Raw genomic sequence first — 72,089 nt, forward strand, 5'->3', positions numbered from 1 at the left:
AAATATTAAACATTATCATCCATTTTTTTATAATTTTTGTGTAACTAAATGGTTCTATTACATCTTATAATTTTTTTACAACTAGATGGTTCTATTACACCTTGAACATTATGCAACAATAATAATATATGGACAATAACATAATGCAACAACTAGATAGTTCTACCACAATAATAATATTATGCAATAACAATAATACAACAACAATAACCAATGCCAAGTAAAATAGCAAGTAAACTGTTATTTTCTTACAATTAAATGGTTTTACACTTAAATCATTTAACTATCTTTTGGGATGGTTAACACCTTCAATAGTTGGTATTTTTTCACTATCATAATCATTCATTTCTGAAATTGTGTAAAGCTTGTTTAGTCTGAGCTCTACTAAAAAATGATTCATGGATAACTCCTTTAAAACCATGAACTTGTCTTTGAACTTCTAGCTAAGTGTTATAAATACTTAGTTTATATCCAATATACACTATATATGTCTTTGTCATATATGATAAAAGCAATAATAAAAATTTTAGAATAAAATTTGATAAATGTTTATCTAGTTTATTTCAAGTATGCTAGTGATTTCACCCTTAATTTGGCTTTTAAGTATGTTTAACCTTTTTTTTTTTTTAAGATCAATATAAACACAACAATCAAGCTAACAAATTGGGGAATAATAATGAAAAACAAAATACAACCAGCAATATCAAGACAAAGTTTATTACATATTCAAACCCAATATTAGAGACAATTGACGTAACAATAAAAAAAAACACAACAATCAAGTGATATAAATTTAATCAACACACTTACACTTTAAATCAACAGATTCAAGTTAAAAATAACAGACTCAAGGTTAACAAATTGACAATAACAATTTCTCTAAACCTTAAATAAAAAAATGAAAGATCTTACAGATTTCGCTAAAATACAACAAAATAAGAGTTGAGGTAATAACAACAAGCAAACCCTAGCAATGGGACTAGAGATGCAATAATGGGAAGGTAAAAGAGAGAGACTAAAACAAGAAAGAAAGGCGAGTCAGACTTCAATGAAGAAGAAAATGAGAGGGCAAAGTGGTGAAAAGAAATTTTTTAACTTTGCAAGGTGGTTGCAAAGTTATTTTACATAAATTTTTTGTTGCAATTGGATTGCAGCTCCCAACAGGAATCTTATTGCAAATGTAATCTCATATTGCAGTGGCTCCTTAATACCAAATATTATAATGTGATTGTATCCAATTAAATTGTAAAGGATATAGCCTACTTCCTTAATATCAAATGTCAAGTAAGTATTTTTTAAGCACTAATTTTTTTACAATTCTTATCATAAACTCGAGGTTATACCATTTATTCCCCTGTGTTTAAAGCAGCATTTTTATGTCTCTCTAATAAAATATAATTACTTTATCAACTCTTTTTCAACATTATGGAAAGCTTACTATGCTTGTTTAGGAATGTTTTAGCTCAGAGACTTCATCAAATATGATGTTGACGTGTTAATGTGTTTAGATTTAGACTCGTTAAAGTATCTTTTTCATAATAATCTTGGAGACTTTGAGAAAACTTATATTGTTGCATTCAAGAACTATATGGATGCTTAGTACTTTGGTTAATAATAAATATATAGTACTTAAGGTATATGTACAAGAAAATGTAATTATATGTGCATAATACTTAGGACATATGTATAGGTAAATGTAACTTCATGTGCATGATATTTAAGATATATATATAGGTAGTGTAACTTATGTATATAATACTTAGGACATATGAAATTTGATTAAAAAATAACTTATACAAAGTAGGTTACTAATATATATATAGTACTTAGGATATGTATACTATTCAATATCTTTTTGTAATTAACTATATGATGATTTTTTACGTACTTGTAATGGCTGAATCTAATTTATTAATTCATGAAAATTATTTATCAAGTATGATATTGATATTTATTAATAAATATATCATAAGATTTATGTACATTTTTTTCTTTTCTATGTACATATATTTTGACTTTTTTACATGTTTATGAAAAGAAGCTCAACTTTTAAATATTTTATATAAGAATTACAAACTTCACTCATTTAATAATAATAAAAGACTTAGAATCAACCTCATTACTTTATATAAAATATCATATTTGAAGACATTATTGTTAGCTTAAATTAGTGAAAGTAATGAAAAAATTCTAAAATATCTTTATGATTTCCTTAATGTTATATACATAAAACTATAGCTATATGTGCATAGTATTATGAATATGTGGACATTTTTTGAAACAATTAAAAATTAAAAAAAAAATACCTTAACTATATGTACATGCATCCCTTTGAATAAACACCTTACAATTTTTTAACTATAAATCCAAGTGTAGCAGTCAAAAACTAAAGAGCAAATCCAAAAAAATATATATTTTTTTGCTTCAACATAGCAAACTACTTTATCAGATTTGCTAATTATGAGCTTGACAACTATTTTTTCATGCTGGTCTAATGTTGACTCTAGTTTAGATTTTTTTTAGCTTCTTTACTCAAAATCATCTTCAACATCAAAATTATAAAATATATAAAAACCACAAGTTATATGATATATACAAAAAAGAGTTCAATAATTTTTTAAAACAATCCAAAGAAACTATTAATGACAAAAATAGTATTAAACCTTCAAATTACCTTCTTAAATAAGTCTAAGCATCTTAACTGTCTTCAAAATCAATTATAGTCCAATCAATGACATCCAATTCATACTCCTAAAATAGGAAACAAAATGAGATTCTTAATAATGAGAAGTTAGTAAAAAAAATTAAAATAAATGCTACTAAGATTAATTAAAATAAATGTTAATATATGATTCATAGTTCCATTGTTTAATCTCTAAAATATTAATAGAATCACTTTCAATTGGAATGCTTAATATGTTATCGTGTAATTCAACTAGTGACAAGTTGACAAGCAAAATCACTCAAATCATTATAATTTAAATACCATGGATGACAATATCATATATTAAGCTTCCATATTTTAATGATTTTTTTGGAAATATATGCAAATTTCATATGTCCATATTCATAATATGCAAAAGTTTTAAATGAAATGGTAAGTTATTACAAATCTAATCCTTGTGATTAGGGTAAATAACACAAACCATAACCCTATTAGAGCTAACATTCAAGGTTATTTAATATTAATATTATCTAACTAAACAACTGTTATAGTTTATCATCCAAAAGTTAAAACAACCATAAGCAATTAATGTAGTTAAGGTCTACTAACCACAACCCTATTTTTCATTGTACACAAATCTTTATTCAAAAGTTAGTAAATTAGTAATTACTTAAAATAAAGTAGATACCCTTAAGGTAATATGTATATATTACTAAAAATACTATATACATATCCTATAAATATTATATACATATCCTATAAGCATTATGTTCATATTTTATAAGCACTATCTATATATTTTATAACTAAAATGTGCATACCTCAAATTAGTTTCTTTGCTTTATAAAACAATCAATACCTATATTTTAACAGCTCTAAAATTATAAATTAAAATTTGTAACAATAATTACAACCAATTAACCTAAATATAAAACTTGATCAATTAGGATTTTGATATTATGATAAGATGTACATATCCATATATTTAGATATTATACATTATGATGAGATGTTCATATACATAATCTAAATGTACATATTCTATAACTGTTACGTACATATCTCAAAAGTATTATGTAAATATCATATAAGCATTATATACATATCCAAAATTAGTTCATACACTTTATGAAGTATCTTTTTTTTTTTTTTATGGCCAACCTTATGAAATATCAATACTTACCTTTTATTACTTTAGATTTTATTTACCAACACCTTAAGAATAAGCTTTAATCAAAGAACCAAATAGAATATACAAATGTCATAACCTATGTCAATGAAAAAATGTTCCATCTAAGAAATAAAAGCAAAACAAAACTAATCCAAATAAGATTTAAACATCAATTACAAAGTTAAAAAGTATATAATTTACATTAAACTTTAAACCTCTAAACTTTAAATTAAACTTCTAAACTCCTAAATTACTCTTTATAATAATATAAAAATTGATAAATTAAAATTTTGATATTTTAATGAGATGCACATATACTTATATCTAGATATACATATCCTATAACTATTATATACATATCCCAAAAAGCATTATATACAAATCATATAAGTACTATATGCATATCATATAAGTACAATGTACATATATTAAAAAAAGATAAATAAATCAAAATTATGATTGTTAAACTACTAAATTCAATTAAAACTGAAAAATCCCGACCATGCCTCGTATGCAATACCATTAGAACAAATAATTCAACAACAAAGTAATCATCATCATTAATGAATTGTGAAAGCTTTAATGTAATAGAAAAAATTTAGTCATTTAGGTACTCTAAAAAGTCAGATCTAGGAATTTTAATAGTCTAAGTCTTCCTTTCTTGTTTAATGAATTGCTCTTTCCTCTTAAATTTTAACATATATCAATAACAACAATTCAATATTGCAACATAAAGATTGGTAGGTGAATCTACCTAACAACAATGCAATCATTATATGAAAGGATTATAAATTCACTAGTTTGAAACTGTAACATGATTATCTTTGAATGCTAATAAATTTATGCTGCATGATTATATATATATATATATATACACATACACATATATATACACATATATATATATCTTTGATGTGCTGTAATTTTTTTGTAATTAATATTTATTTCGATTTCCTTAATTGTTGAATCTAGTTAATTAACTTTGTAATTGATACTTTTATCTATATTCACTAAAATTTTAGAGGTGATGAACTCCTTAAATCATATTTTAACTAACAATAAATTAAATTTCAACTAACAAAGTTAGCATTCAATGATATATTTAGATTAACCCTAAATCCACCAATTAACCAATCACATTCTAATTTTCAAAATTTATAATAATAGAAATCAATTAACCCTAAATAGCAACAAATTAACATTAAATACAAAATAATAAGAAAATGAAATTTGACAATAATAAAAAAAGAGAGGAAAGCGATAATTATCGCAATATACTTAATTATAAATGTGAAAAAATGATGTCAAAGATGAGATTAAAAGCTACGGGAGTAACCAATTATAAATGGAATCAGATGAGTGAGAAACAGCTAATTGAAATAATTCAAAAAAAAAATGATAAAAGCCAAAGAAGTTTGCAAAAGAGATGAAATTTTTGATAAATGCAAAATAGCTTGGGATGAAAGTGAAAAAGTAAGTCAAGCCAAGGTTAATCTTAGCCTAAGACTTGAAATAGAAAAAAAAGGGTCTTTTGAAATTTTTCTATTAAGATAATCTTGAGAATAAAGAGTGCCAAATTTATAAAGATTGATGTAAAAATCATATGAAGATTTCATGAGTTTTATGTAATGATAAGGAATTAGGAAGATTTGTATAATAATTAATCAACTTTGTTGTTGGAGGATTGTTAATTTATGGTTATCAATGTAAATGTATGATATTGTTATGCCTATTTTTCTTGTTCTAAATGAATTGGGTAAAGGGATCGGCTCAAGCTAAATTATGTTGTAAAATTATGTTGCTTCTAATAGTGATGTCATAGTTATCTAAATTAGATTAGAGAATAAATCATTTAAAGTGTCAAAGTCATTGATTCATTGTTAAGTCAATTGGATCAATTGTTGAACCAATAAAAATATTTAAAAATAAAATATTTTAAAAATTTAATCCATTATATGATAAATAATAAAAGTTTATTGTAGATAATTTAGTATTTAAAAAATTAAAATATAAAACATAATATAATAAGTATGAAAAATATATATATATATTAAAACATATATTAAATTTAAAATTCAAACTCCTAACTTAAACTTTAAAAATACTAGTAAAATAATTCAATATCATTAATTAAAAAACCAAATAAAGGTAAATACCCTAATAAACTTAAAAACAAAAAAATAACACTTTAAAAAAAAGAGAAAGCTCATGTAAAATATAATTTTAAAAAATAAAAAATACCTTGAAAATGATGAAATGTGATAAAAAACCAATCAAGCTAAAAAATGATGAATAAAGTTTTAATTTAACCAAGTCTTTAGCCTTCAATTTGATGTTAGTATGTCACTTAAAAAAAACAACGAGAAAGAGATTATATTTTTATTAAGTTATGCTATTGCATGCATAAAGTGTAAAGGAGGGTAACGGCATTTAATTATTTAAATTTAAATTTTTTTATTTTTAATTTTACTTTAATATATATATTGTTAGTTAAATAACACAATAATTCATAATTTTAATAATAAAAATTAAATTAACAACAATTTTTAAAGTTATTTTATAAGAAAATTAAAAACCCAAATAATTCAATAAAAACCAACCAATTTATCGATTTATCAATTAACACGTTCATTTAATACAGTTTCAAATGGATTATTTGAAAGTCTGATTTCATAATAAAACCGAACCAATTTAGATATTGGATCACTGATTCAATCGATCCACTCGACAATCTAATCCGATTCTGATAATTATGATAAACATTATTTGTTGTTGAAATCAAGAAAATTGCCAATTAGTTTAGGGTTAGAATGGAGCCTGTAACCAACAATAAAGTAAAAGGTGATCAAGATTACAAAAGAAAAAAAAAAACCTTTTATGAGATTTAAGCTTTGTATTGAATGAAACGTGAATCTTATCATAGACATTAACATATATCTCGAATTAAAAAAAATGTATTAATTTGATTGGGGAGAGCCGAAACTCATTAGATACATATTATTTTGTCATCTTTATCTTAATTGACTTTTTTATTATAAAATTTATCTAAAAAAAGTAAAAAAATAAAAAAGTTTTAAAAAAGAAAGAAAAAAAAATTAAAAAAAAAAGTAAAAGCTTCAAAAAATGAAAAAAAAAGGGGTCACATGGACACTTGAGACGAGGTTGAATATTTTAAATTTATCTCTAACTCGATCTCATTTTTTTTAAAAATCTCAATCTGATTTGATTTTGGATTTAAAAAAAAAAACGCATTTATGTTAGATTCGTAAAAATCAAAACCAATAGAATACAAATTGTTTCATCATCTCTACTTTCATTGACTTTTTTTTTATAAAATTTATCTAATAATAAATAAATAAGTTTAAAAAATAAAAATATTTAATAAAAATAAATTTAAAAATAGGATGGAGGATAGGGAGGGTGCTACATGGACATTCCCATGTTCCTCAATTCTCTACAAAATTAATGTTACTAGAAATTTTACCCGTATTTCATTGTAGGGATAAAATTTTTTATTTAATTGCTTTTTATTTTTTAAAACTATTCACATATTTTGATTGATATAATTAATTAAACATATTAATAGTTTACTTTAATAAATACTAGTTTGTGAAATAGCACATTCTTGTCAGCATTTTTAAGATAACCAATTGTAAGCTTTGTAATGTTAACTAATAATGGATCATCAAAGAGAATGTCTTTTGATGAATAATCATTTGGATCTTTCCTTTCGATGGAATCTAGAACAACCGTACAATGCTTAGTATTTTTACCGAATAGACTAAACTTATCTTGTTAAAAAGATAGCATAGAAAAGCTATTGAAATGTTACCCATAGAGCAGAAAGTGGTAGCTAGATACTACTTTAACTCAAAGGGTATGTTTTCTATACAAAGATATTACCAAGCTTTTTGATATCCTCATTACACTAGTTCAGCCAACTGTGCCAAAAGTCAGCCACTATGCTGTCACACTATACCAAACAACATGTTAAATAATGAAGCCGGCTATTTTTGAACCAATCACAAATGGAACCATACCTGTAACGTGCATTTAATTTCTTAGATGAAAATGCTTGAATTTCATAAAGATAAAAAAGCCATTTATGGTATAATCTGCTTTTGCTGTCAAACAAAATGGTTTTAGATTTGTTTGCACACTTATGAAAGAACTATACCAATCCATTCTTTCCTATCAATCTTATTGCAATGGAGGGACTTATGCAGGTAACCTTTACATAAACAAACATTGGACTTATTTATCAATGTTGGGTATCACTAATATGCTATAATCTCCAATTACTAATTCAAAGTAATCTTAGACATGTAGTATCCATAAACCACTTACTTATACTAAAAATAACATCTCAAATATGCAATTTGCAATCCAAAGTAAAAACCTCATAGTAATATACTATTTGTTTTTATTAAAAATATGCAGTATACTATGACAGTTGATGTTCTTCACTTAATGGAACCTCATAGTACAATCATAAACATTTAATTTGAAATAAACCATATCAAAAAAAATAAAGAAATTACAAATATATTAAAACAAAACAAAAACCAAATGAATCCCACCAATTTCATGATAATAAATTTACTATAGTGAAAACCTATATGTAAATTTTTATAAAAGAAAAACATAATAAAATAGGGAATAGAAATATTGAAACAAGTTTTATTTAATCACTTGTATAAAGGGCTCGAAAATTTTTTACAATCTTAGGAGCAATATTAAGAAAGAGTTGAAGAATCAAAGAAAACTAATAAATACATGCAAAAAGATAATTTGAAAGAAAACCCAATGTATGGTAATTCAAAATAAAAACAAAGAGGTGAACAACAATACAAAAATATGAACTCTTGTTGGTTAGCTTATGCCTTTCATTACAATACCTCAAAAATCATCCTTTCAACAAGATCACTATCTATCGATACGTCCATAAAAACTAAAGGATATTTCTTCTTTGCCATCTTGACTCACCCGAATCACAATTCAAGCTAGCACAACCAAAAATCTTATCAAACAAAAGGACACTAGAATTAATAAATTAAAATGGATTTTAGCTCATACTAAATTAAATCACATGTTAGTAACCATAAACAACTTATACCTACTCCATCATTAAGGCATTCCCAAACTCATCAATCTTTATTAAAGCATGTAGTAAAGCATAAATGAATTTTTTTTCTATATAAATCATTTCTCTCATTTCAATTTATTGTTTTTAAAAGATTAGTCAAGAAATCATGATTTTGTACAAAAGGAATGTATCAAATTAATTTTATCATATATAGTATTTGGCAAGATTGGGCAAAAGCAAATGCAGAGCATTGCAAGTACCTAGGATACTTGGCAAATATTCCTTTTGTCCAATTTTAGTCTTGTGTGAAACGTCCTAGCATTTCCAAACATACTAAAAGCATAAAGTAAGAAAACATGAAGAAAATTAAATTCATAGATCTAAAAAATGAAACCCAAGTCCAAGCCATAAAAGAAAATACATAACTAATTGAGCCAACGATTGCATTGGATCAAAATCTCATACCAGTAAAGAAAAGCATTGCACATTACAAACACCCTTTGGAGCGAGAATACAAATAACACAATTCAAATAAAGTGATAGTGAGCAAATTAAATATCATAAAAAAATAAAGCTAAAAACTTTAAAACCCTATTTGAATTAGCAGAAATAACTAAAATAATCGAAATTCAAATCAAAAGACTACATATTTACACTACCCATTAACCTTCAACTAAATCCAAAACAACATTCAACAATACCTACCTAAAAAAATAGTAATTAAACAAAAAATACAAACCAATCTAAAAAAAATCCAATGGACTATCATCCATACAACATGCAATAAATATTTTGGACAAATATTTAAGAACAAAACTAACATACCTCATAACAAAGTAGACATGCAATCCCTAAATTCAGATAACCCCTTAATCCAAATAATACCAACATGCAAATCTCACAATAGTTTGTTTTGTATTTTTAAAATTTCTTTTGAACTTTGTTTGCACCTGAATGAAATCCATAAAAAAAAATTACAATGAAAAAAATTTTGTTGAATAACAAAAACTAAAACAAAAATCAGAAAAACCTAAACTTCATTCAACAATTTATCATTATCAAATGAAATAGTCTATAACACTAAAATCCTCCTAAAAAAAAGAAAAAATAAACAAAACACACATCCAATTAGAGAACAAAAATAACCCAAAAAATTGATCAAAAAACACACACACGTGCGCATATATATATATATATATATATATATATATATAAAACCTAAAACAAAAGACCAAAAAACAAAACACATACCTTTCAGTATTTCACGCTAGTACTCATCTCTTTCAAACAAAGCCCAAAAAAACCTTTGAAAGATGCTTGAAAAATACAAAAGAGAATAGAAGCCACCTGTCAACTTTCAAGGCACAAAACATAATATAAGTCACCTGTGAACATACAAAGCAACATTTAAAATAAAAAAATACAGTTGTCATCCTCGAAATCTCAAGGATTCTTTTTATATAAGGTAATATAGATAATATAATATAAAAGATGAAATTAATACTTAAACATTTTATTTATAAGTACACATGTTTTTGACAAAGAGTTAATTTTGAATCTTTAATTGTAAAAAATTATACTTAACAAAAATAAAGTTAAAGATAAATATAATTTTCATACATTATATGATTTTTTATAAAATGAGTATACTATGTATTAAAAATGAAAATATTTTGTAACCCAAAAAAAAAAAAAAGAAAATATTTCAAATATGTTATTTAATTATATTTTATTTATTGATTATTGTAAATGGTCATAACACTAACTCCTTTTCTCCAGGAAGAGGACTCAGGCAGGGAGATCCATTATCACCCTATTTGTTCTTATTTTGCTTTGAAGGACTATCTACTCTCCTCACAAAAGCACAAGGAGATGGATTGCTGCAAGGTGTCTGAGCTAGTTATAATAGATCCCGTATCACTCACCTATTTTTTTGCAAATGACAGCTTACTATTCGCTAGGGCAAACAGTAGTAAAGGGGAAAGGGTGAGGGATATGCTAAGGCTATATGAACAAGGGTCGGGGCAAAAAATTAATTATGAAAAATCAGCTCTTCTTCAGTAGCAACACTGACGTCCAACAGCGAGAGTTGATTAAGAATCAGTTTGGTGTAAATGCAACGGACAATCCTAAAAATATCTTGGTCTACCAATCATGGTTGGTCGGAGGAGAAAAAAAGCTTTTCGAGAGATGAAGGATAAAATCCAAAAAAGAAGAATATAAGGATGGAGTCACAGGAAGCTGTCTATTAGGGGCAAAGAGATCTTCATAAAAGCACTTCTCCAGGCTATCCCAGTTTATTCCATAAACTGCTTCATGCTACCAAAGGGACTATACGATGAGTTGAATGGAATCTTCAGCAAGTACTGGTGGAAACAAGGAGATGCCTCCAAAGGAATTTATTGGACAAAATGGGGGAACATGTGTAATCCGAAAGACAAAGGGGGGATAGGCTTCAGAGATATGGAGCTGTTCAATAAAGCTATGTTGGGAAAACAGGGTTGGCGACTTCTAGTACACACGGATAGCCTGGTGCACCATATACTAAGGCAAAATATTTCCCACAGTGCTCGTTTATGGAGACAGAACTGGGGAGTAATCCTTCATACACTTGGAGACGCATATGGTCAGCCCGTGAATTACTAGAGAAGGTGTAAGATGGAGGATAGGGGATAGAAGTACGACCAGGATTTGGAGAGACAAGTGGCTACCATCACCTAGCTCTTTTTTTGTCCAGTCACTGAGATCAAGGCTTGAAGCAAACAGTTAGGTGAGGGAGCTTATAGACACTTCAAAGAAATGCTGGAATAAAAAGCTAATCAACCAGATGTTCTTGGCTAAGGAAGCAAAGATAATATGCTTTATTCCCATAGCAAGAACGAGAGGGGTAGAACAGCTGGTGTGGCACTACGACAACAAAGGCCATTCTACAGTTAAAAGTGGATACAAGCTACATCTACAAGAGAGAAACAACGGCCCCTGGACAGGTGCGCCGGACACAAATGGAAAAAAAATGTGGAATGCATTGTGGACAGTAAACATTCCAAGTAAAATAGAAACCTTAATGTGGAGAATTTACCATGGTTTCCTACCTGTAATGATAAACTTATATAGGAGGTAACTAGAGGTGAACCGGACATGTTTTATGTGTGGAACTTTGGATGAAACAGTGTTGCATGCCATCAGAACATGCCTGCATGCCAAACAAATTTGGGACGCCCTGCAAGTGGATCACACAACCCAGAGCAGTGATGAAGATAATGCGGAATGGGTCCAGGGAATTTGTATGTCAGATGATAAAGGGGCAGTACTAGTCTACATGATCACAGCATCGGTAATATGGACTGAAAAGAATAATGTTCCACACGAGGAGAAAAAGAGAAGCACGCAGGAGCTGTTGGGTTTTATTCAGAGATATGCAGAGGAAGTGCAAGCAACCCAGAGCATATCGTGAACCAGCCTACAAAGATGCGATGGCAACCGCCCAGGGATGACACAGCCAATGTCAATTTTGATTGGGCTTTTAATCAGCAATCAAACAAAGGAGGGGTTGGTGTTGTGATTCGAGGTAATATAGGACTAGTGCTGGCTGCAGCGGCCATTCCAATGGCTGATATGGGAGGACCGTTTCACGCTGAAGCTAAGGCAGCTTGTAAAGTGCTGGAATTTGTAGCAGAAATGGGTTTCACAAAAATTATTCTGGAAGGAGACGCTCTGAGTATCCTTAAGGCTCTTACTGGAAAGGAGACTGATCTGTCAACAATAGGGATTATTATTGATGATGCAAAGGAAAAAATGAAGCATTTTCAGGTCTGTCATGTCCTTCGTAATCCAAGAACTTGTAACTAGGTAGCACACCTATTGGCAAAACATAGTCTAGAAGCTGTAGATAGTAAGTTCTGGCTAGAAGAATACCCTGACTTCCTCCCCAGAGCTCTGCTGGACGATTGTAAAGCAATCTATGAATGAATTTCATGTTCTTCAAAAAAAAAAGAAAAAAGAAAAAAACTATATATTTTTTTCTTTCATTAATTTCATTTTTGAGATTATAAAATAATAGTATGAAACAAAATATTTTTAATAAAATATATAATTTATTGAAATAACATATAATACTTATAAAACAAGTATAAAAATATATAATTTTAATATTTACATTATAATGAATTAAAATAAATATATCTTATTCTTTATTATCACAGAATTTATTTTCGATTGGTATTTATTGTATTTCATTAAATGCATATTTGTATGGAACGTTGTATTTTAGTTTTTATTTAATAAAATATTTTTATCTCATTTTTGTTAGCGTGGATTTATTTACTTTTAAGTTTTAAACAGATATAAATAATCATTTATTAAGTTAAAGTTCAACTTTTAAATTCAAATTTAAAATTGATCTCAGAAAATAGTATTAAAAATTAAATTAATAAATGAAAGTTAACTCATAAAAAATAAATAAAAGTTAAAAATTATAATTAAAATACTTAATAAATTAATTAAATTAAATATTATATTAATAATAAATAAAAATATATAATACTATAAGATGTCTTAATCTTATTTAATTGAGTCGGGTAATGCAGTGTACCCTTTTATAGGATAACATTGTCATCCCTTGCAAAATCCCCTTAAAATTAGTTTAAAAGACAAATTTGACCTTGAGAAGACAAAGTGTTAAATACCCTAATAAATGTAAGTTAAATATCGATCCCAACCCTAAATACATAACAAAATGTCACAATTAATCTTAAAAATTAAAGTACAAAGTCATATTCCCCACCAATCATATATTACTATTTTCTAATTAACTGTCAAATCATTATTAATAACAAATATTAGTTGTCTACAAAATTAGAGTCAATTCAATTAAGGATAATTTTAATAATATTTATAGCTTGATATGCTCGTTTGAGTTAACTATTTGATTATTTCATGGTTGGTGAGTTGGTGTATAAGCTTTTGTTCAAAGAGTTTGGCTAAATTTTTTATTTTGTTAAAAAATTACTTATTAAGTTTATTATAAATCTACTAGGACAACTCCAAGTTAAACTTTTTGTCGATATAAAAGGATTTTCATTTTTGTCATTTTCATTTTATCTTTGTAATAAAAAATATAAATTTATTTACAATAACATATCTATTAAAAATTCTATAGTATATTGCAATTTGTTGAGATTACAATTAACGTAACAATAAAAATTTATATAGTAATATTTTTTAAGAAATTAACATAATAGTAAGTCAAAAGAATAATATTACGAATAATCCATGATTTATAATAAAATATTTAATTATAATAAAATATTTAATATAATATTTAAATTTAAAATTTTTTAATGTAATATTCAAATTATAAATTTATTTACTAATATGATATTTGCTATGTGATTATTAACTTCAAATAATGAATATTAAATTAAACATTTTATTATAATTTAAAATTTTAATGTGGTGGAATGTTAGCGTTAGACTTTTAAGCTCCTGATATGTTAGTGTTGAAGATTGGAGGAGCTTTCTGTTGGTGAATAGGCTTGTCAAGACATTTAAGACAATTGAAGGTAGAGGTTGTTTGTCCGCTGGAATTTGGTCAAATTCTAGCAATAACAGAAAAGGTAATAACAACAACAACTAGAGTTCTCGAATTTTTTTGGTCGCAAGCAATAATAGAGTTCCAAACATGCAGCAAAACTGCTCCAAACCAATCAAATGAAGCACGTTTCAATTTCCCATCACAGAATAAGACAACCAAAATAATATATACTAAATATACTATTGCTTAGCATGATCATAATAGAAGCTCATTTTAGCAAAATAGTTTGGTAGCAGTAGTAGAAAAATGGAGCTCAACCACCATGCGAGATAACTGCAAAATGATAAATCCAAGTTTTAAGCAGAGTTTGCGCAGTCAAAGCAAATAAAAAGAGAGGTTCAGAAATTATTAAAAAAAAAAAAAAAGAGCATGGCTACTCTCTCCCACTGTCCTCATCAGGGCCTGCTTCATCCTTGATATCAACAGTGAAGCTATACTCCTGGTCACAACCAAGGTATGAATCACACATGAAATAGAGAGTGTAAGTCTTCCTTGCAGCCTCCGTGGGAGCAGCAAATTCAAGCTTAACCTTTGCCTTCCTCTGAAGAGACACCCTCTTGATAGCAAGCAGCTGGTTACTCTTGGTGTCACCAACAACCAGCCACCACCCTTCTTCTTTTGCTTTTGGGTACCTCGAAGCATCAACTGGTCCCACCTCTGTCCTCCCCTCCAGATCCCTTTCAAGGGTCACCTGCAAGGTGACATCTTCCCCAGCCCTCGCATTCTCACCCTCAATCACCTCATATGACAAATCAATGTTGGGGAAACGATTACAAAACTTTGCAATGTCCAGCAGCTGCAAATCAGACATCTGCAACAGCTCACGCCTCTCATCATCTTCCATCTCCACCAAATCAAAAATAGTCTCTATATTCTTTCCAGGGTTCTCCAGGCATCTCTTGGCCAATTCCTTGGTGAAGTGTGGAAGCTGTAGAAGCATTGAATCGCGCTCCCACATTCCTTGTGTCACCATTTGGCTCACTTCCATTGCAAGAAGAGCAAGGCTCAACCAACCATTGCTCGATATAACATCAACCATAGCCTGAAGCAGCCTAGTAGCAAACAGAAGCACCTCTCGCTGGTCCAGAGCTAGGTTCCCACCCACATGCTGCCTAGAGAAGTGGGCTTGAAGCAGTGCATTTGCTTTGACATGTGGGTCTGTGTACCTGTGATTTTCAATTGTAAACCTCTGGTGATTAATTAATCTTCGAATAACCTCTTCTTCCCCAGGACGTATGGGAAGCTGAGCATACTCAGAAGCTGAGGTCAGAATATCCAGAAGACCCTTCATCTTTGTTTTGGAAGTCAAAGAAGAACTGAAGCGCTCAATGGTAGTGTAATTGATGTAATAGTAAGAGGCTATCATGCCAAGATTCAAAGGAGAAAGATCCATGTCATCCTCTATAGTAATACATTTACTGGCTTCCAAATCATTTAATGTGTTCTCAACAAGCTCCGAAAGGTGATCAGAGAGATGCCTGTGACTTACTCCCTGGAGATTGTAGTAATTTGGATTTTGAGTGAGCCTCCTATACGTGAAGGTCCATGTAAGATAATCCACAGCATCTTGCTTGTTCTCAATAACTGTCGCAACAATTTCTGCATTAAAGTTATCGTGTAGAAAATGGTGTAAATGACTTTCCACAGGGAATGCTTCATACAAGAACTTCTTGTAATACTCTTTACGAGGGGCATGACAGAGAATGACACATTTGCCAGAATTATCAAGAAGAGGACGACTGGCATGCCCCATCATCTGCAACAAATCTGTAACTGGGTAATCAGTGTGTGCATTTTCTCTCCCATCATAATATTGAGTACCCATTACAACCACCAAGTGTGCTGACAATGGCACTCCCCAACATAATGAGCTGCTCATAACACAAACCTGAATCCACCCAGCTTCAAACAGCTGTGAAACAACTTCTTGATCCAAACTGCTCAAACCCTCATGCAAGTAGCCAACTCCATGTTCTAGAGTGGTTCTCAATGTTTCTTCACTAATTTTGTCAACAAAAGGCTTAAGTTCTTCAGCAGATCGTAAACAAAAAGCTGGCTCTTCTTCATTATCCACTTTGGAATAACTCATTAGGTCCACAGCAGTGAGTCTAACATGTTTCCTTGTAGGAACAAACACAATAGCAGGCTTCCCACTTTTGGCATGTTGGACAATGGCAGTGTAAGTGGGTTTAGTCATTGCTTGCATCCTTGCTTCGAAATTGGCTATATCCACCCCTTGAATGTGTATTTCTAGTGGTACAGGACGAACTCCAGGGGGGAAATTGAAAAGGCCATGAGAAGTAGCTCCTATCCATTCTCCAAGGTCCTTAGCATTTGCAAGAGAAGTTGAGAGAGCCACAATCCGGATCCTCTTTTCAACCTGACTAGCAATATATCTCATCCTAGAGACGATCACCTCCAACACAGGACCACCTTGACCACCAATCAAGTGGAGCTCATCAACAATGAAAAGACTAACCTGCTGAACATACTTCCGCTGTTTCCAGCGTCGAGAAAGAGCATCCCATTTCTCTGGAGTACTGATGATTATTTGACCTTTCTCAAGCAACTTCAGGTCCATTGCCAATTCCCCAGTTAACTCAACCACCCGCATCCCCAGACCTCTGCTAAACTTCCTCTCCCAATCATGGTATCTCTCCTTGGCAATAGCCTCAAGAGGTGCAATATACACTACTCGCATAGTACCATCAGGTCCTTTTTGATGATTCCTTAATATAGCAAACTCAGCACATATCGTCTTTCCACTTCCTGTTGGTGCGGCTACTAAAACATTGTCATCTGTATTATACAAAACAGTGAAGACTTGAGTCTGAACAGGATTAAAATGCTTAAAATCTTGATACAGTGCTTCATAAGATGGATTCCTCAATGCAGTCACAGGCAAGGGCTGTAAATCCAACAGCTCAGTTGGTGGAGGGTACTTCTCTGGAAGAATAAGATGCCTGAAAGAGATAGGTAAAACAGTCTGCGACCCAAGCCATTTATCAGAGACAACACGAATGAAATACTGAGGTGGCAAGGGTTCATAAATCGGCACTGTGAAGTTCAAAGTGTGGTCGTCATCAATATACTGCTTCTTCAGCAAAAAGTACTCATGGTGAAGAATATACTCACCATCATTATCCTCAACAATCACCCAAAATGGCTCCACATACCCATGAACCTTATCCTCCCACTGAAAATCTGGTGTTATTGAAAGTTCAACCCTCAAGACAGTTCGTGTTATTGGTTGAACATGGGCTGCAAGGTTTAGCTTTGGGAACTGGTGAATGAACTTGTGAAGTGTTCTTCCCATTTTAGGGAGACGAATGAGCTCTCCGATCTCCTGTGATGACAGATCATAATACCTATCCCAGGCCAAATCTTTCTTCTCCAACTTCATAAGAATTTCGTTTGGGATGCCATTGAATTGGCGAAGGGGTGTTTGAACATTCCACATCCTTTTAGTAACCATTTTGCACAAGTTCAAAGCCTTCTCAGCCAACTGTGCCCAACCTCTTTTCAAAACAATCTCAAAAAGTGCTCGTAGAAGACGTCCAGCACTCTGAGTTATGTACACCATGTCAGATGTCAATGACAGCCCTTCAAGCTTTAACTGTGAAATATATGCTTGCAGCAAAACATTGATTTTTGCACTAGGCTCTTCCAGGCTTTCCTTGATTGGAATGGGAACACGGTCCAAAAGCTTTGCCAGCTCCATCTTCTCATCTTGTCTGACTGTCACATACTTGAATTCTTCACTGAGTGAAAACAGTCGGCAAAGCTCTATATCCCCCATAGTTGGCTTCAAATGCTCATTATATGTGGAGATTGTCCCATGAGATATATAGTAATAGCTAGCAATGCGGCCCAAATCTGTCACTTGGAAGTATCCACTTTTTCTATCATACTTCACCAAATTATTCTTGTCCAAGATAGTTGCAGCAGAATGGATCTGCCAAAGGAAAAAGGAGAAGGAAAAGAAAATCAATTTCGAATAAAATCAAAGGTATTACAGTTGAATTTAAAAAAAAATTGTGAAAATTCAAATCATAGCACAACATATAAAGCACAGTAGTGTTCTGTTTCCTCTTCATATTTTCTTAGAACATTCATCAGCCACCAATGTCTCCGGTTTAAAGAATATGTATATTCTCAGTGTCAAGAATTGTGATTATTAAAACCAAATGCAGCAACTCAAACTATCAAAAAAGAATAGGCTATAATACTGGCCACATGGCAAAGTTCTATTTAAAATAGATCCAAAACAAACTGTTATTCCAAGTTCCAACCCCCTCCCCCCACCCCCAACAACTCAGGCTTTGCTTGGTAGGAAGGATGGAAAGAGAGAGCATGGAAAACTTGTTAATCTAATTATTAACCTACAAAGTAGGAAAGTGGTTATGAATTTTAACCATTAGATTAACAAGTATTCCATGCTCACCTCTTTCCATCCTTCCTACCAAGCAAAGAAAAAGAAAAAGGAAAAGTAAAACAGAAAAGCCAACAGAGCTGTTTAGAGCTAAACCTAATGTGGACGCAAGAAAAGGAAAAAAAAATACTACAGAATTAGAATTAGGGTAGACAATTTTTTTTTTTTTTAGATAATGTTGTAAACTAAAGAGATGTATGTTTACCAAGTCAGCCCTCCTCTCCTCCAACGTTAAATCTCTTGAAAGAACATCAGCCGGTAAGCCATAAAGTGTGGGATTCCGTAACATGCGAATATACAAGTATGTGTATCCAATCCAATTGCACGCTTCTCTTGCATTCTGAACAGTTCCAAGAACGATTTCAGCATTCAACTGATCAGCCAGTTTGGACACAAACTGGCTCTCAATTGGAAGCTGCTGATTCATCAATGAAAGGTAGTACTGAAGTTCACTGTGGCCAGTGATGATGATCCCTTCCCCATATGAATCATATTGAGGCCTACCAGCACGACCCAGCATCTGCATCACATCAAGAGGACTTAGCTCAGTCCATGCTCCTTTTTCCGGGCTGTAAATCTGGGTCCCTTTGATAATAACTGTGTGAGCAGGCAAGTTCACACCCCAAGCAAGAGTAGCAGTTGATACCAACACTTGTACATGTCGATCAGCAAAGAGTTCTTCAACAATTTGGCGATCAGTCCTTGCCAACCCAGCATGATGGATTGCAAAACCATAAGGTAGTAGATCCTTGAGATCATTGCTTTTAACCATATCTGTGTGACTCTGGAGAATCTCCCGACTTGCAGCATCCTCTTTCAAGAATCTACTAAGAGTATCATTAGCAAGTGCAGTGTCCCGTACCGCACGAGCAGTTTTAGCAGTTTCCTTCCTTGAATGAACAAAAATAAGGACTTGATGCTTCCCTGCCACAGCCATTACCTTTTCGTAACAAATATCATTCATCAACTGGAACCTCTGCAGTGGCTTCTTCACTGTGATTCCAATATACTGTTGAGAGAGGGGGACAGGTCTGTAGCTATTGTCAAAATGGAACAGTCCTTTTTCAAGATTAACCCGCAGAAATAATGCCACATCTTCAAAATTAGGAAGTGTAGCCGACAGCCCTACCAATCGTATATGCTCTTTGGTGGTTTCAATTTGCCTAACAGTCCTAGCAACAATACTTTCAAGCACAGGTCCTCTATTATCATGAAGAAGATGAATTTCATCAATGATAAGAAGTTTCACCAGCTGTGTGTATGTACGATCCCCAGACTTTCTGGTAACAATATCCCATTTCTCAGGAGTTGTCACGATAATCTGAGTCTCCTCAATTTGTTGACGAGTCAGCGTCTGGTCTCCACTAAGCTCCCTCACAGTCACACCATATGCCTCCAAACGATGAGAAAGATTACCAACAACTTCAGCAACTAGAGCTTTCATAGGAGCCACATAGACAATCTTGTAGTTGCTGTGGTTAATTGAACCATCAGAATCCATATTCAAGGCAAGTTGCTGCAGTATGGTGAGCACAGCAACATTAGTTTTCCCTGCCCCAGTAGGAGCACACAGTAGGATGTTATCTGCTGAAAAAAGGGCAGTTTCATACACTTTGCTCTGCACCCTGTTCAACTGTTGCATCCCTTTGAAAGCTGGTTGTGCCCAACCTGGCATCTCAGATATCTTTACAAGCCTCTCATTTGATTCCAATGGTTTTGACTTTAGTGCTGGCACATGAACTTCCTCATACCCCTTGCTATGATGCCTGTAAGAACCCACAGGAAGATCACATTTTTTATTTGCCATCAAAAGACCACCCTGCTCAAAAGCAAGACTGTCCAGATCAAGCATCTGGCGCTGACCCTTCAGCCAACCACCATCAGTATCTCTGTCAGCAAGACCCGTCCGATCCCTATCCCCATCTCCACCACTCTCATCCTTTAGTCGACGAGCCTCTTCTCTGATACTCTTCTCCAAGTTCTTCTGCCTTTCTTTTGCAGTTGCCCTGGTGGCATGCAACTGCTCAAGAATCGCAGCCAAATCCGGACCCAAGCTCATCATTTCCTCTTCAATCTTCTTCCTCTCCTCTTGGTCTTCAGCCCTAGCCAAGCGGGTGCACCACACAACCTTCAGCCGGTTCCGCAGCAGATATTTGATAAGGCTGAACTTATCGAACTGGAGATGCACCAATAGCTTGGTCTCAACCTCCCTGTCATCACCCTCAGCAAGAATCTTAAGCACCTCTTCAGCAAGCTTCTGGCACTGTTGTGGGTCAATTTGTTGATCATAAGCCTGGGAGATCTTCCTCTGAAGCCAATAAGCATCAATGTCCTGGACATTCAGACTCATCCCCTCATTAGCCTCATGCATGTCATCGTCATCAATTCCACCACCCATCTGCATAGCCCCAGCACCATTTTCCACCCCGTCATCATCATCTTCCTCATCCTCCTGCACCATATCAAGATCACTCTCCTCCTCCTCATCTTCATTTTCTTCAAACTCAACTGCCACCCCCACGTCATCATCAAGACCCTCATCCCCATTCCCCATTGAACCCCCACCTCCATCACCACCATCTTGAAAATCAGTAATCAATTTCCCAATCGAAACAAGCTGATCAAAAACTTGACTTGGAATCGGATTCAACAACTTCTCAATGTCCTTCTTCTTATCCGGATTCTTAATAGCCTCATTCTTAAGCACAGCCAAAATCTCATCTGCAGCACCGCTAACAATATTAAGCGGCTGTCCACCCAACTGCTGCTGAATCAAACTCAGCATAGCCTCATAAGCGGCCCTAGTCTCCTTCGTTTTGGGCTGATAAACCCCTTCCTCCGTAACACTCAAAACACTCTCCTCTCGTAGCCGACGCCTCTTACTTTGCCTAACAGGAACAGGTTCAGCAAGAGGATCGCGTTCTTTCTTCTTTTTCGACTTCTTAAGCTTCTCATCTAACTCCGGTGGTCTACCTTTATAAACACGGTCACCAAACGATCTAGGGTCAATTTTTCCCCAGAGAGATTCCGGCTCCCCGGTCGGCTCGTGAGTATCACGTGGCCGTGAATCAGTTGTAAGAACTAAACTCGAATTAGCCCTATATTCGTACTGTTTGAATCGGGCGTGCGCCTCAGCACCGCCTCCTAAATGAGCCATTCGTCCGAACTCAAATCAAATTCCAGGAACCCTAAAACGAAGATTAATTTGAATAAATTCAGAAATCTTTAAAAAAAAAAAAGAACAAAAACCCTAATCAGGGTTTTAACAGTTGCAACAATGAAAGCAGATTAAAGAGAAAGAAGCACTTACAGAACGACGAAGTTTCGGGTGTTTTAGTTCCCCGCAAGATTCAAAGTTTCGGGTGTTTTATCTTCTCTGGGATGAAGTGTAAAAATATATAGAGAGAAATGGAAGGAAGGATATCGTAGTCCAACGGCCTTAAGGATGAGGCGGTTTTGGAAGGGTTTTATTGAATTGGGCCGATTGTTTATATATTAGAATAGCAGTTTTAGGGTCAGGGGCTTAAGGCCCAATCTATTTCCCCCGAAAATTTACAAATAAATTTCAATTATAACAAAGAATTTAATTTATAGGAGCACCCTTTTTCTTACTTCTTATTAACCAAGATTTAATTGTAAAAAGAATTATCAAATGCACCAAATGGATATGAAGGGACACGTTCATAAAATCACTCAAGAAAAAATTAAATCAAAATAAAGCCTGAAAATATCCCTGCATTAATAAAAATAAATAAGTTATAACATATATTTGGTTTAGCTTAGTTTAGTTAAATAATAATTTATAATTTAACATTTTTCCCTGAATATTAGCTACAGCTTTTTTTTTTTTTTTTTGGATTTTCTAGCATCCAATACAATAGTAGATAGTTTTTTTTTTTTTTTTAAAGGTTATGTAATACAAACATTAGAGTAATAATCTTCAAGGAGAAATCCCAAAGGAAATAACAAATCTCTCAAACCTTTGGTACCTTGAATTTGTCGTGGAATCAATTAACAGAGAACATAACGGACAGGACAAGACAGGAAATCTGCAGAGTTTAGAAACTCATGACCAGACTGTCAGGCAACAATCTTTCTGGCACGATTCCTTCATGCGTATCAGACATAACATCATTGAACCATTTGAACTTGTGAGGATCAATTCCATCAACCAAGCAGTTAGAAACACCTATTTATCAAGGCAACCCAAAACTTAAAGTACCATCTATGTATTTAATAATTTAATAACTAGTTTTTAAAAAGTCCATATTAAATTACCATAGTATTAAAACCAAAATAAAATTTCTTTTCACTTCTGGGAAGCAAATAATGCACAACACACATACTAATAATAGACCACTCAGTTTAGTTCTGCATTCCAAAAATTTCAGTTTTGAAACATTGGTTACAACAGTAAAAAAGGCATTCAAAATCCAGTCTACAAATGCAGCTGATTATCATGAGAGTTTGTTGTGGTAAAAGATGTACAAATTTGACTTGGAGAAACTGCTCACGTTCTACAATCATTTGACAACAGGCAATACAAGACTAAACACCTTAATACACATGATGATATCGATTACTGAAACTAAAGCACAAGAAATTTTAGATTAAAAGATATACCATATGGTTTAATGACTAGACCAAATGTTACCGGGCGAGCTGGATATAAAAAGTTATGTTGGTGTGGTGATTTTTCCAGCAGAACCTATCAATTAACAAATCGGACAGTAAAATAGGAGAGTTTCACTCTTTTGGTCGGACAAGCCAGAGGGAACTAAGAGCTCGTAATCTGGAGAAGTAATCATGTATTGCAAGAAGTGCACGAGCCAACTGTCGGGTTGTCAATATCCGATGCATTTGTTGTAGTGTTTGCTGCCTTAAATTGTCAGCCTGGTAATATTAACTTATTAGAAACAATTATTTGAAACACTAAGGAGAATGAGAAAAAAATAAAAGATAACTTAAAGCAACTAAGAAAGTTGTACATAGATATTAGTTTACATGAGTATTGAGTTTGATGAACAAATTATCCCAAATTTTTTTTTAATAAATGATTCAAAAAACTACCCCTCTACACTACTGGAATTGATGAGTTATATAAATTCCATGAACACAGAATTAAGGACAGGCTTTTAAATTGGAACATACACCAAAATTCTCCACAGATCAGTTTAAATTAACAAACATTTTGCAGTCTAGCAGAACTGCAGAACATTATATTAGCCTTTCTACAGAAAACTTCAAGTAACTCAACAAAATCTTCTGAATTTCATCTTCTAATGTCAGAAGTCAGCCAACACTAGTTAACCTAGTTACTAAGATCATAATTACCGGTTCAATGCATTCTCTAATAAGTTTCAAACAATAGAAAGAAAAAAATGAAAGAGAAAGAAAAAGGGAAAAAAAAAAAGCATTACCTGACGAATAAAACCCTCAAGGGTTCCTAGCTTCCCCATGGCCATGGCCATTTGACCCATGTAGTTTGCCACATTCCCAAATGATCCGGACGAGCCTAAAGATCCAGTGGACAATGTCTCAGCCAGAGACTGCTGCAATGCCTCGATACCTTGAGATAATGCATCTTCAGCCTGCTGGGAGGATTGCTGCAAGTTGCCAATTCCTACCAACTGTTGCTCAGTCAAAGGCCCCAATTGGTTTACAAGAAGCTGTAAGCATATACATTGAATTCTAAGATGATGAGCTATGAAGAAAACAAAATATTGGTTTAAGTAAAAGAAGGTTCTTTTGGGGGGGGGGGGGAGGATATCAATTAATGACCCATTATAAACAGAATATACATGTATCAGATTTATGCATATACACCAGGAATTTCGAAAGCAGGAATTTTCAGACAATCTTAGATAAGGCTCCTCATATCCATAAGGTTCTCCAATCAGAACAAGTGATGTATAAAACTGCTAACAAGAGATGAATCCACTGCCAACTCTATTTTGCTGAATTTACTTTATTTTCAGGAGGAACCTGAGAATAAGGATAGAAGGAATCCTACCACCTTTTCATGTTTAAATTTGAATCATTTATTAAATTGCATCAACAGGAACTCAAGTTTTAATTGTTTGGTTATTGATACGATGAGATTTTACCAGTGTCATACTCCCCAGTATATTGAAAGATGAAATGAAATATGTTATGGTGTACAAACATACTACACAAATGCCTATAACATGCATATAGCAGTCAGATGACGAGAGAAAAGCTCCTCTATTCTAACCATACAAGGGCACGCTGTGGATGAGGAACAGTGTACCTATAGCTGCCCCAAACTAAAGGCACGGTGTCATTCACAACCTCATTCTCATTCACAGCCCACCTTGCCTAAAAATTCCCAACTAATTCTTTCCTTGCTCCCACCTACCAAAATCCATAGCGTCAACTCCACCTTGTGCATTTTTTCTTCTGTTCCTTTTTGCAAGGCAATTTCATATTTAGGGAAATTGTCTGTAGACAGCCAAAAGATTACTATTTTTACTAGGGTTAAGGTGAACTGACAAAAGAGAAAGCCAAGGTCTTTACAAGCTATCACACAAAACTGAGAATGAATATCCCTGAAATGGATTTAATAGGTAGCAAAAGGAGGAAAGACAAGAAAACAAATATCTTCACCTCTCCCTCTCCCCCTTCCTGTTACTCATAAATCCTAGTTATTTATTTGTATAATTTGTGATAAGTAAAAGTGATTTGATTTACCAAAAAAGATATAAATGAAAATTATAAAGGCTGTTTACAGCCTACTTAGGCACATGGCATTCAAGGAGGAAAGTAGGATCCTGTCAACAAAAGAAAAAAACAGACAGAAATAAACCAACTCCTCAGAACCAAAAGCAGGGGTGTTACATAGAGAAGCCAAAAAGTCAGTAATAACATGCTCTAATAATGCTGCAATAAAGAACTATAATTCATCGTTCTTTTTCTTCCATCAACATGATATTGAACAAAGTTTTCCACAAATTTTCTTCCCATTTTTCAAAAGTCCTACATCATAATCTTGATGTCCTAATAAGCAAAAGGTTGCATAATAATTTTTCTGCAAACTTAAACCTAGGATGGGATTCTTTTGAATATTCCTTGGCCATCCCCTAATAGAGACCTGATTGCTGAGTTGTCAGTGTTTTGACAGAACCTCGGACACTATATAAAAATCCATATAACAGTATGAGAAACAATCATACCCAGTAAACCAAAGGGAAAAGGGAAAGAACGGAAAAAATAGAGTTCATTACCACCACCTTCTTAAAAAGGTTAGCATTCTAATTAATTTTGCAAACAAATTCAGATGACCTCACCTTTAGTAGCTCAGATGACCGGAAGCCACCTAGCCACAAGAAACACCTCTCAGCAGGTGTTTTCCACATGCCTGACAACAAATGGAAAACATCTGCCTTAGCTGCATTGCTCTTCAGCCTGAAAACTTCATCATAGTGAGCCATTGCACTATCAACAATAATACGAAGTTCTGCATCACTTGCATGAGAATTTACTGCTGTTCTCAGCTCATTTATTTGTCGACTTTTCTCTTCCAGCCACCGTGCATATTCTACATCAAATGCCATGGCACCTGCAAAGAAAATAAATTACAAAAAGAATAGAGAAATTGATAAATACATGATTACATTGGAAATTTTAATCTCGCATGCTAGTTAGCATATAAACAAAAAAAAATTCAAGAGAATACCCTCAACGATCACACTCCAGGAATTTGAAATGCACATTTTCATAATACACAAGATCGTGCCGGTTGCTTGTGATGTAACAAAAGGGGGGGCAATAAGAAAGAGTGGCACCGGTGCAGCCTCCCTGCAAAGCATAGTAAGGCAGGATACATCTATATATTCCCAGACCAAAGCCTTGTGCAGTGGGCTGTACTTTTTTACTGTGGGAAAACACTTATTTACAGCTGGTTGTAATCTTGTAATCTGTATATTTATATTTGTATCTCTAGAATTAAGTATTTGTATCCCTAGAATTAAGGAAGATTTAGTTTCCTAGTTTAACCCCTAGTTAGTTGTATATAAACCTAAGATTCTTGTATAATTGTAGATAAGCAGTTTTTCAATATACATTCAGTTTCCACATGGTATCAGAGCTTTAGGCTCTTCTTGGGAAGAAAAATTTTTCAGCCTTCATTGCTGACTTTTTTAGGCCTTCATTGCCGACTTTTTTAGGCTTTCATTGCCGAATCCTGTTTAGGCCTTCATTGCCGAACCCTTTCAAAGAAAGATATCACTATCATCCAATTTTAGGAAATGTTAACTGAGAAAATCACTGGAGTACTACAGATGTCTCAGAAACAAGGAGAGTTTAACAGGGAAGAGATTGAAAAGCTGAGAAACTTATTGAAAATCCTTGAAAAGCCTACTATGGTATGTTCTTTGGGTAAAGTTTCTAGTTCAGGTAAAGCTTCCGATTCTCATGGATTAAATGTCTCGGCTAAGCCTATTACAAGTTCTTGGCTCATTGACTCAGGAGCCACAGACCACATGACACATTCCCCACAAAAGTTTAGTACATATAACCTGTGTCCTAGTAATAAGAAAATTGTTGTTGCTGATGGTTCACTCACCACAGTGGCAGGATTAGGAGATGTTCAAGTTAATCCCTCGTTTGTTCTCAAAAATGTTCTTCATGTTCCTGGATTGTCTACTAATCTGATATCTATACAAAAACTTACCAAAGATATGAATTGCAAAGTAACTTTTTATCCCTCTTATTGTGAATTTCAGGACCAAAGTTCGGGGAAGATGATTGGACTTGCTAAGGAGAAGGATGGACTATACTATCTTGAGACATCAAATAACACAAGTAGTATCAAAAATAGTTTACCTTTGTCATTTCTTTCTGAAAAATCTTCCAATAAAGACAAAATTTGGCTTTATCATTTTCGTCTTGGTCATCCTTCTTTTGGAACCTTGAGAAACATGTTTCCTTCTTTGTTCAAAGGATTAAATGTTGAAGATTTTCATTGTGATATTTGTGAATTTGCAAAACATAGACGTGTGTCTTTTCCAATCAGTAACAAAAGAAGTTCTACTCCCTTTTACTTGATTCATAGTGACATTTGAGGTCCCTCTAGAATTCCTAATATTTCTGGTACGAGATGGTTTGTTGCATTCATAGATGATTGTACTAGGGTCTCTTGGGTTTTTTTACTTAAATCCAAATCAGATGTGAATAGTGTGTTTTTAAGCTTCCAAAACATGATTCAAAATCAATTTGGAGTGAGAATCAAGAGATTTAGGTCTGATAATGCAAGAGACTACTTCAACCAGAGTCTATCCACCTATTTCCAAAAAGAGGGGATTATCCATGAGTCATCTTGTGTTAATACTCCACAGCAAAATGGAGTGGCAGAGAGGAAAAACAGTCATTTACTAGCCACAACCCGAGCCTTTCTTTTTCAAGAAAATGTACCTAAATCTTATTGGGGGGAAGCTGTTCTCACTGCCACACACATTATAAATAGGTTACCTTCAAGAGTTTTGGGATTTAAAACTCCTATGGAACTACTCTCACAATTTTATCCCAACCTCTATACCACAAACAATCTCACACCTAAGATATTTGGTTGTACATCATTTGTTCATATTCACAGTCATAACAGGGAAAAATTGGATCCAAGAGCAATTAAGTGTATTTTTGTGGGGTATTCTTCAACTCAAAAAGGATATAAGTGCTATCATCCTCCTACCAAAAAATTCTATGTGTCTGCAGATGTCACTTTTGAAGAAAATAAATCATTTTTTACTCAACCTTATCTTCAGGGGGAGACTTCATTCATGGAAGATAAGGATAAAGACTTCTTTTTGCTTGATTTACCCCCTTCTTCAACATTTACACCCATTAATTCTTCTGAGTCGAAACCTGTTTCTGCTGAGCCCAAGTCAAACACAGAATTTGAGTCTGAACCCATTCCAAATACAGAAAATGTGACAAAGGATAATATTGTTCTTGATTCTATGAAGGAATTACAGGTGTACTCAAGAAGGAAAGTTTCAGATCCTGAACCAGTGCCAGTCCAAGAACCTGATCCTAACTCTGGAAATGAGGTAACTACAGTTTTTGACTCTGTTTCTCAAAATGAGCATGAATCTCCTAAAACTATAACTAGTGATTATGATTTGCCTATTGCCATTAGGAAAGGAACCAGAGAATGTACCAAGCATCCACTATACCCAATATCTAATTTTGTGTCATTTGAAAAATTCTCACCATCCCACAAAAATTTTCTTGTGAGCCTAAACACTATTTCTGTTCCAACTACATTATCCGAGGCATTATCCGATGAGAAATGGAGGCAAGCCATGAAAATAGAAATGGGGGCCTTAGAGAAAAATCAGACATGGGAACTGTAGAGTTGCCTAAAGAAAAAAATTCAGTGGGGTGTAAATGGGTTTTCACTGTAAAATACAATGCAGATGGTACTGTTGAAAGGTATAAAGCCAGGTTAGTGGCTAAGGGCTACACTCAAACCTATGGAGTGGATTACCAGGAAACCTTTACTCCAGTTGCCAAGATGAATACAGTTAGGATTTTGTTATCATTGGCTGCAAATTACAATTGGCAGCTTCAACAATTTGATGTAAAGAATGCTTTTCTACATGGTGATTTGGAAGAAGAAATATATATGAAGGTTCCACCGGGATTTGGAGGTCATCTAGAAGCAAACAAAGTATGCAGGCTAAAAAAGGCTTTATATGGCCTTAAACAGTCTCCTAGAGCTTGGTTCGAGAGATTTGCCAAAGTGATGCTAGCAATGGGATATAAACAGAGTCAAGGAGATCACACATTGTTTATCAAGCACTCTGATTCAGGGAGAGTCACAATTCTATTAGTGTATGTTGATGATATAATTGTAACTGGAGATGATGCAAAAGAGAGAGAATCTCTAAAACAGTGTTTGGCTAGAGAATTTGAGATAAAGGAGCTAGGGAGATTGAAGTACTTCATAGGAATTGAAGTAGCTCACTCACGGCATGGTATTTTTATCTCACAACAGAAATATGTGATGGATCTTCTGAAGGAAACTGGGAAGCTTGCATGTAAACCTGCAAATACCCCTATAGATCCTAATCATAAAATTGGAGAAGCTAATGAAGATACTGCTGTAAATAGAGAGATGTACCAAAGATTAGTTGGAAGACTCATTTATCTCTCACATACTAGACTTGATATAGCATATGCTGTGAGTGTGGTAAGTCAATTTATGCATAATCCTAAAGAAGTGCACCTACAGGCTGTCTACCGTATATTGCACTATTTGAAGGCCAATCCTGGGAGAGGTATCTTATTCAAAAGAAATTCGGGGTTAGTTCTAGAAGCATATACAGATGCTGATTATGCAGGTTCAGTAACTGATAGAAGATCCACCTCAGGCTACCGTACTTTCTTTGGTGGTAATCTTATGACTTGGAGGAGTAAAAAACAGAATGTGATGGCAAGATCAAGTGCTGAAGTAGAGTTCAGAGCAATGGCTCAAAGAATTTGTGAACTACTATGGTTAAAGATTATCTTAGAAGACTTGAAGATCAAGTGGGATGGACCAATGAGACTCTACTGTGATAACAAGTCTGTAATAAGCATTGCACACAATCCTGTACAACATGACAGAACAAAACACATTGAAGTAGACCGGCATTTCATAAAAGAGAAACTAGACAGTGGGTTGATTTGTACACCTTATGTATCAACCAAGGGTCAACTTGCAGATGTGTTGACTAAAGGTCTCAGCAGTGCAACATTTCAAGGAATTATTTCCAAGCTGGGAATGGAAAACACCTATTCACCAGCTTGAGGGGGAGTGTGGGAAAACACTTATTTACAGCTGGTTGTAATCTTGTAATCTGTATATTTATATTTGTATCTCTAGAATTAAGTATTTGTATCCCTAGAATTAAGGAAGATTTAGTTTCCTAGTTTAACCCCTAGTTAGTTGTATATAAACCTAAGATTCTTGTATAATTGTAGATATGCAGTTTTTCAATATACATTCAGTTTCCACATTTACTAGCAGTGTTTTCTATGTCTAGTATCTGCTATCTAAATCAGATAAATTCAAGTTTATGTAATCTACAAAGAACTTATTTTAACTAGAAACTAAAGTGTTCAAGAGAAGGTGGGGGAAACACCAACTGAATACAACATGATGGAAACACATTTAAAAGGATTTTGACAGGTAAAGACTTATGAATGAACCTATTAATGTGAGATGCCGGAGAATGCTCATGCCAAAATGGGAAGCACAGAGCAAAAGAGACATCGGAGGAAACAATTATGAAAAGACTTTGCTCTTAAGGATCTTACTCAGGATATGGGCTTATTCATAGCAATATGGGGAAATTTTATCCATAAGGCCAACCTTATATAGTAGGAGAAGTCTTTGATCTTAGGTTTTTAATCATTCATTAAACATGTTGATAGCCAACACTAATGCAGGATTTTCTTACTTCAGTGATCTAACCATCTGACACAACATATTATTAATTCAATACCAGAAGACAGATTTAAGCAAAGCAAGAGCTATTTCCCTCGATTCTTTTTTTTTTTTTTTTGTCCACTGGATGGGGGATAGGGAATGGCGCTAGGTTCTTTTTTTCGCATAAGTAGTATTGTCCTCTTAACAAGTACATTATAATAATTTGCTAGTTAGCTATCATTTTAACTGACTGCATATAAGAAGCAGCTGATAAGGCAAGGTCACAGCTAATAAAGCAAGTTCCTACAAAATGAACACGGTCATATGAATCCTATCGTTTAGATTTTAGCATAAATTGGCCATTCACAAGACCTAGACTCCTACTCTTGCGCACAAATCATTTCTGTTCAAGCCAGATAGCTAGGCATGTCTTGCTTCAATAAACCACTCCAACAAATAAGACTCATACTACAATCACTAGATGAAGAAAAGTTTACCAAGAACTTGCTTCATGAAAAAGAATTATTACCATTTCCACCCATTGCATGGCTTGGATCTCCTGAGCTTGATATGAAGATACCCTGAAGGGAATGGCAATGTTTTAAGTAATACATACTTGAATAAATAACAATACATAGTGCATGTAGTGACGAAGGACCAAGTCTAACCTGTTGACGTGCCCGCTGGAGCTCCTGCTCTATTTGTGTCAACTTCAAACGACTACTCTCCAGCTGTTGCACATATGCCTGTGGAAGAACAAAGGATGATGTGCCTCACTATAGGAGATTAAATTTGACATTCATTCAAAACAACGCATGCCAGAAGAGCTCAAACAAGAAGATATACATGCAAAAGCATCTTATACAGCAAAACCATCAAATTAAACATTTTGATGAACATAAACCTCAATCACTGAATCTCAAACAATAAGGAGAGTTTCAAAGCATGAGAATTTGAGAGCATAAAGACTCCAATGGTCAACAGTGAAGAAAAATTGAAACAATCATGAGAATTTGAAGGCATAAAGTATGCAATGGTTAAAAGTCATCTTTTCATCATTTTTGTACTTTAGCCGCAAAAAGGGAGCATGCATGGCTCTAGTAAAAGAGCATGAAAATAGCTACACTCATAATCAAAATGGTACTCTAACATGTTATCAAGATGAAAACAAGGACATGCAAATGCATACACCAACAAAAATTTACATATAACAACTAGAGTAGATTCTACTATAGTCACATTTTTTCAGCAACTATAAAAAATTTTAAGGCAATCTTTGATATCTAGTTCTCTCTTCTAAGGTCAAATATTTTAGAGTCTATCTGGGCCGTTCTATATTCAACTGGACACGAATACCCAGAACATAAAGTAGAAGATTCATGTCATCTACCAATTAAGCGCCAAAGGAAGTCTCAAGTCGCACTCATTACAACAATGAAAATTGACAAAAAGAAACAAGATAAATTGACCCAAAAAAGAGTTAAATAAATGCATTAAATTTAAAGGGAAAAGACATACTTGCTTTCTCAATCGGCTTTTTCTTGCAGCCTCACGATTTTGAGCAAGTCTACGCAGAGTCTGTAGAATATCATCAATAAAAGATCACCAATACGACCATTTTATTGCTCAGCTATTATCCATGCAAATAACTCAAACTATCTGACCTTTTGATCCAAATTACTCTTTGATCGATCACTAGAATCAGAAGGCCCAACAGCATTAGATTTTTCTTCATCAAACTGCAGAGAAGCAAGAAAAATGTCAGACTGGCAACAACATTGATTACCCTGAGTCTTTTCCCAGCAAGTAGAATAACAACAATGACAACAAACAAAACCTTGTCCCACTACATGATCTTGGCTGCATGGATTATATCACACAAATGTGCTCTACATGGGACCATATTCCAAGTAAGATTAGTAAGAGCAAGGTTCTTTGCTATGTGTTCCTTCCATATTTTCTTAGGTCTTCCCTTCCCTTTTGGCACATGCATATTCAATTAAATCGCATCTTACTGTAGTATATTCCAGCATTTTGATAGTGCTACATATAAATGCATTCCTAAATCTAAAGAAGAGCTTTAAGTAGTAACAACAGTACCATCTAAAAGATCCTAAAAAATTATTAAACTAGTGTTGAAACATGGAGAGGGCAAATGAAATAAAATATACCCTCTGATATTTTTCATCTGTGTCTGCATCTGTTGAGATATCGGTCCTTGGACTAGCATCAGCCATATTGGATTCTCCCCAGTTTTCTGTATTACGACTAGTTACAGAGACCAGATTTGTTCGTTGACCTTTTTCTAACTGCAACCTTTGAGATTCAACTTGGGTGGCGGATGGATTAACAGTAAATGATGTTGGAGTCTGTTTCAGGCAACAAGGAGAATAAAATTATATAACTAAGCATTACAACTAAAATAGTAGCTCATTACATGATAAGACCAACAAAATCCACCTTATCCGAAGTGCCGATAAGGTTGCAATCAGAAGGAAATGGTAGGCCACTTGCTTTTGCTGAATTAAACACACTGTCTGCAGTGCCACATGTCATGTCAAATTCTTCATAGATATATAAGGACAAGTTTTCCACTCATTATCATATTTCTTTGCTGGAAAATTTATCAGAATATTAGTTGAATAGTAATGATTAACATGTGTGAAGCCAAGATAAAGGTTTGCCTTACACACCATAAATCCTAAAAGCTGTGAAATGAAACCATATTCAGGTTTAAAATATTTTAGTTATATTGCTAAAAACAACACAATAATTTTCTTAATGCAAAAACTTAGCAATTCATCACTTTCACTGTAGAAATTTCTTGTTGGAAAATTTTCCATAAAATTACAAAAAGTTGTCCGTTAAAAAATATAAGATGCAATAAGGAGAAGAAGCATACTATGTTGCACATTGATACCAGCAAAAGGAGATTACTTAAAAACAAGCTGATGATCAATAGCTTCACCACCCATGAAAAATACTGGTGCAGCCACCAAAAAATACACATGCTATTACATTTTACCATTCATGGGGCATATCACATTTATGCAATTTATTTTCCTAAAAGAACATGCTCGCACCATTACATACTACTATTCATGGGGCATATTAGATGTACATAATATTTTCCTATAATAACTCAACATTTCAAAAAGGATTGCTTCAATTCTGAATTTTGAAGATTATCTTACTCAATTAAAGATTATATTACTGAATGCATACTTCCACTCAGGTTAACAGCAAATCCAACTGAAAATCAGAATTCACCATGATGTAAGTAATCAGAAATGCAATGACAGGCAAGACAACAGCATGAACATCTAATTAGTGCTTTATTTTATTTTATAAGCATCAGAAAATAACAGTGCAGTAATTAGGTTTGTATTGCACGGGAAAAATTACTTAAGGCACATCAGAACATTATACTGGTACCAAACAATACCATCACACATCCAATTCACAGTTGGAGAGAGAGAGAAAGAGAGATAAAGAAGCTAGGGTTTTGGGAGGGGATTTTAGTCAACCCTCAAATCTGGGTTAGCAGATCCATTGTTCTGAAATAACTTCAGTGAAACACATCACTCTATTGCAATATAGTTCTTATCCTAAAAAAGACTCCTTTTCATGGCAATCGCGAACAGCCAAACATCTCCAACTACCAAAGCACTAATTATCTACTCTCCCTTGCTATGAATCAAAAGAAAAACCAATCAATTGAACGTTTGAAACTACCATGTTAAGATATGGTGTTCAATTAAAAATCAGACTAATGAAATAATATTTTAGATGAACAGAAGTTTTATTCTATGAACTCCAATGAAACTTACAGGTAACAACATTTGGATATATAATAGATGATACCAAGAAGATAAAGGCGATTGAAAATAAGAAGACAAAATATAACTGCAAAATTGACAATTTTAAAGGACAAGGGATGGAAGTGAACCATAAGTTGACAGAAGATTGAATATTGAAAAGAGTAAAGAGGGAATTTACAGTGAGTTGCTAACTGGTAATTGTCTATCAAAGCTCGGCATCCCTTTTGCTGTTTTCTTCTCATCTTTTGCACCAGATCTCACTGTTCTACCGTCCATACATCATGATTGTACTTTCCTTAAAACCCCTCAAACAAATTAAAACTCCCAACACTAAGTGTGAGAAGAACTGCAAGAAGTATCATCATCTTCCCTCAGTAAAGATAATAATAGAGAAAATACAAAGGAAAAAAATAAACGGAGGCAAACACTATCAACAATGAATCCCAAAGAAACCAGATACAAGTAATTAGAAGAGTAAATCCCTGTCAACTGTCAAACAATTAAAAAAGCATAGAACCCTAAATTTGCAGGCATCAGAGAGCACTAAGCAGTGCTGTTTCCATAATAACGCCCAATTGCACTCCAATAAACAACCAAAGAATGCCAAGCACACTACAAAAGAAATTACGTAGGGCTAAAAAATAATGATTGCAGAAGCTAAAAATAATTTCAATCATGTTATAGACAGCAAACTACCAATTCCCAAGTCAGCCAAAATTACCTACCAGATGAAACTAACAAAAGAACACAGAGAAAGTATAAACCCTTGTCTAGAGAAGCCTTTCAAATCATGTTCATCTTATTTAGGTTCAGATACACAACCAACCAACAATAAACAAAAGAGAATCTCAACAAGAACATGGACAGCCCAGCATTCTTACAGAAGGATTGCTCAGTTGGTTAACAAAAAGAGTAACCAAATTTTTAGCATCTTTAAGACACCAGTCCTACTATTCCACAATCAAAATTTTGACATAACTAAGGGCGAACCAGACAAGTGAAAGAAGAGAGGTATGAAAAGTTATAAATAAGTGACCTAATCAAGTTTAAAAAAAAAATACACCTCAATACCAAACTCTTTGCCATTATAATAGTACATAAATTCAACAGTCAAAAACACCTGAAATAAAAGTAACACAAACTGCAACATGGAAGATGTTGACATTTTCAAAGACAATCTGAGTCTCACATATTCTAAGAAGGAGCAGATCATGATTGCAAAGGAGGACTATCCAAAGGTGAATATGCCAGCAAAGAATACAAACCCCAAAGTTCAGAAGCTTCGATAGATTAAATTTAAAACTTTCTGCTCAGCAATGCCATAGAACAAGCAGAAATCCTAAAAACAGCAGATCTAAATAGCAGTAGCTGACAATTTAGAAGCCTCTATTAAAGCAAAACTTCATAAAACCTACTTGAAGGATATTTGAAGATAAATTCAAATTTTCTCAAAACACATAACCATGTTTGACAACAAACTAAGATCAAAAGCAGACTTCAAAACCCTCAAGATTCAGTAGCTATCTACAAACAATCCAAAAAGTCCCAATATCCACCACATAAATTTGCACCGGCACTAATGCCATGTAAACAAAGTTATAGAAAAACATCTTAAAATCCCTAAAAGAAATAACTTTGAAAAAGAAGTATACAAATTGGACACCAGCTTTCGAAAACCAGTATTTTATCCGACCCTTAAGTTTTAACAACCCAAATTTTCAAAACATAAAAAAAAAAAAAAAAAAAAAAACAGTGTAAAATTAAAAAAGAGCCAAATTTGCACAACCTTAAAATACCCAGAAGCCAAAATCAATCAAAAACACCAAAGAAAACCCATATTAAACAAGCCTTTAAAGATCCAAATTGACCTACCCAACAAAAAGCACGCAACTTTAACACAAAAACACCAATAACCAGTAACCAAAATCTATAGTGAAACATCAAAATGGCAAAAAGCAACAATTTTCAACTTCCAAGCTCACCAAAAAAAAAATCAAAAATTTCAACTCAGTCACCTACGAGTTTTTTATTTTCCTAACTGAAAAAGTAAAAATTAGTTAACTTTCATAATAATAATTGAAACCGATTACTTTAAAACAGCAAAATTTGAAAGTTAAGAACCAGATACCTCACCTAGTGAAATTTTGAGGATGATGACGAAGAAATTGAAAATTTGAAATTATATTAGTATTACTTGGATAATGATATTCCAATCTCTAGACGTCTTCTTTTGTGAGAAATCTTTCCACTTTCCAAGAATAAATGATTTTTTAATTGGTTTTTTGTTTTGGTACTTTTTAGTGGGTTTGACATGAATTTTTTTATGCTTTTATTTTGGTTTTTTGTGTAACCTTTTTCTGTGCCAGATACTGACATAGTAACAATACAGCCAATCCTTGCTGAACTGTTGTGTAAGAAATGGCTTTGGCCTTTTTCTTCTGTTTAAATCTCCTAGCAGTAGTTGGGATGTGTTTTTCGTATTTTAGGCAGTGTATTTTTTTTTTTAAAATATACTTTCTCATTCAAATTATTATAGTAATTTCATAAAAACTATATATTAATGCTCTTTGATCTACCATTTTTCTTCTACCTATTTTTTTAGGTTGAGTTATTATTTTATAAGTTTAATTGAATTATTAACTTATAAGTTCAAGATAAGTTATTTGTTATAGATTCCTACTATGACTACTTTTATGAGAATAAATTTGCTGAAAATTAAGCCATAATTTATCTTAGAATTGAGTTTTTAACTGTCCTTGTCTTTTGGCGTTGAAACAACCTTGGTATGTCTTTTAGGCTCTTTTATTTATTTATTTTTGGTGATGATTGCTAATGCATGCAATTAATACACTACCATTAATAGTTCATTTTTGCATATTTGTTTTTTTTTAGATACCTCTGTTGGATTACACCTAAACATGGATTGAAAATGTTCATCTTCTGCTAGTACATCTTTTCTTTACTAGGCACCTTTGAAAGTCTTAACTATAATGCTGGAGAAGGCTTTAGTTAAGCATTAAATAAAGGTTACAAGTCATGTTACTAAGACTAATGTAGATATAGAACTTAAAGAAATTTACTTCTTGATAATGCAATTTCTATCAATTGGCCCTTGCCAGAGATTTTTTAAATAGTTATCAAATGAACTTTTGGAACATCAACTTTTACCTAGAAAATATCATGCTTGGTTTTTGAGAACTGGTGCACATAATGGGAACAATGATGATAATGGCATTTTCTTCCCTTTAAGTTATAACAACTTAGTGACGGAGCATCATCGAAATCTAGGGATTTGGATAAACTTGGCCGGTGTTCATTTATCATCTCAGAGGAAAGGTTAGAGAATTTTTTTTAAAGAGAAAAAAAAAAAAAGAAAAATGAAGGAAAAGAAAAGAATTGGGAGTTTATCTAAGACTAAAACTGTACCATTTTGAGAGCAAAGTTAGTTGGGTCATTTGACCTATTCTGAAATCCACGACCTGACCCATCTATTAGTTCAACCCAGTTCACAGCTCATTCCCTATTTTGGTGGCCCATCCTTTCTTTTATGAGTTCAAATTCAAGTACATTTTTATTATATCTTCATCCTATTACATGTATGTTTGTATTTATTTAAATTAGATATGTGTTTAATTAGTTTTAATTAGCGTTAATATTGTGAGACAAGTCAATTAAGTTAAAATGTAAATTTAATTTTTTGTGTATTATTACATATTTTTGTATTACTAAAAAATTCAAAAGTGTAGTAAGTAAATAGATGAAAGTCTAATAATAATCAAGAATATTTTATTTTTAGAAATTTGTAAGTAAAATGTTCTTTCCTAAATATTTCTTGATGGTGGAAATTAATTTAGATGAAAATTCAATAATAATATTTGTCATTTGTTTTTGGTTAATAATAAAATTAACAACCTTATAATTTTTTTAAAATAAATGAAAATTATCCAAATGATGAAATTCTAGAAATCAAGAATTATTGAATTTCTAAAATTTTTTTAAAAAGAAAAATATTTCTAGAATGGGGGAGAATATTGATAAAATTTTTTATACAATAAAAACTAGAAATAAATCTTATCAAAATAAAGAATAAATTTTGAGAATGAAATTTTTAGTAATCGCAAATAGATGATCATCTAAGAAATTTTTAGGTAAAAAAATATTTATAAATTTGTTTCAAATAGTGAAAAATTTAGATATGGTTTCGATAAATGATTTTTTAAAGCAAAGATTTAATAAAAAAATAAATCCGATGATGAAGTCTTTTCAAGTGAATGAATGGGTTCTTTAAACACTCATGATGTGTGAAAAATTTTAGGAATACCATAGAATAATAACGAAAACCTAAAATTTTTTCCTATATGTAAATGTTTAAATTCAGTAGAATTTAAAGACCATTTAGCTAAAAACTTTAGGATAATTTAGGACTAAATGGCACTATTTTATAATGGATGTTGTGGAGGTGTTATAACATTCTCTATACGTAATTGAATTCTCAAACTTAATTCTGAAACATAAAACCAAAATCTATTCTTTTAGAAACCCTTAGTAATGTTTAGGAATTTCTCGAAGTGTTGGCAAATCGGAGGTTGGTCGTATCCATAAACTCCATGTACTCGATGCCGTGGGCTATTATGTGTACTAAATGCATTATAAAGTTAGGGTATACACCTTTCTAACAGTAATTACTTATAAGAGAGTTGGTAGTGCCTGAGGTCCTAAAAGATGTTGTTAGCCTTGAATTGATAATAGTTTTTGAATTGACAAAACAAAAATTTGTCTAACTTGAATCAAATTTATTTCTCAAATTAAACATATTTCCAACCTTTTATCTTGCAAAAAATTTTTTTTGAACCAAAACATAACATGTTCTGGAAACAAAAATGAACTTTGGACAATTTGGGATAAATGGGATTGATCCCTTCCCATGACCTGATCGATCCTATGGCTAAAGAGATTAGTTCATTTTTTTTAGTAGCCTATCTCATGCAAGTTTTTTAAGAATCAATCGATCCCTTCCCTATAAGGATCGATTGGCTAGGTTTTCTAAGTGAACCTATCATAACGTCTAGATCTGGGGATCTATCGCTAGACATTGACTTAAGGAGTCACCACCAATCTTTTTTATCTAGGTGTGATTGACCACCTAAGGAATCTATCCTTTCAAGGAATACCTAAGTTAAGGGTCTCTAAAAGAATAAGTTCAGGTCTACTAACCAGAACAGGGTTCGGGAGTTCGGTTACGTGTGAGAAAAGTTATAACACCCTCACAATGCCCATCAAAAGATGGTACCAGCTTAATTTTGTGTTATCCAATAAGCCTTAAAATTTTATCAAGTAATTAATTATTGGAAATTATTCTCAATTGACTTTAATACTTTTAGCAGAAAATTGAGAAAATCCCCTCACCTCAAGAGTATGCAAGAAAACTATTGTTTCACTTGTAGAGGCTCCATCGTTGGATTATTTAAGATTAAAGAAAATTCAAGAAAAAAAAAGGAAAAAAAACGATTGCTTTTGTATAGAAAAAATTGAGAGTTTCAATTTTTTTCCAAAATATTTTTTAGAAACTTTAATTTCAAGAAAAATTGATACTTTCAATTTTTTTTTTAAAAAATCAACTTTTGAAAACTTATTTTTAAGAAAAATTGATATCTTCAACTTTTCTCCAAAAAAAAATTTTTGAAAACTTATTTTTTAAGGAAAATTGCTACCTTCAACTTTTCCCAAAAAATATATATTTTTAGAAAGCTTATTTTCAAGGAAAATTGATACTTTCAACTTTCCTTAAAAATATTTTTTTGAATTTTATTTAAAGAAAATAAAATAAAATAAAATAAAAAATATTAAACAATTCTAATTTAATCAATAAATAATAATAATAATAATAAATAATAAATAATAAATAATAAAAAAAATATGGAAACGGCTCGACTTAGCTGCTTGGCTCTACGCGGCTTGAGGAAGAAAAGATGGCTCAAATACGTAACTCGGCTCGAATCAGCTCGATTTCAGAAACGGCTCGCACTCGGGTTAAATGCTGGTCGAAAACGGGTTGACGCTTGGGTCGGGTCGCTCAACTTCAAAACGCATGGATCCTCTGGGCATAGTAACGCCAAAACGACATCGTTTTCAGCGAGTATAGAAGGCTATCCCTTCTGTTTTTTCAGCAGACCTCTCCTACTCTCTCTCTTTTTTCCCTTTTTTTTCTCTCCTTTCTCTTTAAACCAACAAAGAACTCCGATTAAATATCGTCGGATTCTGAAAATTTTCATTGAAATTTGGGTTTTTCGTCGGAAGTTCATCGAAAAACTGATCAATTTCTAGAAATAGTCACTGAAAACTGGGAAGCTGGCCGAAAAATTCAAACTTCGTCAAAAAATTCAACCGAAATCTGAAAATTTTTCAAAAATTTTCAGAAAAAAATTTGCCAAAAATTCTAAAAAATTCCCACCAATTCCTAAAGCTATTCTAACGTACAAAAACCCGTTTTTAGCTTCTATTTTTTTTTGTATCTGCCTTTTTTGTGTCTTTTCAACACCTATTTATAGGAATTGATCAAAAGAGTTTCTGATCAATCTCAATTTCCTCTGAGATTTGGATTCAATCTTTGAATCCAATCCCAACTCTGTTAGCCCCAAATTTTTGTCAGAATTCTAGTCTTTCTAATCCTAATCCCAATCGGGATTCAACCAAGAAAAAATAAAATAAATATTAATAGATAAATGATAATATGTAAATAGATAAATAATAATAATAGGTAAATGATAATATATAATAGATATATAAATAGATAAGTAATAAAAAAATATAGTAATAATAGATAAATAAATAATAAATAAATAGATAAAATACAAAATATAAAAAAATAAAAATAAAATAAAATAAAACAAACGAGAATGGGCTTACCCATTTAGACCAGGCCCAATTGATCCAGGCCTGGACCAAATTGAGTGTCTATAGCTGCCTCTCTTTGCACATTTTTTGTGAAATAAAAATTGCGCAAAGATGTAGACACCTATTCAAAACTCCATTCGACCTCTTTTTTCATTTTTTTTGTGTTAAAATTTTGATCAAAACTCCTCTAAGCAGAGGTTCAATGACATAAACAAAGCTCTTCTAATCAAATTGCTTAACAACTTTGAAAATAAATAAAGCTCCTCTAATAAGAAATCAAAGGCTCAATGACTTTGAAAGATAAATAAAGCTCTTCTAATCAGAGGCTCAATAACTTTGAAAATAAATAAACAAAGCTCTTATAATCAAAGGCTCAACAACTTTGAACATAAATGGCTTATCTAATCAGAGGCTCAACAACTTTGGAAAATAAATAAATTCTTTAAGCAGAAGCACCATGACTTCAAAAATAAATGCTCCTTTAAATAGAGGCACCACAACTTTGAAAAGTAAATTGCTCCTCTAATCAGAGGCATCACAACTTTGGAAAAATAAATTGCTCCTCTAATCAGAGGCATCACAACTTTGGAAAAATAAATTGCCCTCTAAATAGAGGCAATCACGACTTTAAAAAATAAATTGCTCCTCTAAATAGAGGCAACCATGACTTTGAAAAGTAAATTACTCCTTAAAAATCATGTCCAATGAGTTATAGATCATGATTGAAGGAATTTTGTAATGGGAATTCAAGGATTCACAATTTGAGTTCAATATTCAGAGGTTCAGATTCGCAAGAATTTTTCAACTTTGTGAGAATTTATTGGAATTTGATTCTCAAAATTTCAGTTTCATTCAATTTTATAATATCTCGAGATTTACATTTGCAACTTGCAAGACTCGAATCCAACATTTAAAGATCCTTATTTGAATTTTGGAGATTCACATCCAAAAGTTCAAGACTTTTCAAAAGTTCTCATTTGGCAAACTTGGAATTCATATCCAAAAATCTAAAGCTTTTCATTTGAAATTTAGAGATTCACATCCAAAAATTCAAAGCTTTTCATTTGAGTTCAAAGGCTCACATGCAATAAAACTTAGAGTTTCACATCTAAGTTCAATGGTTCTCATTTAAAACATTAGAAATTCATATATAAAAAGTTAAAGCTTTGTATTTTGAAGATTCACATCCAAAAGTTCAAAACTTTTCATTTGTTCAAAGATTCACATTCGACGAACTTTAGGGTTTCACTCTTCAAAGATTCTCATTTTGAAACTCAAAGATTCTTATTTGAGTTCTCAATAATTCTTGTCAAAATATTCACAATTTATTTTTTAAGTGACTCAAAAATTTGCATGAATGAATGTCATGACCAAAGATGTAAATACCTTCTTAATGATGTAAATGCAACAACCTAGATTCTCATAGCACCATGCATCTCCAAACAAAGTTTAATTCATCAAATTATGTGTATGTACTATTCAAGCAATGATGCCAACATGATATATGTAATGCGGATGTCAATAATGTCATGAAATCCTAAAAATTATGGTAATATGGCTCTCAAAACTCCACCATTTTGCATTTATTCCTTGTTTAGTTTCTCAATAGTTTGGAACAAGTTTCGTCAATCGATCATCACTTGACCACCATTCATGGACTTTTTAGCACTAACAAATTTTAGAACAAGTTTCATCCACCATTATTGGGTCATAACTCATAGGTGTCTCAGCATTAACCATTTCAAACAAATTTCATCGTCCGTCACTAGGTTACACTCATAGGTTTCTTAACCCTAATCATTCCAAATCAAACTTTGTTCACTGATTATTTTCATCATTCAATCATAACTTGCAAGTCATGTCGATCAATTCATCCTTGTATTCATCACTTAGTCATAGCACCTTTTCAAGTTTTTGCACTCTATTCATTTGTTGACTAACCCATCACCATTTTCATAATTTGATCACACCACGGGTTATCTTAAATAATTCTTCTTAGGTTTTTACGACCTTTTTTTTTTATCATCTTGGATTTCTTTTCAAAAAAGTGTAAGACTCTTTTAAACACATATTCATTCATTCATTATCATTTCAATTTTTGACAAACACAATGTAATCAAATATTTTCTCGATTCATTTTAGGGATGTGAGAACAAAAAAGTAGATAGTACATTGGGAGAAAAGCAATCATTGAGAAGTGAGTCTTAGTGCAAAAACAAATGGGGAAAGAGACAAGTTGGTTATATGTCATTGGGACAAATGAATATTTAGACAATTTTAAACATTAATTCAAAATTCTTTTTCAAAAACTCATTCTATTGATTGTCAAAATCATTTTCAGTTCATCAAACTTTGCCCTAACTTTGAAAGATCTTTAGATGCCTTGATCTTCTATATATTTGAACTATTCATCTAATTTTCAACTCATAGATTTGGTCTACCCAAATTACCCTTTTAGGTTTTCAAATTGAGTTTTCCTTTTTTTTTCCTTTCATATTTTTTATTTTCTCTCTTTTTTTTTTCATCTTTCATCATTTTTTTTCTTTTTTCTTCTATTTCATCCATTGTTGATATCTCTCACATATTAATTTTTAGGGTAATAACATGATTCTATTATGAGCATGCTTTTGCCTAACATATGATTATTTAATTCAAGCATTCACACTTGATCTAAATGGATTTTTCAAGGTTGTAATATAGGTCATAGTATGGGATCATGAAAGAAATGGATAAAATAGGCTCAATATATATGTTTAAAGGGTTTAAAACCAAAGGATCATCACTTGATGCAGCTTGGCATTTTGCCTCACTCTATATCATTTCATAACTTTTCTTTTTTCTATCTCATTCTTCATAAAAAGATTCTCATTTCTTTGCCCTAAATCATTTGTGGCATTTTTCTTTACTTTTTTTTTTAGATCTTTTAGACTATTTTCTTTCTAAAAAAATTACCTCATAGTATGGATGGTGATCCTTGATCAAGGTTTTTTAGAAAAAAATATCACAATAGGCTCAAAAGGGTAGCAATGAATGGTTTTTCAAATGGTAAGAGAAATATGGCCATTTTTTATCTCAATGTGGATACTTTTTTTGAACCTCATCTATTGAGCAAAAACAAGCTTATAGATTTATAAAAAAAAAAATTACCCATCTTCGAGATATATTAATCTCACATCTGTTAGTAGCTGACCTTTTTTTTGCTCCAATAATCTCCTTAAATCAATGTGAATGAGTTCTTAAAATTAAATTTTAAAATTATTGCTGCCATCGTCTAAACATTTATCGTTTGAAATTTAAGAATGGGAACAAAAGTTATGAAAGGTAACAAAGCATGAAACAGTAGTTGAATGAAGGAGAAAATGTAATGAAATACATTAAATTGTCTTTTATTGAAATAATAACAAATGAAATCCTCTTGCTTAAAAGAAACCTAACATTACTTTAAAAAAAAAAATCCTAAAATGACAAGAAACTTTCAATCAACCTTATCTCCATTCCCCAAAATTATCCCCTTATGCGATCAAGTGAAGAATCTTTATTGACATCTTGCCCCTCAATTCATTGTGACTCTCCGGACCCTTTCTGACCAATGTGTTCTTGATTTTCACTCAGAGCATTATAATTTTGTAATGGGTTACCACTAACATTAGGTGTTGTTGTTCTTCTTTAATCAAAACTTATCATTCCATCATTGATTAACCGTTACACCTTATGCTTTAAAGTAGTGTAATTTTTAGTAGAATGGCCAGTAATTCTATAGTGGTAGTCGTAGCGGGCTGTAAGATCATACCACTTAGGATAGGATAGCTTGAGCAGCTCCACACGATTGGGGGCAATCAAGTGGCTATTATAGAGTTCTCTATATAATTTCATATAAGTCATGTGGATTGGATCAAATATAGGTTTTTCTCAAGTAATCTGTTGCTCTTGTGAACCACTTGCTGGGTTAGTAGGGCGAATTTGAGGTCTTGCAAGAGTTTGAATGTTAAGGCCATATGTAAGATCTTGAAGGCTAAAAATTGATCGATATGTGGATGAATAAGATGGTTATGGAGCTAGTTGGTATGGGTAGGATGAGGCATTATTCACATCAGATAGTATGGAGAGTAACCTTAAGATGGATAAGGTTGATAACCCCTGAATTGTTGCCTATCAAAGCTCATAGCTTGAGTTTCAGTTTCTTTTTTTTATGCCTTCTTGGTTTCTCCTTCTTTTAACTTGCCATTCTTGATGACACTTTCAATAATATCTCTAGAGATCATCATGTCGATGAAATTTTTTATTGCATTCTCTATCATTTTTTCATAATAGAGAGATTTCAAAGTGTTGACAAACAACACTATAGTTTTTTTTTCAGTTGAAAGAGGCTGTACTTGATAAGCAATATCCCTTCACCTCTGAAAATACTCTTTAAAAGTCTCACTGGCCTTTTTCTTCAGGTTTTGTAAAGATAAACGATCAGGGGCTAAATCCATGATATGTCAATATTGACTGATAAAATCATGAGCCATATTACTTCAGAAACGGATGTGAATTCTGTCTAATTGGATATACCACCTAATAGTAGAATCAGTAAGACTATCTTAGAAAATATGCATTAGTAGCTTTTCATCATGAGCACGGGCTACCATCTTTCGACAATACATGGTAATATGAGTTTTTAGGCACTTTGTGCCATCATATTTTTAAAATTCTAGTACTTTGAACTTAAGAGGAATGATCACATCAGGGACTAAGCAAAGCCCAACAGCATCAACTGAACCATAAAAACCAATTCTTTCCACAACCCGTAGCCTTTGTTCTAGCATACTAATTTTAGAGTTTTCCTGAGTTTCCACTTTTATCTTTTCTTTGTCTTTTCCTTTCAATTTATCTAGATTAAGGATTTAAATTGGTTCAACTACCTTTTCAGTAAAGATAAGATTCATATAGCTATGGTAATACCTTGGATTAGAGGCTGATGGCATTCCAAGATATGTAGGATATATGAAGTGTTGCGGTGGAACTTCTTGTGTAGACTGAGCTTAAGGTGGACCAAAATCAGATGGATATAAGGGGTCAGTCACTTCTTGTGATGCAGGGCCTTATTGGCTTGTGTTATCTTCTATTCTTTTCTCTTTATTTAATTTGTTGAGAGCATCCAAAATTTTACTTAACTCATTCTCAATCTTTTCTTGAGCTTTTTACAGTTTTTTAAATTGATGAGAATTTTTTTACTCCATTTGTCTGGCTCTAAATCTTGTGTTGTATCTATGGACAGGTTTCTCGCTAGATGGAGCTATCCTTGAACCTCTAGCATCACAATTATGATTAGAAATGCTATGCTATGCTTTATGTATGATACATTGATGCATAAATTAAATGTACATTTTCATGGATGAAATCTAATATGAAATGGATGCAAATGATAATGTTAAAACATAATCATGAAAATAATACAGATGCACAAAATCAGACAAATAACATTGTTAGTTTCATAAATAAACTGAAAGTGAGGCCAACGCATAATGTTACATATGATAATGAAAATGATGCACAAAATCAGACAATCAAAATGATTAGATAAACATCCTTTTTGTGTCTTAATTTCAGGGTATATCTATTATTGGGTAAAATGACTCTATCTTAGAGTTAGGCACTTCTAAGGTTCACTTATATGTAGTTCAAGGCTAAAGTCTAAAGGTTCCCAAATTGCTCCTTACATCATTGTCCATCAAAGACTAGTAAGGTGCCCTAATCCTCACCTATTACAGGTTACAAGCGAAAAATGTTCAATTTGAGTGGGAGTATTTGGCTAGCCACTGCAGAGGTATTAAACCTCACGAAAGCAATAGGTACTTTACTCCCTCCTAGAGGGACGGAGCTCAGGTATAGAGCTCATGTTATGCATATATATATGAATGACATAATTAATAAAGTAAATAAACATGAATGAATAATAACATATATATACAAAAAGGTTCAATTTTATTGGGCTTTTGGATAACACAAATTTATTTGCTGGCCTGACTTTCAGAGATCCTCAGTGGAGTCGCCAAACTATCATAACGTCTATATCCGGGGATCTGTCGCTAGACATTGACTTAAGAAGTCACCACCAATTTGTTTTATCTAAGTGCGATTGACCACCTAAGAAATCTATCCTTTCAGAGAACACCTAAGTTTAAGGGTCTTTAAAAGAATAGGTTCGGGTCTACTAATTAAAACAAGGTTCAGGAGTTTGGTTACATGTGAGAAAGGTTATAGCACCCTCACAACGCCCATAAAAAATGGTATCAGCTTAATTTTGTGTTATCCAATAAGCCTTAAAAATTTACCAAGTAATTAATTATTAGAAATTATTCTTAATTGACTCTAATATTTTTAGTAAAAAATTAAAAAAATTCCCTCACCTCAAGAGTATGCAAGAAAACTATTGTTTCACTTGCAAAGGTTCCATCATCGGATTATTTAACATTAAAAAAAATTCAAGAAAATAAAAAGAAAACAAAATAATTGCTTTTGTACAGGAAAAATTGATACTTTCAACTTTTTTTCAAAATATTTTTTAGAAACTTTAATTTCTAGAAAAATTGATACTTTCAACTTTTTCCCAAAAAAGATTTTTGAAAAACTTATTTTTAAGGAAAATTGATACCTTCAATTTTTCCCAAAAAATATTTTTTTGAATTTTATTTAAAGAAAATAAAATAAAAAAATAAAATAAAAATGAAAATAAAAATAAAGAAAACTAAAATAAAAAGTATTAAACAATTCTAATCTAATCAATAAATAATAATAAAAATAAATAATAAAAATGAAAAAAAAACCTTGAAACGGCTTGGCTCGGCGCGGCTTGAGGAAGAAAAGATGACTCGAAGACACGGCTCGGCTTGGATCAGTTCAGCTTCGGAAACGGCTCACACTCGGGTTGAAGGCGGGTCGAAAACGGGTTGACGCTCGGGTTAGGTCATCCGACTTCAAAACGCGTGGATCCTCTGGGCACAATAACGCCAAAATGATGTCATTTTTATCGAGTATAAAAGGCTATCCCTTCTGTTTTTTCAGCAGACCTCTCCTCCCGTCTTTCTCTCTTCCATTCCTTTTCTCTCCCTTCTCTCTAAATCGATGAAGAACTTCGATTGAATATTGTCGGATTCTAAAAATTTTCATTGAAATCTGGGTTTTTCACCGAAAGTTCATCGAAAAATTGATCGATTTCTGAAAATAATCACCGAAAACTGGGAAGCTGGTCGAAAAATTCAAATCTGCCCTGAAAAGTCACCGAAAAATTCAATCAAAATCTGAAAATTTTTCAAAAATTTTCAGAAAAAAATTCACCAAAATTTCTAAAAAATTCTCACCGATTCCTAGAGCTATTCTAACGCACAAAAACCCCTTTTTTTAGCTTCTATTTCTTCTCTGTGTCTGCTTTTTTTGTGTCTTTCCAGCACCTATTTATAGGGATTGATCAAAAAAAGCTTCTGATCAATCCCAATTGCCTCTCAGATTTGGATTCAATCTTTTTATCCAATCTCAACTCTGTCAGCCCCAAATTTTCGTCAGAATTCCAGTCTTTCTAATCCTAATCCCAATCAAGATTCAACCAAGAAAAAATAAAATAAAATAAAAAATATATTAATAGATAAATGATAATATGTAAATAGATAAATAATAATAATAGGTAAATGATAATATATAATAGATATATAAACAGATAAGTAATAAAAAAAATATAGTAATAATAGATAAATAAATAATAAATAAATAGATAAAATACAAAAATATAAAATACAAAATACAAAATACAAAAAAATAAAATAAAATAAAAAATAAAATAAAACAAACTGGAATGGGCTTACCCATTTGGACCAAGCCCAATTGATCCGGGCCTGAACCAAATTGGGTGTCTACAGAACCGATCAATTTCTCTTTAAAGGGATCGATCCATTTTTTTATCTAGAAGCAAAATAAGTTTCAAAGTTTGTAGAAGGAATCGATCCTCTTACACAAGAGATTGATTACCTCGGATAGGGGATCGATCAAGTCCCTTACCTGATCAATCAGGTAGTCTGATAATGCACAAAATTAGTCTTGATTTCAACTGACCCAATTGATCCCTTTATATGAGGGGATCAATCCCCTAGTGCCTAAAAAGCCTCAATGGCTATTATTTTGTTTGAAATTTTATAGGTTCCAAGCATTAAATGCAAGCAATGACTATCTTTCACTTCAACATATAAATGAAGGTTTCCCATTGCATTTGAAATGGATGATATTCTAAGAAAACTTATTGCTTCCATTTACTCTATTCTCTAAGCATTAAAGAGCATTTTAGTGAGAGAATAGTGCAAAAAATTCATATTGTATTTATTTTTCTTTTACATTCTTTCTAATTTTGATTTGTACTTCAAATTAATAAACACCAAACCTTAGAAAAGTTTTTTAAGTTTGCAAAATATTTAAAAGCTTGTATTATGAGACTGTGAGTTTAAGGGGGAGGATGACCCCTTAAGAGATTGTGTTCTTGATTGTATAGAGCTTTGAAGAGTTAGGTTGTAACATTTAAAATATAGTAGATTGAACTCCTTGGCAAATGAGGCTAAAAGAGAGGATGTAGGTGTCTGAATAAAGAACTGAACCTCTATAAATTTTGGTGTTTGATTTTTTATCTTTATCTCTTGCTTTTAAGATTATTAGCATACTCATATTTGTTGTGTTTATTTACTTTAAAAAATTGATTTGTGACATTTATGCTAATTGGATATTGAATTTTGAAAAATTTATTATCAACTAATTCACCCCCTCTTGGTTTATTTCAAGTTTTTAAGCTAACATGAAGAATAAATTCACCTAGGTGACCAATTGCACCTAGATAAAAAAGATTGATAGTGACTTTTCTTGTTGTGTCTAGCAGTAGATTTACAGATTTATATGTTATGACAAGAGGTATGTCTAGTTAGTTTATGTTTCCAAACAAACTTGTTTAAGGATTGCTTAAGACTCATTTGTTTAAAGTTTGTTCAGTGTTCATTTATATTTGTTTAAATTTTTTTAGTTTATGGTTTATTTATTGTTTATGAACATGTTTGTTTATATATATATATATATATTCATGAACATATTTGTATAATTTTCATGAATGAGTTCATTTAACTTAATCAAGCTGAACAAAAATCGAATGTAAATATCATACCATTTAAACAAATTGAGCTTGAATAAATATAACAATTCTTTTACTGAACATGAAATGAGCCAAACAACTTTAAAAATAAATGAACAAATTATAGACATACATTCACTCATTCGTGTTTAGTACCTTTATACCCTTATTGACCTCCATTGTATAATTCAAAGTACTTATTACCCCCAAAAACCAACATGAGTATTTTTTTGTAGTTTAGAATACGGTGTATCCCATATTAAATAGAAAAATCATTTGTATGTAGTTTAAAAGAGACTACTTATGTTATTTAAGTAATTGAGCTAAGTGTTAGAGAGGGTCAAATCATTTGGGTTTGCTATAAATTTTTTTAGTAGGTCAAACAATTTTAAAAGTAAAAAATTAGGCACTTGGGTTTATTTAGTAAATAGATTTATTGTTTACTTAATTTTTTACTTCTTTAAATTTTGAAAAATTAATAAAATATTATCTTTATTCTGAATAAGTATGTTTGACAAAAAACATAACTGTTTGAAAAAACTTGTTTGAATAAAAAAATATGACTATATAGATTGTCATAACTTTAAGAATTTTGTGATTGTTTGTTTATTATAAATAGATTTTTCTACATGAATTTCACTATTTCTAATTTAAAAGTTTTAAAGATTTATTATATCTTATAAGCATAATTGCTTTTAAAATTATATTCTTCACACCTCAAAGCTACATATATATATATATATATTTATTTATTTATTCATTTTCTCAATTTCCTAACAATATTTAAATCAAATTGGGTTTAAATGCCAATTAGATTGTCTTAATTTATTGTAAGTTTTATGAAGCGTTCTATAGTTATTTGTTTAACTTATTTATTAATTTCTTACTTCTTTTTAGAAGGAATTAATTTCTTATTTTAATATATCATAGAAATTATTTAAATCTTTTAATACATATATATTAACAACTATGCTAAATATTATTTAATGTATTATTATAATTATTTTTTATGTTATATATCTCATATGGTCTGTTTAAAATATAAACTTGTGATTTTTGAAATAAAATTTTAAACTTTAATAGTTGAAGTATTGGCAAAAATATTCTTTAGAAATCTAAAGACTATTTAACTAATAATAATATAATTATATATATAAAAAAAGAGTTGAGTTTAAAATTCTTTACTCTAATTAAAAAAAAAAAGTAAACAAAGCACAAGAAATGAGTTAGAGGGAGAGAAAAGTCATAACTTATAAACTCAATAAATGTAAAAAGTCAAATTGAAAATGACTTTAACGTTTGGCAGCCAAACTCAAACCCAAACCCCAAAAAAAAACATACACACATGTACACACTAAAAAAAATCCTTTTCTCTTTATTTTATTATAAAACTTTTTCTCTTTTTTTTTTTCTCTCTATGTCTCACTTTTCTTTTAATTTATCAAAATTAAATTTATGATATCTTTTTAAACTTTTATTTTCCTTTTAATGAAACTGCCATTTCCCTTTCTCCCTTGATTCATTCTCCTTTTCAAAAAGATATCCTTTTTTGTTATTGAATATTTACTAAATCCTCTGTTTGGTTTTTGGGAAAATCAAAAGGGAAAAAAATGAAGGTACCTTGTTTCCAATTTGCCAAACCCAATACAATGAGGAAGAAAAAGTTCTTTTATTGCTTCAATGTGACATAGGTTCTGTAAATAGTGTTTTTTTAGATTGTTCTTTGCTTTACCTGATACTTCTTTGTCATGTCCCCGATGCCACCACGCGTCCCTTGTCGACAACTTTGTTTAGGCTTAGAAGAAGAACTTTAGGATTTTAACTCTTCTTAACTCAAACTTCAACTTAGTTGGTCCCATTCGAGGAACAATTTTGATTGTGATTACACGGACGATGAAAAAGATGATGATGATGAAAATAAAGATTTTTTGATGACTTAGTGGGTGTTAAAATTAACTGCATATCCATCACTTCAAGTTCTAGTGCTATCACTGAATGTGAACTGGTGATTGAATTGATAGCTCATCTAAAAATAAAGTTGGTTAAGAAAATAGAAGGAAAAGGAGAAGGAAAATAGAGAAAAACAAGGGTGAAAACATAGGCAGCAATGATTAGTGGAGCTCACGATGGGGGAAAAGAAAGGCAATGTAAGCAAAAGGTGGCATTGAAGAAAGTAAAGGCAATGAAAAAGATAGATGAGAAATGGGTGCAAAGTCAACTTGAGAGTTTGAAGTGTGCATCAATGTGGTGTAGGAATGTTTGTACTTTTCGTAGAGTTGTTAGGTTAGAATAAAGTAGTTTGGGGATTGTTATGGATAGGTGTCATGGTTCCATTCAATCTACAATGTTTTTATTGGTTTTCATTGTGTGAAATGTTATTGATTTCTTTGGCTTTGGCAGTGGTAAATGGTGTTTTACATCTTATTCTCTTATTGCTAACTAAACATAAAAGATTGATAGGTAGCTCATAAGCTAGGAAAAAAATATGATGTGTGCCAAGACTATTTTATTGTCAAGGCTAAATGAAACTTAAGCTTTGAGCTATCCTTCGGTGGTATTTTTGTCTTATTCAAGATGTTGGTTTTTGAAGGTTTGGGTAGATGAGAGCAAATTTGGATGTTTTATGTGTAGTCTTTTTGTTGTTGATGTGTGGAAAATCATTGCAATATGTTAGGTTGTGTCATTTAGTTAGAAATGCTGACTTGATAGATGTAGTGAGTTCTTGTTGGCTTTCATGACCTAGATTAAGATGTTGCAATTAAAGGGAAGTGGTTAATTTTTTTTTCTTGCATTGGAGATTAATGTACATTAAATAGAACTTTACACTTTATTAGGAATGATTATAGGGTGATCGATCTATTTTCATGGAAGCTAATATGGATTATTTGGTAACCTTTGATATCTCAAATTTTAAACTTTTTCCTTTTCCTTCACTTTTAATGTTTATGTGTAGATTCTATGCTAACATTAAATGATTAGAATATTTTCTTTAACCTCTTAATGAAAATTTGTAGTCAATGTGCTTGTTGACTGACATATTTGGGACAAATATTCTATTCTTATCTACAAAAGTTTTGTAGCTAAGTGATATGTATATATTGAACTAAGGTAATTTAAATGTATTGAGTAGATATTATTTCAAATTACTTTGGATAATAAGTCACTAATACCTATGATTCATTCACCATTATTATCATATGAGTTTGGATGGATTAGTCTCTTGGATTTTGTTGCAAGTTGGTTCTAATCTTATTATGAATTTCAGATAGGGCAAATGACAAGTCTTTGATAGCCAAGTCTTGGTGTATATTTTATCCCACCAAAAGATTGTAGCCTTTTGTAAAAATACAGAAAGGATATGTTCGAGGAATGTTATATATTTAAAGAAAAAAATTAAGGGCTCTTAGATTTTGATTTGGTGATACTAGGATAATGTTTCAATTAGACATGCAAGGAAAATATTTTGCAGAAGTTGGTGTTTTAAATGTGACAAATTATGCATGATCTTTAAAGTGTAACTGGTACATACTTTCATTTATTCTACAAAGTACCCAAAATTTCTTCTTTGTTGAAATTAATGTAAAAGCTACTAGTGCTGAACACCTTTAGCCATCTATAAAAGGGAATAGAGTTATTATTTGTTTTAAACAAGGAAAAGAAATAGTTATATGTGACCATGATTAATTTATGCTAAGCAAGAAAGGAGTTAGAATATAATAAGTCATTTTCATCTGAGATTGCAAATGTTACTGGTTTTATCGTTATTGCTAGGCCTCAGAACTAGCTTCAGATATGTTTGGTATTTTCAGAAATAGTTTTAGGTGGATGTAGCTATGAAAGTAAGCATATGGAAGTATAGAGATTTCTTCAACTCTTAGGCTCTATTTGGTAGGAAGAAAAAAGAAAGAAAAGGAAGAAAATGTTTTAATCTAATGGTTAAGCTACAAAATAATATATATTGTTATGTAGCTCAACCATTAGATTAAAAATTTTTCCTTTGTTACATTTTTCTCTCCTTGATACCAAATAGAGTGTTAGTGTCTTGCCAAATGATACTTTTCAGATTTAACAATAATTTATTTTGTTAGAGTATTGACTGTTTGTTTCTCTTGTTTCTTAATATTTTTGTCAACTTTATGAATAATTCTTTAATATATAATATTACATTTTTCTATATTTTATCTAAAAAGGATTGCTTGAATTTTCTAATCCTGCTCTGTCTCTATTTCTCTCTCTTTCTCTCTTTTCTCCATTTTTTTCTTCAATTGGAGTTACCTACATTATGAAGAGTATGGGCTTAACCAAACCTATCTTTTCATTTAGAATTTTAACTTGATGTGCCTTGCTGTAACTAGTTAGAATAGTAAGGCTATAAATTGATTGAACATGCAAATAATGTGAGGATTTTTCATTTTGATAAAGTTTCTAAGAACTTGACATTTTTTTTTTTGAGGGAATAGTTTTTTTTTTTTTTTTGTGAAAAATGGTAGAATTAGAATTGTTACTTTAAGAGAAAGAAATTGCTAAAAATTGATTTTAATTTTACTAAGAAATGTAGGTTCAAAAAGTTCCAAAAGATAGTAAGAGGTATCATCAATATGATATGTTGAAGTCTATGATTGATTTTACGAATGAAGTATACATTTTTACTGACCTTAGAAAATTTTAATGCAACATTTTTATGCATAGAAAAGATATACATTGCACTTTATCTTTTTCCTATCCCACCATTTTTAATGTTTTTATTTATTAAATTTCTTAACAATTGATAATAGAGTTAATTTTTATAGCTATCAAGTGTCATGCATTTTGTCATTTCTGTATAAATACAATTTTCCTATTTTTGATTTAAAAAATTTATTTTTTAATGTTGAGCTTGTTTGTATTTGAATCCTATTGATTAGGTAATTGTATAAATCTAATTCTCTTACATTAGTGTAGATCTGATTCTCTTACATTAGTGCAGCTTGATTTCTTAATTTATTTTGGGAATATTTCTCACTTATTTTTCTGATTTAGTCAACTATTCTGATTGTTAAATTTTTAGGCATTTGTTTCTATTCTAGAATAGAAAATCTTTTCTTCCTTTTATTATTTTTTATTTTCTGTTTCATGTAAGTTGTTTCCTAACAAAGAACTTCATTGTTCCTATTTATTTAGATATACTCCTTCATTGTAGATTGAATAAGAAGAAATAAGGATAATTGTTCTTTAAGTTTTCTACATGGTATTAGAGCCAGGATTTTTTTTCGTTGTCCTTTCCAAATCTATCACGTGGAAAACTTATTCCACCTTTCACCTACATATGATGGGGGCATGCTAAAGTGGGTTATCCTACATTTAATAAATTTTTAATTTCTTGCAGTCTTATTTTCAATTTGGGCCCCTTCACTTATTGCCAATTTATTTTAAATTGGATGCTTAACATAATATCATAGGTTCTAAGTGATTTGTTACATTTATCGATGATCATACTCAATTCATTTGGGTATTCCTTATGAAAGAAAATCTGAGGTTAGCCAAATCTTTCAAAACTTAAATAGCATGGTACAAACCCAATTCCAAGCCAAAATCGAAGTCTAAAAAACTGACAATGGAAGGGAATACTTCAACTTTGTTCTTGGCCCTTACCTCACCAATCATGGTATTATCCATCAAAGTTCTTATGTTGACACTCTACAACAAAATAAGATTACCGAACGCAAAAACAGACATTTGATAGAAGTGACCAAATCCCTCTTGTTGACTTCTAGTGTGCCTAAATATTTTTTGGGAAAAATTATCCTCACTGTAACCTATTTGGTTAACTAAATGCCTTTTCGAGTTATTGGCATTAAAACACCTTGTCAAACTCTCATTGCTTCCTAGCTACAAACTCGATTGATCTCTTTCATTTCCATCAAACTTTTTGGCTATATTGCCTTTAATCATATTAGCAAACAAAACGACAGCAAGTTTGATCCTAAAGCCTTAAAATGTATATTCCTTGGTTACTCCCTAAACCAAAAAGACTATTGGTGTTATTCACCCATCACAAAAAAATTTTATACATCTATGGATCTCACATTCTTTGAAAATCTTTCATACTATAGCAAGAATGATATTCAAGGAGAGAATACTACTAAAAAATATCAATTATTAGTTGTTGACTTGCTAATTTTCCAACCAATCCCTTCAAAACTAGATTTTCAACCTACCCAACCTACTAGCCATGTAGATTCTAAAACTTAACCTGTTTAAACAACTCTTGACTCTACAAACCTTAAAGTTATGTAGAAAAAAAAAATAAAAGAACTGATAGTCTACTCAATGAAGTAAAAATCATAAAAAGAAATAAACAACTGTACACAACCTAGCATAAAAGATCAACCTAGTTTAAGTCTTCAAAAACTTGAAACCAACATAAGTAATGTCCTTATTGAATCTGAAACTAAAACTTATAAGCTAACTGATGAACTTGATATTCCTATTGCATTAAGAAAAAGTGTGAGATCATGCATTTGGCACCCTATCTATAAGTACATTTCATATGACAGGTTAAATCTAAACTTTTAAGCATTTACTACTAACCTTGACAATGTGCAAATTTTAAAAAATATTTAAAAAGCCCTTAATGAACCAGATTGAAAGGAAGCAATTCTTGAAGAAATCAAGGCATTAGAGAAAAATAGAACATGAAAAATTTCAGATTTGCCCAACGGGGAAAACTTGTTGGATGTAAGTGGATCTACATAATAAAACACAATGTAAATGGAAGTATAAACAGGTTCGTAGCTAGACTTGTTGCAAAAAGGGTTGACTCAATCCTATGGGATATGAGACATTTGCTTTGGTAGCTAAACTCAATTCAATTAAAGTTCTATTATTGCTAGCAGCCAATTTGGATTGGCTTTTCCACCAACTTGATATCAAGAATGCATTCTTAAATGGTGACTTAGAGGAGGATGTCTACATGAAACTTTCCCTGAATTTGAAAGGTAAGACAACTTGGGCAAAGTGTGTAAACTCTAAAATTCAACCGTTCAAACCAAACAATCTTTGTTTGGTTTGAACGGTTGATTAAGGCAATGAAGAGGTGTGGATTCCTTTAATGTCAATCTAACCATACTATGTTTATTAAGTTTACTAATGAAGGACAAAGAATTATTCTTATTATTTATGTGGATGATATCATAATTATCAGAGACCACAAGGAAGGAATAGATGATTTGAAGAAATTGTTTACAAAGGAGTTTGAAATAAAACACTTAGGGTTCCTTAAATATTTCATTAGGATGGAAGTGGCTTGGTTTAAGAATGAAATATCAGTGTCTTAATGTAAGTATGTATTTAATCTACTCAAAGAAATCGGCATAATTGGATGCAAACCTATCGATACACCTATTGACTCAACTAATAAAATTGGAAGTGAAAATGGAAGGTCTCTCATTGACAAGGGGTGATACCAAAAACTAGTTAGGAAGCTTATTTACCTCTCCCACATATGACCTAATATCGGGTTTATAGTAAGGATGGTAAGTAGAGATATGAATAATCTAACCAAAGAAGAGCATCTTAAGGCTGTTTATTGCATCTTACATTACTTAAAGAAGAGTTGTGGTGAAAATCTATATTTTAAAAAGTCAATGGATAAGACAGTGGAGGTATACACAGATGTTGACTGGGATGCATCAATAATAGATAGAAGGTCTACTACTAGATATTGCACTTATGTTTGGGGAAATTTGGTCACTTGGAGAAATAAAAAGTAAGCTGTTGTAGCTAGGAGCATTACTGAAGCTGAGTTTAGAGCAATATCCCATAATATTTGTGAAGAAATTTGGCTAATGAGGTTACTTGGAGAATTAAAAGTTCAAACTGTGATATTTATAACATTGTTTTGTGACAATAAGACTACTATAAGTATTGCCAAAAATTCCTGTTTATATTGATAGGATCAAGCACATAGGACTGGACCGATATTTCATAAAGGAAAATATAAAAAATGGGTCGATCAAATTGGCTTATATCCCTACAAGTTTACAAATTGCAGATATTTTGACTAAAGCTCTTCCTAGAAGAATTTTTGACGTTTGAAATCCAAGCTGAGTATAATTAACATTTATAACCTAGCTTGAAGGGAATGTAGAAATTTGATTCTCTTACATTAGTGCAACTTGATTTCTTAATTTATTTTGGAACTATTTCTCATTTACTCTTCTGATTTAGTCAACTATTCTTATTGTTAAGTTTTTAGGCATTTGTTTTTATTCTAGAATAGAAAATTTTTTCTTCTTTTTATTATTTTTTGTTTTTTGTTTCATGTAAGTTGTTTATTAATAAGGAACTTCATTGTTCCTATTTATTTAGATGTACTCCTTCATTGTAGATTGAATAAGAAATAAAGACAATTGTTTTTTAAGTTTTCTATAGTAATTAAAAATTACATTGAGTTTTTTCTGTTTTATCAAATCTGTGCTTGTCTTTAGCTTGCTATGACTTGCTGGGAATTTTCCAAATGTACATATGGAGCAGACATTGCACGAGGGGTGGGAGAACTTCATGCGGCAGGTGTTGTTTGTATGAATATAAAACCATCTAATCTTTTTTTGGATGCAAATGGTCATGCTGTTGTTTCTGATTTTGAGCTTGCTGCAATTCTGAAGAAACCGGCTTGCCAAAAGGCTCGACCAGTATGTGATTCCTCAAAGATTCATTCATGCATGGATTGCACTATGCTCAGCCCACATTATACTGCCCCAGAAGCATAGGAGCCTGTAAAGAAGTCACTGAATTTGTTCTGGGATGATGCAACAAGCATATCTGCACAATCAGATGCCTAGAATTTTGGTTGTACATTGGTGGAAATGTGCACTGGTTCCATCCCGTATGTGGAGCAATCCGTCTTTTCTTATGTTATTTTTCTGTTTGTTCTTCTATGTGTATATATTTCCCCCTTTTGGTTGATTTTATTGTTTTGTTTTAACACAGCTGAAATTCTTTATGCAATTGGGGTGGTTTGAGTGTAGATGAAGTCTATCGAGCTGTTATTAAGGCTCGAAAGTTTCCTCCACAATATGCAAGTATTGTAGGTGTTGGATTACCTAGGGAATTGTGGAAGATGATTGGTGAGTGCCTGCAGTTCAAGCCATTGAAAAGACCAACATTTAATGCAATGTTAGCAATATTCCTCCGTCATTTGCAGGAGATACCATGCAGTACTCCTGCAAGCCCTGATAAGTAATAAACAAAATTTTTGTTGTTATACCTGCCTAACTTCCTTTATTGTTATTTGTGATATACCTAGATAAAAGCTAATGTTGTTGCTAAAAACAGCTGATGCTTTTAGTATTGGTTATATATTTGTGTGTTTGTCCATGTTAGGTGAGGCAGAGTTACAGTAAAATTAGTTCATATCATTACATAAATTTTATTGGTGAATATGCAGTGGCTTTGCCAAATATCCTGGATCAATTGTAATGGAATCATCCACCGTGTCTGATTGGGAAGTTTTTCCTAATAATCCTAACCGTCTACATCGACTTGTTTCTGAGGGAGATGTGAGTGGTGTGAGGTTAGTGCACTTCATTTCAGACATGTTCTTAGCTCTCTTTATGAAGAACGTTATATCTATTATCTTATTCTTCATATACCATTTTTCTTTGTTTGAGCAGAGATTTTCTTGCAAAGGCTTCATCTGTAAATAGTGGAAGCTCAATTTCTTCACTTTTAGAAGCACAGAATGCTGATGGCCAAACTGCTCTCCACTTGGTCTGTTGACGAGGTAGTGCTGAACTTGTCGAGGCAATATTGGAGTACGCAGAGGCAAATGTGGATGGTTTGGATAAGGATGGGGATTGTCCTCTTATTTTTGCTTTAGCAGCTGGATCCCTAGAATGTGTCCTTGCTTTCCTTAGGAGAGGTGCTGATGTTCAATCTAGGTTGAAGGAAGGCTTTGGGCCGTCTGTTGCCCAAGTTTGTGTCTACCTTGGTCAACCTGACTGCATGCGTGTAGGTCTTATGTCAATCATATATGTGTAGTTGCACTTTCTTGCTTCTTACCCGGTGTTTGAGTTATCTGTTTTATGTCTCTAAATGTCTAACAGGAGTTGCTATCGGCGGGAGCTGACCCTAATGCGGTGGATGATGAAGGTGAATCGGCGCTTCATAGAGCTGTTGCCAAGAAATATACAGACTGCGCCCTTGTCACATTGGAAAATGGATGCTGTAGATCAATGACTATTTTGAATTCCAAAAATCTGACGTAAGTACTATTCTGCTCCACGCCTGTGTGCTGAATAGTTTTTTTTTCTTTTTCTATTTCTTTATTCATATGAATATTAGAAAACTAAACTACAAATTCTTTCCTGTTTTCCCTCTTTGAGAGATGAAAGTGGTCAATGGAGCACTTGTAGTTTGTCGCTTTTTTGTTTAAAATTAGTCTAGAATTCCGCAGACTGAATCACGGATTTAGCTTCATGATGAAATAACCTGCTTGATTAACTTTAGGTTAAAAATAACCAGAGTCCATTTAAATTTAATTTAATTTTCTTACTATTTAATGTATACTTGTTGCTGGTTTCTTTTATAGCTCTTGTTTTCTTTTTCACAAATGTATTGCACTTACTGTATGTTACCTGCTTAGTTATTCGTCAATTGGGTCTTGGATTTGTGAACACCTCTAGATAAGATAACCTTGAACTTATCAGTCATCACTGATACTTTTTGTAGTCTACTCATGCAAGGACAAAAAACTGGTCAACAATCTCTCGTCTCTATTATGTTGGAGACAGATGCATGCTTTGCCATTGGGGTTGTGTTCCCTTATTGTGCCTTTGGTGCCATTATATGAATCCAGTCATGTATTGGCAGATGCGTTTATTTCTAAACTTGTTGGTGACTTAAACATTATTTTATTTATGTACTTAGATAGTGGTTTGGGGTTTGGTTTAGGATATGGGGCTTGAGAAGACAGGTATTACTGCACAACCAAACTGTAAATATTCATTCAAAGTGATTCCTTGAGAAAGCAAAAAGAGCTTTGGCAAGTGTTTGATCCTTTCATCTACTGGGTTAGTGGTTAAATCTTAATATCTCACTACTGTGGTTTTCACACACACACGCACACTCTCTCTCTCTCTCTCTCTCTCTCTCTCTCTCTCTCTCTCCCTTCTTTTTTGGGTAGCAAACATAAATTTGCCACAAGTAAAAATGGAATATATGAAATAGACTAACTTGTTTCAACCTTTCTAATATGTTTGCTGTCTGTGCATATTAGCACATTCTTTTTAGAATATATGACCTCAATAGGTTCTTGGCATTTATTTTTTCATTCTATTTCCTGCTGCTCAGTTCTTTATATCTTGATTCTTTGTTATCAGACCCTTGCATTTGTGTGTGGCAACATGGAATGTGGCTGTTGTCAAAAGGTGGTGGAAGTTGCATCTCTAGAAGAAATTGCTGATTCGATTGATATTCCCAGTTCAGTTGGTTCTGCTCTGTGCATGGCAGCTGCTCTAAAGAAAGATCAGGAAATAGGTAGGGCAGAACTCTTGGATTGTCTTCTTTCTTTAAGTAAATGGTTTTCAGTCTTAGAAGTTCTCTCCAGTCAATTCTTCATTTTTCAGCTATTCTTCACATTGCCTTCATTCTTTGTTATGAATTATTGGATTTTGTTGTCCAGGAATAGAATTGTAATTTCTGCATGAACTTTCTAAATTGGCTACACATTGCGCAAGGGTTTTCCTAGTTGGTTACTGAATAGTGTTGGGTTTTTTATAAATTCATACTTATCTTATTTTCTCGAGCATTTTGATTAATAAATATTTTGTTTTAATTCAAGCATGGATGCGAAGGAATATGTTATGACATATTCTTCCTCTTCTTCCTTCATGTTTTGTTCTTCTCTCTATTGCTACAGCATTCTGAGATACCAGTTACAACACTGTTATCACATCCTTAGTCTCTTTTGTGATCCTAGATGGTTTTTTGTATATCTTAAGTCCTTAAAACTTGATCTTTGTTTCAGGCAAACCACAATCTACAAAACCCTTCAAGGCCTATTACCATGCCTTGGTTCACTTCATTTTGCTTGGCAATGTTGTGTTCATCTTTTTAACCACGTGAATTTTTATTATTCAGTAGTGATAATCTGATTCATCCATAAAACTGCTTGTAGAGGGTAGGGAACTGGTGCGAATATTGCTTGCAGCTGGGGCAGATTCCACTGCTATAGATGCTCAACATGGGAGAACAGCATTGCATACTGCTGCTATGGCTAATGATATTGAATTGGTAAAAGTAAGCTACATAACTTCCATACTGTAAGGAGCACTTATTTGTTTTCTTTCAGTATTCAGTAATTTAATTTCTTTTCATGCATCAATGCAAATGTCAACACGTATATTTAACCAGACTTTGTTATACAAGTTCTAATTGCGAACTGGTGAACAGATGATTCTTGATGCTGGAGTGGATGTGAACATCTGAAACGTGCACAATACAACACCCTTACATGTAGCTTTGTCCAGAGGGGCAACGTCATGTGTTGGGTTGCTTTTATCTGCCGGGGCGGATTGTAATTTGCAGGTTTCTACCTCCATTACCAAAAAATCCCTTTTATGGAATGCTTTTGCATATTTTTTCCCAAATAAAGGAAATGGATTATGGACCTTTTGCTAAGAAGCAGATTAGCATTAATGCAGATATTAACTATATACATGATCTAGGCTTCAATTATATCGGGACTCAGGAGTTTTTGCTTTATATTTGGATAGTTTGGGTTTCACATATCAGAGTTATTTTTTTCTGATTATCTTGGTCTTAAAATGGTTTGATCCAAATCATAAAGAATACCTCTTTTAATTGAAGAGCAAGACAACGCCTCTATGAAGACAAAGAATTTGGTTCTTAGCAATTTAAATAAACATAGTTCTTTGATTCATAACCAATGATCTTCAGACACAGAAAACAATATGTAAATAAATTGAACTATTAGACATGGAATGTGGCTAAATTAATTGCCTAATCTTCCTATTGCACATGCTAATTTAAAATGCAATATGTTGGAGAAACATGGTTGATGATGCTGAAAACTTGATGTAGAATGGATCGTGCTTATTTTTGTGATTTTGTTGCAAGGGATTTTTTTCTGCACAATGTCTATCTGCCAGTTATTACTAGACAATGTCTTTGAGGAGAATGAAGGAGTGTTAACATAGATATTTTGGAAAGTATGCCCTCTTGGAGTTTGTGGTGTGTCAGGGTTGGGAAAATTGGAGGTTTTAGGGTTTATGGTTATAGGTTATAGGTTTTATGGTTATAGATAGCAGTTTATTGTTGACAGTTGAATTAGGGTTTGAATTGATTCAATTTGAGGGTAAACTTGTGATAAACATGGAAAATGGGGTGTTAAGTTGTAAATATATAATTGACAGTCATTGGTTGGAAAACTTGTGCAATGTTCATGGTCTTGGTTATGAATATGATAAAGGAGGATTAAATATGGATTTGGGAAAATTTATGAAGTGTTTGCTGTGCGTTTAACATTTACGCTTTCTGAAATTGCTCGAGAAAAAAAGCTTTTGAAGTTGGGGGAATTTTGGAAGGTAAAAATTGTTGCAGGAATGGATGGGCTACAATCTTGGTTTAAATTTGGTGAAATAATACTTTCTTTCGGTTAATTAATGGCATGTGAAGATTTGTAATTTGAGACGAGAGGAATCATAACTAGAAAGGAAATTTTCCTCAGAGGAAAAGAATTTCTTTGTTTATTGAAGAACCCTTGATTCAGGCATCGGCTTGCAAAGGAGATAACTTTGATCTACGCAAGTTATAGCTATGGGAAAAAGGAAAAAAATCTGTAATTTGTAACAAGTTTCAAATATTTTGCCACTTTATAATTCTTTCCAGAGTTTATAAAGAATTCCAAACCAGAGCAAGCAAGAAATCTGGTGGTTTTGGTTTGATCAGGTTAAGAAGTCTTTTAGTCAAACTGTTCTATTAGTTCTATTGTTGCTTAGTGATTATCAGACATGGTTACATGCTTTACAAAGATACATCTACTTTTTAATTTTCCCTTATATTTGGAAGGTCATAGCCCCTTACTGGTTCATTTTCAAGTGTTTGATATGTCTCAAAAATGATTATATTTGGGAAAAATTAAGAGTTAAAGTAAGGAGCAATCATGCATCTAATATTTTACGTATTTAATGCAGTAATTTGAAAGTTAGAATAAGATGATGCATATGGTTGACTTAATAAATAATACCAAGTTGTCAATCATTCTTGATTGCTATTTCGTTATGATGGTTTATGTTAAAATAAAAGTAAGATTAAAAAGAAAAGTGCAATTACAGTTGTTTAAGGTTGGGATAAAGGAGAACTGGGACAGTGCAGGCATAAGTTTCTAATATATGTCCAACAAGGGTGTGTTAGGAAAAATTAAGAATTGGAGCAACATAGAATGAGCTATTCTTGCAGTCCACTTATTCATGGTGTCTTGGCTCGTCACCAGGGGGATGAAGGTGATAATGCTTTCCATATAGCGGCTGATACTGCAAAAATGATACGTGAAAATCTTGAATGGCTCATTGTTATGCTAAGTAATCCTGATGCTGCAGTTGAAGTTAGAAATCACAGGTCAGTTCTGGTTAATTGCTATAAACTTTTTTTTATAAACATATTCATGTCTTTTTCTTTGGTTTAATTTAGTTTTTGGCAGTACATTTTACACTGTAGAATCTATATGTTGGATCCTTATGTTACTAACATGGTGTCAATACGTATGATGACAGTGGTAAGACATTACGTGACTTTTTGGAGACACTTCCACGGGAATGGATTTCTGAAGATCTAATGGAGGCACTAACGAATGGGGGAGTTCATTTGTCTCCTACAATGTAAGAAGAAGGTTTAGCTCATTGTGCATTCATTCACTTAATTTATTTATTCGTGCATACATTTTATGATGATTCCTAAGTTCTTGATCTTATTCAGATTTGAAGTTAGTGATTGGGTGAAGTTTCGAAGAAGAATCACTGCACCTACATATGGGTGGCAAGGTGCAAGACATAAAAATGTTGGCTTTGTGCAAAATGTGGCGGATAGAGACAATCTTATTGTGTCATTTTGTTCTGGAGAGGCTCGTGTATTGGTAAATGAAAATTTTAAAGTGATTCCTCCGGATAGAGGGCAGCACGTTAAGCTGAGAGAAGATGTCAAAGAGCCAAGGTTTGGATGAGTTTAGTTTCTAATTTATAGTATGCAGTTTCTTTGGTCTTTAAATATCTTAGGACTGGGATATGGAGGTGCTTAAGCCCTATGCTTTTCCAGTTATTACGTGGAATGGCAACTTAGTAAACCTCTCAACAAATATAGTGTTTTCTTTGAACGTGCATGCCATTGCCATGGTGTTTGCAAACTCAAAAGTCATTTGGAAATTGCGTGTTTAATCTTTAGGATATTTTGAGTACTTTTGTCCAAGTAGGATGATAATATTATTTGTGTTCTTTTAATAACCCTATAAATAAAAATGAATATAAATGTTTTATATATGTGGAGATTGATGATGCTGAAGATATTCCCTGGGTAAAAGGTAGTAAGTGTCAGCATAATGTCTTAATCGGTTACCTTCGTTATCTCTTGTCAAAGGCACCGTACCTACGTGCTATGAAGTCTCTTATGTTGCTCCATGTGTATTTTATTCTCAGAAGGCAAACAATAAACAATAATGAAACCCTTCTGCATGGTAGCTGCTAAATTTGTATAAATAGCTGAAAAGCAATAGAGTTGATCCACCACTCTTTCATTTTTTGGTTGTTGTGGGGGGAAAGAATAGTGAAAAGGTTTTGAGTTAAATGAATCACATTATTCCTAGTAAAACTTTTGGATGCTTATTTTCATACTTTATAATTTTGGTTCCATAGGCAGAACTTCATAACCATACAGAATACTTTTGATCTTCTTTTATGTAAAAGATAGCGTTGTACTTGGGTGGGTACCCCCTTGCCGGATTTTTACCATTTGTATGTACCTGTCAAAAAAGAAAAGAGAAAAGGTTCATGCTTCCTCAGTCTTTTCAATGTTTATGCGAGAGACAGGAAGCCATTATGGCTTTTCCTGAGATTCATGCTCTTGATCGTACAATTGATCTGATTCTCTACATTATAGATGCCTGTGGAATACACTTTTAATCTACTCTTGAAGTTGTACTTCTGCTTTTTGCCTGCTTGCAATCCTTTAACTGAATTGGCTGGCTTGATCATTGGTAACTAGCTTGTCTATTTTCAGGTTAGTTTGAATTAATAAATAAATTTGTTCTATCTTCAGGTTTGGCTGGCGTGGTCAATCACGTGACAGTATTGGAACTGTCTTATGTGTTGATGATGATGGGATTTTGCGTGTTGGCTTTCCTGGAGCCTCTAGAGGATGGAAAGCTGATCCTGCAGAAATGGAAAGAGTTGAAGAATTCAAGGTTGGGGATTGGGTTCGTATTCGTCCAACTCTTACCACAGCAAAGCATGGATTAGGATCTGTGACCCCTGGTAGCATCGGTGTAGTATATTGTATTAGACCAGATAGTAGTCTATTGTTGTACTTGAGCTACCTTCCAAATCCTTGGCACTGTGAACCAGAGGAGGTTGAGCCGATTAGTCCATTCGGGCATATAAGAGAGTTTAAACTTTCTTTATTGATTGTGTTTATAAAAACTTTTCTATTACTTTATTTTTTTCTCTTTAATTGAAACTTGTTCTTCATACTAAGAAAAAGTAATATATTTTTTAATTTAAAGATTGGTGATCGGGTGTGTGTCAAGCGATCTGTTGCAGAACCACGATATGCTTGGGGTGGTGAGACCCATCATAGTGTTGGGAGAATTAGCGAGATAGAGACTGATGGGCTTCTTATGATTGAAATACCAAATCGACCAATCCCATGGCAGGCTGATCCCTCTGACATGGAAAAGGTTGAGGATATCAAGGTAATTACCTGCCCTTTCTTGATGTAGTCATTGGACTATCCATTGAGGTTTTTTTTTTTTTTTTTTTTGGGCCAGAAACATTAGGATTTTAATGAATCTTATTCTGTATATTTCCATTAAGATCAGGTTGGGGATTGGGTTACAGTACAAGCTTCAGTATCCTCCCCAAAATATGGATGGGAGGACATAACACGCAACAGCATTGGTGTAATTCATAGCTTAGAGGACGATGGTGATATAGGTATTGCTTTCTGCTTCAGAAGCAAGCCTTTTTGTTGCTCTGTCGCTGGTGTGGAGAATGTGCCTCCTTTTGAAGTAGGACAAGAGGTTCATGTGATGCCATCTGTCAGTCAGCCACGACTTGGATGGTCAAATGAAACTCCAGCAACTGTTGGCAAAATTGTGAGAATTGACATGGATGGAGCTTGGAATGTAAGCATACTGCTTGTCTTTGGGCACTAATTTTTATTCTTTTTTTTTTGTCCATTTCTTTCTTTGAACGGCGTCCTTCATTCTTTTCAGTTTCTTTTTTCAATTTTCTTTTCATATTGAATTCTTTGAATGGCTCTTCTGGGAAAATGTTGGAGCACTATATCTTTTGTTACAACATTGTCATTGTATCACTGTATACTGGATATGTTGACTAGTCTATTAATTTGTTTGTTCATTCATTAAATTACTGTAATGGAGTGGTTTTCTTTGTGCTCTGCAGGTGAGGGTTGCTGGCAGGCATAGTTTGTGGAAGGTTTCCCCTGGTGATGGAGAAAGGCTTTCAGGAGTCGAAGTTGGTGATTGGGTGCGTTCAAAACCGAGCCTTGGTACTAGACCAAGTTATGACTGGAATACTATTGGGAAAGAAAGCTTGGCAGTAGTGCATAGTGTTCAGGATACTGGATATTTAGAATTGGCTTGCTGCTTTCGGAAAGGAAGGTGGATTACCCATTTTCAGATGTAGAAAAGGTTCCAAGCTATAAAGTTGGGCAACATGTTCGGTTTCGAGCTAGATTAGTTGAGCCAAGGTGAGGCTGGAGAGGGACTCAATCTGATTCACGAGGCATTATAACAAGTGTTCAAGCGGATGGGGAAGTGAGAATTGCTTTCTTTGGTTTTCCAGGGATGTGGAGGGGAGATCCTGCAGATCTTGAAATAGAGCAGATGTTTGAAGTAGGAGAGTGGGTGCAATTGAGAGAAAATGCCAGCAATCGGAAATCTGTTAGACCTGGTAGTATTGGTGTTGTACAAGGAATAGGGTATGAAGGAGATGAATGGGATGGAAGCACCTTTGTTGCATTTTGTGGGGAGCAGGAGAGATGGGTGGGGACTACTTCCCACCTTGAAAGAGTGGACAGACTCATCGTACGGCAGAAAGTGAGAGTAAAGCTCTCCGTGAATCAACCAAGATTTGGGTGGTCAGGTCATAGCCATACAAGCATTGGAACAATAGCAGCAATTGATGCTGATGGAAAGTTGAGAATATACACTCCTGTTGGCTCCAAAACTTGGATGCTAGACCCATCAGAAGTGGAGCTTGTTGAGGAACAGGAACTTTGCATCGGAGATTGGGTTAGGGTTAGGTCATCAGTTTCAATCCCAACTCACCAATGGGGAGAGCTAACTCATTCAAGCATTGGGGTAGTGCATCGCATGGAAAATGGTGACTTATGGGTGGCATTCTGCTTTATGGAAAGGCTATGGCTTCGTAAGGCTTCGGAGATGGAATGGATCAGACCATTTAAAGTCGGAGACAAGGTGAGGATACGAGAGGGGCTTGTGACACCTAGGCGGGGTTGGGGAATGGGGACTCATGCCAGCAAAGGGCAGGTGGTTGGGGTTGATGCAAATGAAAAATTACAGATTAAGTTTCAGAGGAGGGAAGGGAGACCATGGATTGAAGATCATGCTGATATTGCTCTTGATGACAGCCCTTCTGGCATAATCAGCTCCTAATCATAATTTATTATTAGTACACTAAAAGGTATACCTAACATATATTAAAAATCTTTCAAAATATTTTGAAGCATATTATTTTAAATATAATTTTTAATCACATAAAATGGACAATAAACAAGCAATAGAGGAGACTTTTTGTTTAGTCTTTTTATCCCACGTAGCTTGGAAAACAAAGAAAGGAAACTCTATATAAATGGGTATGTCCCGAGTTCTTAAGTACTAGTTTATTTTGGTTATAAGTTTATGAATATATTCATTTAATGTTTACAAATGAATTTATTTATTTTAAATTATTAATTCAAACTGAGCTTGAATATTTTAATAGTTAAATAAATTCAACTCAAATATAGTATAAACATTTTTTATTGAACACAACACAACACAAATGACTCTAATAATAAAAGAAAACACAAATAACTTTAAAAATAAAAGAATGAATCACAAACATAGCAATATTAGTTCATGTTTAATTTATTTACAAATTTATTAGTGATCTTATGTGATGGTAATCTAATTAGATTATTGTTTTGACAGGTAATCTACTTTTTATTCAAAATGTGAAAACTTTTATCATCGAGATGAAATAATAAGTAAAATTAATAATAGTTAATATTATCCATTTAATATACAAATTAAAATTTTACTTTTTTTAAAAAAATTATAATTATTTTACATTATAAAATTTTATATTTTAAAAGTAATATTCATGGTAATAAATTCAAAATTAATTTGTATTTTTTTAATATTATATATAATATAGTCTTTTTATTTTTTTATTATGAATTTAATAGATTAGTTTTATTTTCTAATTCAAATATTTTTTACATAATTTATATTATAAAAATTAGTTTACGTATCAATAAAGATTTTTATTAATTTAATAATTTAATTATATTTTATTATAAATAATAAAATAGTACTAATATTTTATAAATTATTATATTTAAATAACATTAAAATCATTAACTTGCATAACTATTATAATATGTATGGTTATTTTCTATACTTTTGGATAAAATGATGTTTGATTTATAATAATACAAAACACAATAATATTTAATTATTAAATATTAATGATTGTTAACCAAATAAAATAATTTCAAATCACAAGTGATAAAATCATCTTAATAATAAAATCATCTCATGATTACATTTCATGATAATTTTGTAAAAGATATTAATGTAATTCCATACATCCATTAAGAATGTCAAATCTCAAATTTATCCAAATCTTTTTATATATAAAACGATTGGAATTTAACTAATTGCATACAACCTTTATTGCTTTGGATCATTGTGTTAGAACCAAAATTTGAAAACCTAGAATTACTATATTCGGTAAATTTGGAGAAAAAGCTCCAAGGTGTGTAATAGTATCATTTTTCTTAAGATTTTATTTACTCTCGCTCTATTATTTACTAGTAGGAATGCAAAAAGTTTGTAGGTAATAAATCTAAAAAATACAATAAAATCTAGTGATTGATTATGTTTTGTATTGAAGAAATCTAAGTTCATTGAGCATGTACCGATGTATTACAAGATTACCAAACTTTTATAAAAAAAATTTCTACAGTAAAACTTTATAAAAGAAATCTAGAAATTATTTGAAAATTGAGGGAGAGTTCTACAAATTGTTTCTTTAATTTTTTTAGAAAATCAGAAAGAGTTTATATAATTAATTAAATATCTTTTCATTCTACAAGCATAAGTGTCTATTTTGAATAGAAAATATTATCTATTTTTTAAAATTAAACTGTCTATTTAAATATATTTATTTATCTATTTTGTACAAATTTAACTATATGTTCATATCTGTCTATTTTAAATCAACTTAATTAATTAAACACTTAACTAATTTTTGTTTAATTAAAAAATTAAATTTTAATTATTTTGTTTCTACATATATCAAGTGTCAAATGCCATTAATATATATTAATTATTT

General features: G+C 32.3%; 3 protein-coding genes and 1 pseudogene across 7 annotated transcripts; 2 read left to right on the forward strand and 2 right to left on the reverse strand.

Moving 5' to 3' along the window:
- Positions 1-12,390: 12,390 nt before the first annotated feature.
- Positions 12,391-12,771, forward strand: LOC149515027 (uncharacterized). Its single transcript, XM_089742963.1, has one exon. The coding sequence runs from the start codon at positions 12,391-12,393 to the stop codon at positions 12,769-12,771; it is 381 nt and encodes a 126-aa protein (XP_089599089.1).
- Positions 12,772-14,627: 1,856 nt separating this feature from the next.
- Positions 14,628-22,395, reverse strand: LOC111295221 (DExH-box ATP-dependent RNA helicase DExH12-like). The gene is made up of 3 exons (XM_022888623.2): positions 22,258-22,395; positions 19,153-22,135; positions 14,628-18,470 (listed from the first exon to the last, which is right to left on the reverse strand). Exons 2-3 carry the CDS (start codon positions 22,102-22,104, stop codon positions 14,889-14,891), a joined length of 6,534 nt encoding a protein of 2,177 aa, XP_022744358.2. The 5' UTR covers positions 22,105-22,135; positions 22,258-22,395; the 3' UTR covers positions 14,628-14,888.
- Positions 22,396-23,292: 897 nt separating this feature from the next.
- LOC111293836 (transcription factor TGA2.2-like) lies at positions 23,293-37,641 on the reverse strand. 5 transcript variants are annotated; one of them, XM_089743477.1, is made up of 11 exons: positions 37,335-37,641; positions 35,380-35,547; positions 33,841-33,917; positions 33,552-33,749; positions 33,045-33,119; positions 32,899-32,958; positions 32,049-32,126; positions 31,910-31,961; positions 26,255-26,526; positions 24,368-24,616; positions 23,293-23,840 (listed from the first exon to the last, which is right to left on the reverse strand). In XM_089743477.1, the coding sequence occupies exons 2-11, from the start codon at positions 35,441-35,443 to the stop codon at positions 23,694-23,696; spliced, it is 1,272 nt and encodes a 423-aa protein (XP_089599603.1). In that variant the 5' UTR covers positions 35,444-35,547; positions 37,335-37,641; the 3' UTR covers positions 23,293-23,693. The 5 variants fall into 5 exon arrangements, with proteins under 5 accessions (XP_089599603.1, XP_022742557.2, XP_089599604.1 ...); XM_022886822.2 differs by having other exon boundaries at positions 33,841-33,913; positions 37,335-37,607; XM_089743478.1 differs by lacking the exon at positions 37,335-37,641 and adding an exon at positions 36,467-37,168.
- Positions 37,642-59,680: 22,039 nt separating this feature from the next.
- Positions 59,681-70,159, forward strand: LOC111294759 (E3 ubiquitin-protein ligase KEG-like; annotated as a pseudogene).
- Positions 70,160-72,089: the final 1,930 nt, after the last annotated feature.

The sequence above is a fragment of the Durio zibethinus genome, chromosome 14, assembly GCF_047325235.1.
Source record: "Durio zibethinus cultivar Kanyao isolate XHJ-2024 chromosome 14, ASM4732523v1, whole genome shotgun sequence".
Taxonomy (NCBI): domain Eukaryota; kingdom Viridiplantae; phylum Streptophyta; class Magnoliopsida; order Malvales; family Malvaceae; genus Durio; species Durio zibethinus.

What these genes read in the sequence shown, in the direction of transcription:
- LOC111293836 (XM_022886822.2), bottom strand. Translation starts at nt 35,477, where the DNA reads ATGGACGGTAGAACAGTGAGATCTGGTGCAAAAGATGAGAAGAAAACA. An exon ending in AAAGCCGATTGAGAAAGCAA is followed by an intron (nt 32,127 to 32,898) that starts GTATGTCTTTTC and finishes GTTCTTCCACAG; the next exon opens with GCATATGTGCAACAGCTGGA. An exon ending in TCCAGCGGGCACGTCAACAG is followed by an intron (nt 31,962 to 32,048) that starts GTTAGACTTGGT and finishes CATTCCCTTCAG; the next exon opens with GGTATCTTCATATCAAGCTC.
- LOC111295221 (XM_022888623.2), bottom strand. Translation starts at nt 22,104, where the DNA reads ATGGCTCATTTAGGAGGCGGTGCTGAGGCGCACGCCCGATTCAAACAG. An exon ending in AGGAGAGGAGGGCTGACTTG is followed by an intron (nt 18,471 to 19,152) that starts GTAAACATACAT and finishes TTCCTTTGGCAG; the next exon opens with ATCCATTCTGCTGCAACTAT.
- LOC149515027 (XM_089742963.1), top strand. Translation starts at nt 12,391, where the DNA reads ATGCGATGGCAACCGCCCAGGGATGACACAGCCAATGTCAATTTTGAT.